This window comes from Culex pipiens, chromosome 1 (assembly GCF_016801865.2).
Source record: "Culex pipiens pallens isolate TS chromosome 1, TS_CPP_V2, whole genome shotgun sequence".
NCBI classification, from domain to species: Eukaryota; Metazoa; Arthropoda; class Insecta; order Diptera; family Culicidae; genus Culex; species Culex pipiens.
Window position 1 is genome coordinate 1,778,215 of NC_068937.1, and position 52,419 is coordinate 1,830,633.

General features: G+C 41.4%; 3 protein-coding genes across 9 annotated transcripts; 1 reads left to right on the forward strand and 2 right to left on the reverse strand.

Moving 5' to 3' along the window:
• Positions 1 to 3,065: 3,065 nt before the first annotated feature.
• LOC120415056 (RNA-binding protein squid) lies at positions 3,066 to 13,796 on the reverse strand. Of its 5 annotated transcripts, XR_008211926.1 has the most exons (8): positions 13,387 to 13,796; positions 10,944 to 10,984; positions 10,388 to 10,662; positions 9,933 to 10,197; positions 9,723 to 9,869; positions 5,394 to 5,480; positions 4,326 to 4,739; positions 3,066 to 3,685 (listed from the first exon to the last, which is right to left on the reverse strand). XR_008211926.1 is itself a non-coding variant. In XM_039576438.2 (7 exons), exons 1-7 carry the CDS (start codon positions 13,503 to 13,505, stop codon positions 4,660 to 4,662), a joined length of 951 nt encoding a protein of 316 aa, XP_039432372.1. In that variant the 5' UTR covers positions 13,506 to 13,796; the 3' UTR covers positions 3,810 to 4,659. The 5 variants fall into 5 exon arrangements, 4 of the variants coding, with proteins under 4 accessions (XP_039432372.1, XP_039432371.1, XP_039432375.1 ...); XM_039576438.2 differs by lacking the exon at positions 3,066 to 3,685 and having other exon boundaries at positions 3,810 to 4,739; positions 9,786 to 9,869; XM_039576437.2 differs by lacking the exon at positions 3,066 to 3,685 and having other exon boundaries at positions 3,810 to 4,739.
• Positions 13,797 to 17,684: 3,888 nt separating this feature from the next.
• LOC120415031 (ras GTPase-activating protein-binding protein 1) lies at positions 17,685 to 30,026 on the forward strand. 3 transcript variants are annotated; one of them, XM_039576398.2, is made up of 6 exons: positions 17,867 to 18,026; positions 18,234 to 18,419; positions 25,297 to 26,942; positions 27,000 to 27,241; positions 27,301 to 27,606; positions 28,677 to 30,026. In XM_039576398.2, exons 3-6 carry the CDS (start codon positions 25,331 to 25,333, stop codon positions 28,689 to 28,691), a joined length of 2,175 nt encoding a protein of 724 aa, XP_039432332.1. In that variant the 5' UTR covers positions 17,867 to 18,026; positions 18,234 to 18,419; positions 25,297 to 25,330; the 3' UTR covers positions 28,692 to 30,026. The 3 variants fall into 3 exon arrangements, with proteins under 3 accessions (XP_039432331.1, XP_039432332.1, XP_039432330.1); XM_039576396.2 differs by lacking the exon at positions 28,677 to 30,026 and having other exon boundaries at positions 27,301 to 27,924; XM_039576397.2 differs by lacking the exons at positions 17,867 to 18,026; positions 18,234 to 18,419; positions 28,677 to 30,026 and adding an exon at positions 17,685 to 17,810 and having other exon boundaries at positions 27,301 to 27,924.
• Positions 30,027 to 35,735: 5,709 nt separating this feature from the next.
• On the reverse strand, positions 35,736 to 49,505 carry LOC120415024 (rho-associated protein kinase 1). Its single transcript, XM_039576389.2, has 9 exons — positions 48,819 to 49,505; positions 48,611 to 48,756; positions 39,635 to 41,967; positions 38,866 to 39,573; positions 38,503 to 38,804; positions 38,250 to 38,434; positions 37,947 to 38,052; positions 37,601 to 37,888; positions 35,736 to 37,505 (listed from the first exon to the last, which is right to left on the reverse strand). The coding sequence occupies exons 1-9, from the start codon at positions 48,851 to 48,853 to the stop codon at positions 37,412 to 37,414; spliced, it is 4,197 nt and encodes a 1,398-aa protein (XP_039432323.1). The 5' UTR covers positions 48,854 to 49,505; the 3' UTR covers positions 35,736 to 37,411.
• Positions 49,506 to 52,419: the final 2,914 nt, after the last annotated feature.

Genomic DNA, 52,419 nt, shown 5'->3' on the forward strand with positions numbered 1-52,419 from the left:
ACGGGAGCGCAAAATCCTGGGTAAGTTCCTTGCAACCGTAACGAGGCTTGGCGGAAGTACTGCTGGTGGACGTTTTACAGATTCCACGACGGAAGACCCCAATGTGATCCAGGCGAGGGGTGCTGGCGCAGGTACGATTGTCGAAAATCCGGAGCCGTTGGATAAAATGAAGCGGTGCGGTCACAAGAGAGAGGTGCCAAAGCTGCTAAAGGAAACTCGAAGCTTTAAATGGATGTTCAAGATCAAACGTAGTGCGAGAGAGGATAGGAAGCACTGACGATCAAGCTAAGATGTGTGTTTGAGAGGGAGTGTTGGGAGGCAACCACCCAAACAGCTCCATGGAGATGATCTTGGTGTCGATCAACAAATCGCAGTGTGCTACTGTGTGCGATCAACTGTAACTTTTCATTCCTAGTCTGACGATTCTTCAATAAAGACAGTTTTCTAAAGCTCCTCTGACTTCATCACATACTAACACAAAGCGCCACCAAGAGGCAAAAGGTGATTACGAATATTTTTGGCACTTTCGTTAAAAATATGCGGTTTTGCAAAAACAAATAACAAAACCAACATTTAAGTGTAGTTCAACTGTCAAACTTGTAATTCGTTGCTGATTTGTTCGAAAATTTGTTAAAAATAATAAGTTTTTTTGCAGCACCCCTTTTGGACGGACATTTCTGTTGTCACCTTCTGGTTCCTTGGATTGGCCATGGATAATTTCACAGTGTAATAAACAGGGCAGCTACCACCACGTGGCGCCACTGTTTCGAATGAGAAAATGATACAGGTTTTTCAGGCGAGTTTCAATCCCGTGCTGTGGCGCAACATGCTTTGACAGGTTGCGCTCGTATATGGATTTTTGTCTGCCTTCACAATACTTTTCTACCACAGATTTTTGTGCGATCAATGTGGTAGATGCTTTGGTGGATTTTTGACAGTTCGAATTATTTCAAGAAAATCCACCGCGGTTAACCAAATCAAATTAACAAAAGCCCTAAGATCATATCAAACTGAATTTTCATTGAAAAAAAAGAGTTGAATACTGACCACTAGATAAATTAACACTAATTAAAAAATTCAATATCAAAAATTACAAAATTAAAAAGGGAACTTGGCAAAACCTTTTTTTATGAATTCCTTGATATTTTTTTTTTCTAAAGTTCCGAGTTTGTTGTGTGTACAAAAATTGCCAATCTGTTAGATTTTTTAAAATTAATTTAGATTTTTTTTCGGTGGTTGATATTGACTTTTCTTTTAGAGAGTTTTTTGTTTAATTTTGTAATTTGTTGTTTTATTGGGTACGATAACTTGTTACAGTGGACTCTCTGACTGTCGATCTTCTCGATATCAATATTGCTCCAACTGTCAATAAAATTTTCATTCCCTTCAAGAAGATTGCTTTGATTTTGCGTTCTATAATTTGATAACTCCCTCTCTCGACGGTCCCTTCAATATCGACAACGAGAGAATCCACTGTAGTTAAACTATGTATCAGGTCAAGGAGGGAACTAGCCGGAAATTTACATTTGATCCAAAATAAACTAACAAATCTCAAAACTAAATCTAACTAACGGACGGCAGGCTGTTAACCCGGGCATGGTCTTCGGGTCTATATGACCCAAGAGCATGATAAAAGTTATCGTAACTTTTGACCTTTGGCACTTACAGAGCTGAAATTTTATGACTTTGTGCATTTTACCAAGACACACATTTGAGCCAAAAATGGACTTCCGGTGGCCACCGGAAGTGCCCCCCAGAAAAAAAGTCACACTTATGGAGGTCGACGTCTCCAGCAGCGTCTCGTTTTCTGACGCAAGTCTCGGAAGGAGTTTCCGATACGTGCTCGTCTTCCGCTAATTCCGGCAACGACGCTTGTTTCTCCATCTTTTTTTTTCTATTCGAAATTCACCTAGCGACGGGCTGTTTCAGTAGTGTTGGCGGGACCCCTCGTCACCGACTGCTGCATGGGCTCTCCAGCTGACAGACGTCAGTGTGACAGATGCCAGGCTGCCGCGGTGACCGCGATGCAGTCGCCGTCGATCGGGTGTGATCGCATTTATCTCGATTGCGATTTGCGAGTCACACGTGCAACTTCTGTTGCTTGATTTTTATATTTGTAGTTTGTCGAATGAAAGTATTTTAGTTTGGAATGTGACATCGCGTCTTTCTATCTCGTATCGCAACAAGTAGAGTTTCAAAGTTTTGTGGATTGTGAAAAAGTAGATTCCGCAGAAGTTTTGATTTCGTTTCGTGCAAACGCACTACGCAACGTTTTGGTTCGTTCCTTTTTCGGCCGTTTTCAGAAGAGTTTGCAAGTTTTGTGGATTGTGAAAAAGTAGATTCTGAGAAGCTGGCAGCATGGCATTTACAGTGAAAGGAGCCGCTTCGGCGTGCTTCATTTGTAAGAGCTCAGAGAAGGATGATGTACAATACGGGAAGGTGATGGGCTAGTGGAGATCCGGGTCCACACCTTTTGCCTGGTAAGTTGTTTTTAAAGGTTTTGGCGGCTTTGACTTCGATTTCGGGGTTGTTACGGACGGCTTGATCATCCGCTGTATCTTCTTTCAGGAGCTAGTCAGTACCATACTATCTTGGGGAAAGTTGTAGAGCACCTTCTAGAGCATCCGAATATGAATTTGGTTTTGGTAGCGTTAAACGTGGATTTTTTAAATATCAGAATTCAAAAAAAAATATTTTTTCCATGCAAATTTATATCGAAAATTGAATCGCTTTGCGCAAAGTGAGGACTGAACCAATCGTTCTCAAACTGGAAAATCGATTTTGTTATTACACCCTATTGTCCCATGTCATTTTTGGACGATTTTGGCGTTTAAGCATTTCTAAGTTTAGTTTGACGGATCTTCTTAGAAAAACACATTAAATCCGCCCAAGTTGATTTGACTGGTCGATTTTGTTCAACTTTAGTCACGTGGGGCACTACGACCCACGTGACATGACAAATTTAACAGTCGCTTCCGTAGATCGCGTGATACGTCACATGAAAGGATTTCGGATACATTTGCAGAAGAGAGAGAAAACAACGCACCCAAATGACGTCGTCGTCGTTATATTTGGAGACTGTGACTGCTTTTTATTCAGCTGTTTCTAAAAATATAATACAATTACAGTTAGGATTCTGAGTTTTGGGATGGGAGCGCGGTCTACATAAAATATGTAAATAGCTTGGATATTCCATTTGTTCGCTTACTGGCTACGACAAATATATAAATTAATGGTTTTTGTTTGGGTTGTGTGGTGGTGGGTGGGGATGAAAAAATAGAGAGAGAAAAGGAGCTAATGGGTAATATCGCTAACTCGTTTAAATGTGGTTTGTTTTGTCTTCTCTTAATCTGGTTTTACACTATTATTACACTGCCTCCAACTCTCGGGGGGAAGAAGAAGTTGTGTGGAAAACGGAACGATAAATGCCACAAGAAGGAAACCGAAAACGCTTCCGAACAAACTACTCCTGGTGGGGCCACTCGCGCTTTTCGAGTGGCGCCCCGATATTCTGCCGCTGCTGCAAACTTTTTGTTTAAGTAAAACTTTCCCTTCATTTTCACACCGCTTTCAGCGTCAGTCAGTCAGTCAAATCTAAGTGTTGTAAGTAATGTTGTTGCAAACCGAAACCTGGATGCACTCTTTTTTTTTTTTTTTGGTGCTGCGTGTGTGGCCGGAACAGATCCTGCGAAGGAGAGAGATCTTTAGAGAACAGTGGTGGGGGTGGGTGAGCCGACGGACGAGAACCAACCAACCAAATTGTGATACGATGTGTGGCAAAGTGAGAAAGGAAAAAAAAGAACAGGCGGTTTTGTTTGGCGTTTTGAAATGACCATCTATCGTATATTTAAAATGTTTTTTTCTTGTTTTGAGTTTTGTTTTTTATTCGTACTTTTCACCGCGTTTGGAAACATATGAGGTACAGTAAAGTATAATACTGTAGTGATAAATATTTTTTTTTTGTTTAATGCCACTTTCTTCAAAGTTAATCGTAGATTTGACGCCGCGATTCTGTTTTTCGATACACTCAACATAAAACTGGACTGAGTTTGTGTTTTGTTTTGTTGTTTTATTCTTAATCCGTTTACTTTATTCAAATAAAAAAGAAACCAAAGGCAAAGTTAATCTCTAGTGCTCAAATTATACAAGAAATTCTCAAATGTTGGTTGTTCTGCAAATCAAATACGAGAGACTCAGCTGTTTAAAAACTCTAGAAACTAAAAAAAAACAACAACACAGCAAGCTCTGTCACGCCAATCTGCTGGGGTAGGGTCGGTTGGTCTGCCTCTCGCGTCGCCATCAAAGCAAGCAATGACAATAGTTACCATCGTGAAGGAAGAGGGAGCCGCTGCCGCCGCGCCTACTTTGACGTCGCTCTTGTGGTGAGGTGGTGACACATTCCGCTCGCTCTCTTTCCTTCTCCGAAGATTAGTGTGTGTGTGTGTTGGTGTGAGTCTGTTTGTCTGTGTTTTTTCACGTTACTATTGTTATAACTGGATCATCTCGAATTTAGGAATTATTACAGGGCTTAAACGCTAGTTTTTTGTTTTGTTTTGTTTTCATTTCTGTTTTGTTTGTTTGTGTTTTGTGTATGTGTGTGGGGGGTGGTTGTTCCTACTACTCTAGAGTGTTGTGTAATTTAAGGAGAGTCACGGGGGCTTAGTACGGCGTGTGCCTGGGCTGACGGTTGCCACCGCCGCCGCCACCTCGCTGCTTGCCACCCTGGTAGCCGCCGGCACCTGTGAGTTTTCGGGGGGAAGAGAACAATCGAAAATCATGGTTAGTTCAAGTTGGTGCCGCGCGGACGCGCTGCTGTTGCGACAAAAACGAAAGCGGGGGAAGAAACAGTACGAGCTATGAAGATTTTTTTTTCTTGTGTTTAATTTTTCCGACAAATTGAAGTTGTTTTTTTTTGGGTGACACAAAAGTTTCATCGAAGTAGTCGGCGGGTCGCAGCCTACTACTTCGTGTGTCGTTCAAAAATAACGTAACGCATTTTTTTTTTTACAATTTCATCTTTTTGCAAAAATTTGGTCTAAAAAATAACTGAAAAAGGTGAACACACACACAACTATGGATCGTCCAAAATTGGAACACGATCACAGAGCAAGAGAGGAGAAAAGGGGCTTCTTTTTTGAGGGGTGCGAATTTTGAATACATTTTTTGTTTCGATTTGCCAAAGTGTGAAACTAACCCATCTTCTCTCTCCTGATGCAGCACTATTATTGGGGTGTGAGTGGACGGGAGGGGGGGAATCTAAACTACGTAAAACACTACGAAGAATTCTGCCAATTAGCGTTAGAACGAAACAAAGCTTATTTTTTGGAGCAACTGTAAACTACGTAACGAAAAAAAAACCAACACATCAAGTCATCACACACGGGCACAACTACCTTTGACCCCGCGGGGACCACCCTGGCGGCCGCCGCCGCCGCCACCACCGCCGTTGTAGCCATCGTTGTAACCTCCGTAATAGTCATCTGAAGCCATCACCGCCACACGCCAACAGTAACAGAGAGAGACGGAGCGAGAAAACGAACGACGAAAAAGGAGAGAGAGAGAGAGAGAGGCAGGGCGAGAGAAAGAGAAAACAATAGTGTGTGTTCAACATTTGATCCTCTTTTTTTTAGGGGAGGGGGGAGATATTCTCGAACACGATCATCAGAGACTGGAGACAAGGGGGGAGAAGGGGCTGTGTATTTATCCTCAAGTGTCTGTTGGAGGAGAGGGGGAGGGGCCAACTCAAGCACAACTAAAGCCAAACACAATTGGAAAGAGAGGGGGGAGGAAAAAAGCGAAAGCCATGCAAAAATCAAACGAATCTCAATGCATAAATGAGCCAATTTTACGTTTAATTGAGTTCACCTCCTTTCAGAAACGTTCCGTTTGGAGAATGCAAGTGAAAGGAGGTGGAGCCAAGATTTGAGGGGGCGTGGCTTGCGACGCCATTTCGCGCACTATAAAAGCAGCAGTCGGCGGCGATTTAGCAGTCAGTTGCTCGTCAACCTCCGAGCGAGCAACATCTCCGAAAATTCTTACAAAATAACGATTTTTTTTCTAGTTTGCTAAAATTGGCTCATTACAGCATTAAAATTCACTCTTAAAGTTAGTAAACACCTTTTTTTTAAAAAAACACAACAGCAGCGCGGGCACAACTTTTGGGTGGAAAACAGAGGAGTTTTTGTTGTTTGCTTGATTTCTTGAGGGGGAATTTCTGGCACAGGTCTTGTTGAGAGAGCAGCCTAAGGCAATGAGAAACACTTGATTTTGTTTTTTTGGTTATTTTCGGTTTCGTTTTTATTGTTCTCTTCCTTCACAATGCATTGGTTTGGGCCTTAGAATCTGCTTTGATTTGATTTTTTTTAATCTGTAATTATTCGTGAACTTGCCTTTCCAGCGATTGATTGCTAACGATTTCTGTTATCAGCTGCAATTTCACTCACGCTTCTTCTTCTTGCTTTCTTTTAGTTGGATCATTTTTTAATCTTTTTGATAACGTTACGGCTTTACTCTTCATTTTTTCTACACAATTGATTTTTTTTTCTTTTCTCAAGTTGCATAAGGCATCTGCGCTCAACTTGCCATACTTTCCCCCCCTCCTCTGTTTTCCACTGTGTTTCCACCCGAGAAGGATTTTTTTCTTCTTGCTTTTTTATGCCAATTAGATTGTCTCTCTCTGTTTTCCCACAAAGTCGCTTAAATTTGATGGGTTGAAATTTGTTGGTAGTAAGGTTTTTTTAAGTTTAAATTTAAATGTTGATTTCACTAACGCTACTAAAATGATTTTTTTTTAAATTGATTTGATTTTAATAAAAAAGAATCGAGGATTTGCCTCTGATTAAAAGCTAAAAACTAGAAACTACAGTTGATTAACGCTAGTAAAAAATATGCAAAAAAAAAACCATTACCAAAAAATACTTAACCTAAAGAAAGTTGTTTTTAAACGCTTGAAAAGTTGAATTTTAAATTGTCGTAACTCTAATTGATTTCTCAGTTTATTAAACTCTAATGCAAATGTTTTCAGCACTAATAATTAAAATGCCTCCCAAAAAAAGCACGCGATTTGCACGGAACGAAGAGAATGCTACAGTTACTAGTTTAATTTTCTACTAAATATGCTTGTTTGTAGTAAAAATGCGCGGTGGGTCAGAGAGAGATTTGTGTTTACGAAATAAACAAAAAAAAAAATACAGTTTGTGTTTGCTCTGCTGTTGTGTTTAGAACGGAAAAAAAATTACGCTTGCGTCACACTTTTGGTTAGGGTGAATTCGAAAAATTTGCTGACGAAAATACGAAACAATAAACTAACTAAACAAAACAACTAGGTGGCGGTGGTAACATCAAGAGAGGGAAGATAGGGCATTACAAAAAAATATAGTTTTATAAAATAGAGAAGTTTTTAACTAAACTTGAGAAACACACACACACTCTCTCTTTCTCTGGAGGAAGGTGTCAAAAAGTTGATATTTTAAATCAGCACAGACAAGCGGACTTGGTTGCGGAATTACGCCGTTTTTAAATTTGAATTGACCGTTAAATTTTCGGCGATCAATTTTAACAGTGGTTCGCGTCCGTTTGTCTGTGCCATTTTTTTTTAATTCGTGTGTGTGCTCTTACTTAAAAGTGTCGGGTACAAAATATCAGATTTTTTTCAAGTTTGAAATTTTACAACAAAAAAAACGGCATGCATGCAAAAAACTTTTCCTTGAAATTCTACACTCTAATCACTCGAGAAGAAAAGCAAAGAAAAACAAAACAAAAAAAAAGCTCACTCTCGCGGCTGGTCAGATATTTACGAATGGAGAAACATGAGTGCGTTCACATTTGAAAGATTGATTTTTTGTTGAGTTGATTTTTTTTACAGTGTGTTGTTTTGTGGTTTTTTAGCAAACAAAAGTTTTTCGGGTTCATTTTTTTTATGCATTCTGCAATCGCATCGAGAACGTCGTAATTCAAGGCGGTTTTTAAATCTTGCCACATTTTTTTCAATGGTTAAAAAAAATACTCGACTTATGTGGGTTTTGTTGTTGTGTGTGTGTCTTTGGAATCGGTTTGTTTTTGTTCTGTTTGTGTTGGTGTGTGTCTTTGTAGTTTTTTCTCACCAGGCCTACTAGATTTGCAGTTTGCTGCCAAATCTGGCACACCTGATTGGCGCGCGTCAAACCCTTCGGGAATTGAAGCTGGTGCGTTCGTTTGAACAGTTCCGTCCGCATCCCTTCCCCCCAAAAAAAAAGGAGCTTGACGCGCTCGTCGATGGCCTTACTGCACTAAGGAACTTAACGTTAAACAGCGTGTCCTTTTCTGCTTAATTCTCTCTCTATCTCTTTCGCTCTCTCGTGGATTACACTGTCCCTTTTGATTTCTTTTCCCTTCGTTAATATCACAGGCGATATTTGCAGTCGGTTTTGGCTCTCTCTCGAGGGAGAGCACTTCTAGCGCGACCCGCGCTCCAGCTTCGCGTTGAAAATAGTAAAAAAATGCGCGAAAACTGGACCGCAGGTCGAAAAAAACTTGTAATTCGCACCAGCAAAGTCTCCTCTCTCGCTCTTCATGTCAGAATAGTAATAAAATCGAAAATAGAGTTTCAATTTGCGGGGGGGTTTTTTCCCCCCCGGGAAGACCCTCCCCCCCCTTTTCTCGACAATGCCCGCCCCCTCGCGAAATCTGAATTTGTGAGTGTCCTTGTCTGTCGTGTGTCGGGGGCGTGTGGAGAAAGGTAGAAAAAACAACAACCATTAACATTAACGACTCTTTTCTTTTTGCCTTTTCGCAAGTTTTTCTTAATGTAAGAAACAAGTTGATCAAAACAAAAAGGGGCGAACCGTGTGAGGGTGTGTGTTTTTTTTTTGGCGTGGCGTGTGTGTGTGTGTGGGAGAAATTGAAAAATTTTCGATTTTAAAAACTAGGCAACGCGAGCGAGATCCTCCTCTATTTGAAACGACGAAAAAGGAAACAAAAAAAATATTTGCACTTGAGGTTTTGCTTTGATCTCTCTCTCTCTTTTTCTCTGTTATATAGAAAATTTAAGCTGACTCGTTTGAAGGTTTTTTATTGCGCGTCTCTCAAACACAATAACGTTTAAAAAATCGTCGTCAAAATTTTGAAAAAAAAAAGGAAAAATCGTGTGAGCTTGTTGGGGTGTGTTTGTTTTAACTTTTAGTGGCTTGAATTATTATTTTCTGGGAATGCAAGATTTTTTTTCTAGGACAAAACAATTATTTTTAAGGTCGTTTAAAACACGCGACGACGCGGTAACTTGGACACATCTCCTTCTCTTTGTGAGGTAAATTCGATTTTGCAGCAACACAGTTGAAGGAAAAAACTTGCAAGAGAGATTTGAAAATTGTGTGTTGCTGCGCGCGATTTTTTTTAAACTCATGCTTTCGTTTGTGTTACACTCTCTCAACTTTTGTTTACTATTTTGTTAACCCATTTACGGTACTCTAGTGTACGTGTGTGTGTTTGGTGTGACACACACACCTCCATTCGAAAATTGTGTTTAGAACGAGTGAATTAGCAATGTTTCCAAATGTTTTAAAAAATAATTAATTACGTTACAGAAAAAAATCGATAAAAGTTGTTTTGTTTGTTGTTTTGTAAGAACGAACGGGTTTTGCGGAACGAAAAAACAACAGAAAAAAAAGTGGTAAATATATATATCGAGAAGAGGGAAGAAAGTCTCTAATGGTGGTGTTGTTTCTGTGAATGGTTGTTGAATTTACCGTAGTGGGAGTAATCATAACTGTTGTAACCGCCCCATCCCCAATCGCCACCATAATAGTCACCGTATCCGTATCCGCCCTGGCCGCCGCCGCCGCCGTAGCCACCGCCGCCATAACCGCCCTGATTGCCCCAGCCTTGTCCGTAACCTGCGCGGGAGAAGAAATTGGAGTTAGAATCTAGACTTCAGCGAGGAGGTTTCTGGTCCTCACCTTTGGGTCCACCCGGTCCCCCGCGTCCACCTCGCATGCCTCCGCGCGGCGGCCCACGCATGCCACCCCGGCCGCCCATCGGACCGCCCATCTGCATGTTGTCCGGCTTGGGGGTGGCCTTCTTCACGTCCACCTCCTTGCCGGAGATGGTCTGCTTCGGGGTCTTGAGCAGCTCGTTCACGACCTGCTCCGAGTCGAACGTGATGAAGCAGAAGCCCTTGCGCTGGTTCTTCTGCTTGTCGAACGGCATCTCGACGTCGACAATCTGCGGAGAGGGTTTGGGGTCAGTAACTTGATCTCTTTTTTAGCCTCAAAAGCTTCGTTTGAGTAGTTCGTCAGAAAGAATTGTGCTTAGGGTAAGTTGTTGAAATCATTGGACTCATAAGCAGAACTGAATAGGGGTAATCATCATTTTGACTAAACTAACGAAACAAAACAATTTTTAAGCAACTCACATTGCCAAACTGGCCGAAGAACGTCTTGATCTCGTCGTCGCTGATCTCGGTGGTGAGCCCGCCGACAAAGATCTTGCCGTGGCGCGCCTTCGCCTTCTTCGGGTCGACCTTCTTGTTGTTGATGACGTGGTCGCCGGCGGCGACGACCTTGTCGATCGAGTCCGCGCTCTTGTACACGATGAACGCGAAGCCGCGCGAGCGGCCCGTGTTCGGGTCAGTCTTGACGTTTATGCTCTCGATATCACCGTACTGGCCAAAGTGTTCCTTCAGTTCCTCTGTTGATTGGTTGGGGGGAGAGAAAACATTCGTTAGTTGACATCAACACGGCCAGCTTCGCAGTTTTTCGATAGAATTTGTTTCAATTGAAAGATAGAAAAACAAACTAAAGAGTATTTTTAAAAAGGGGGACAACTAAAGAGAAAAGCAATACTTGAAAGGGTGGGAAATCGGGAAGAAGGAAAGGATTTTTTAAGGGGAGGAAAGAAGATATCTCAAAAGAGGAGGTTTGAAAAAACTGTAGCTTAATAAATATATAAAAAGGAAAAATGTATATTACTGTCTGATGTTTCCCAACTAAGTCCACCAACGAATAATTTTCTGAAAATGTGACGAAAATTTACGAATTAGAATTGATCCTTGCAAGTGCGTCGTTCTCTCTGTCTCAATTACAACTACTCTAGAAAAAAGTTAATAAAATGTATGATTATTTCGTATTTTTTTAAGGGCAATTGACACAAGTAAGTTACTTTTATCGTTTGCAACGCTCGCTCTCTCGGCAGAGATTTAATTTATTTATTTTTTCAGCAGTCAAAAAAGGAAACAGTTACACAAAACAGGTTTGCAAGATGTACTTTATTTGGGTTACAGTTACAGTGAGTATAATAAACAATCGCTCTCGGTCGCATTTACAATCAAATTTGGAAAATCGTTAACGCTAAGTTTGAGGTTTTTTGGTAGGCTTTGCTCGATAGTTTTCTTTTAGTTCTAGACGCTTTCGTTCTAAACGCTAATCATCTCGGACTGTTTTGCTTTTAACGCTAGAATTATGATGTTTCTCTGTGGGACTTTTTACGATTACAAAAAAGGTTGTTTTTGCCATTTGTTTACGTTTTGAGGGGGAGGAGAAAAAACTAAAAATCAAATAAAGCAGGGGGGAGGTAAATAATAACGTAAAAAAAACAGTAGGATAAATGATAATCTAGATGTAGAGGGGGAGAATCTGTTCAACGACTAACTCTCGGAAGGAGATTTTTTTGGCAAAACGCGACTTCCAATTTACTTTCAAGAAATTGACTTCTTTTTGATTCAAGTGTTTCGTTTGTTTACATATCATGTAAGTGAGTGTGGGTGTGAGTGTGTTTTGTGTGATAAATACCATCGCTCTCTCTCTCGAGGGGCCTCCCGCGGGGTCGCTTCCTTCCCATCATCATCATCACAGGTTCCTCTTTTCCCCGCCGCCGGCGGCGCAGCAGCAGGGTCTCTCACCTCACCGCCATCACTCAAACCTGCCGGAGAGGAACAAGGTTAGTCGTTCGCTCTGGGGGCTGTGACGCTTGTGTGTGTGATCAACAAGTTGGAAGCACTCTCGAGAGATCTCTGACCAGTGATGGGAATCGTTACAGTCTATCTTTACAGGGTACCGCGATTTTTCTTTAGGTTTTACAAGTTTGACTTAACGTTACGTTACATTGAGATTGAGGTGATTTTTAAAACGCAGATCAATGACGAACTTTTGAGTAAAACGTAGATTAAGCATTCGAAATTGATCTGTTTCTATTACAAAGGTAGTTAAACAGGGTGCCACATCTGATGTTTTGAATTTGACAATCTTATAGAAGTAAAAAAGTTTTGCATTGAAATTTTGACACTCACTTTTACTTGCTTTTTCTAAAACCTTACACGAATAACTGCAAAATACTGACTTTTAAGTATTAGCTCCTTTAAATAAGATAAACCTTTACAATTAGTGCATTAACAAATTTGTCGACTAACTCTAAAATTATTGTTTTGTTGATTTAAAATCTCTACTGACTCAATGTTGAAAATATCAAACCTCAATGCAAAACAAAACTTTAAATTTAAACTTACTTTATTAAAATTAAGAAATTTCAAACAAACTGGCATCACTGCCAACACAAAACAAGAAATCTGGCGACCCTGCGAAAAAAACGTTAAAGCTAAAAGAACAGTGACATTTTAAAATCTAGCGGTATTTCCTCTGAACAGCAAACAAAATCGATCGATTTCTTCTCGAGTAAACACAGCAAACAAACACACTGGCAGAAAACCGCGTAGTAAAGTTGAGGTAGTGGTAGTAGGCGGCGGCGACGACGTACAATCTCTCTCTCTCTCCTGTACAAACACACACCCCGCGCGCGCTTCAAGGAAGGAAGCCTACTCGGATGGTGCAAATCGATAACGCTGATGCCGGCATTTTCTACCCTTCTCCTCCTCTTCCTCTTCTTTTAGTCGCCGTCGTCGTCGTCGCAGCAATCGATGCGCGGGGAACTTCAACGGCTTGTGAGGGAAAAAATCGCGAACAAGCTTCTTCTTCGTCTTTACTTCGTTGTCTCTTTTTCAGCAAAACTCGCAGCAAATCGGCTGCTTGGACCAGCAAACAAAATTGACGTGAAAAATATTTAACGGGACTTTGTCAAACTTTTTCTTTCCCCACAAAAAAGAAACGGGGCAAACAAGCCTACTGCGATGCGATGAACGCGCACACAAGCCAGCCGCCGCCGCCGCAAGCGGCGGCCGCCATTTTGAATCCAACGAAACGGAACAAGCACGCGCGTCTCCCGGGAGGAAAAATCGAAACTTTCTACCCGGAGGCTTCGGGAACCGTTCGCGACGCGGTCGGAGCAAAAACCCGTAGTCAAAACGCTTGCTTTTGAAATAAAACTCGCTGAAAAAAGAAACCTATTGCTATGGCGACTGCGGCCGCCATATGGGACGTGGCACGACGCCGGAGCGTGACCCCGGAACCCGTTCCCACTTACCTGTCGTCATCGCGAACCGGTGCGCTGTCCCCGGATCCGTTCGCTCCGTTATCCTGCTGGTCTCCGTTCTGGTCGACATCCTGGCCGTTGCCGTTCATCTGGTCGTCCTGATCGGCCATTTTGCTTTTTTGACTTTTTCCTCGTTAAAACTCTTGCGGAAAACTACACGAGCGCCGGTTGTCTCGTGGGTTAAAAACTGCACTTTTCTGGCTCGTTTAAATTTAAAATAAACTTTTTCTCTCCTCTTTTCTTCGGGAGGGGGGAGATTTTTCTTCAACTTTGTTGCGGCACTACAAACTAGAAACCGAAAGGATTAAAACACTTTTTTTTTTGTTTCAGGCAAATTTGCTTAGACGCGCGGCGACACACGTCCTGCTCCCACGATGAACCCGAAGAGAAAGAAAAGTGCGAACTGATCGAAGTCGGCGTCGGCTTGCTGCTTTTCAAGGTGGGCGCAGGCAGGCGACCGCGTCGACGCGCTTGCGGTGGTAGTGTGCGTGACGTCACGGAGGTAGTCGGGGGGAGGTAAACGGAAGGACTTTCCCCTTTCGAACGCGTTTACCTGAAAATTACAACATAAAAATAACTACATTACAGAAATTTTACAAAAAACCATGCAAATCTTACCAAAAACAAGCAAATTTTAACAAAACTTTGCCAAAACAACAACTCACCAACACCTCCAAAAACTCGCGTAAACAAGGCGTCGTTTGAGTTTGGTTGCCTTGGTCGATTCAGCGTTGCCACTTTTAATTTGCGAGAGATCTGCGTCTCGTAAAAAAAGTTTGCACTTTTTTGGTTTAGTTCTAATTTTCTTACTGAAAAGAATCTTTTCAACTTTCATGTGTAAATTTAATCTACTTTTAAATCTAATTAAGCATAATTCAATCACCAAAAATTCAAAATCTCAAACAAAAAGCTTTTAAACAATTCAGCACTACAGATGTTCAACCGAAACATACAGACTTTTCCCCGGCTCATCTGCCAGCCCGGGGGTCGCTTCCGTTGGGTGGTGGCAAGAAAATTGCCGCTACGGTGCGGCGCTTTCAAGCGCAGCTTTGCCGGCATAATTTTCCCACACGCATATTGGAAAACAACACAGTTTTGAGTTATGTTTCACTCAGAATGTTGAATTTGTCCAAAAAAATGTTCCGGAACAAGTTTGTTTTTTCTTTTGTCAAAATCTAGTAAAAATCAATTAAACGATTTAAATTTGAGTGAAACTCACCAGAAATGAGCGAAGATATATTTTTGGTGAGGCCGATGCGGACCGATCTTTTCACAATCTAAAATAATTAAAAATTTTGGCCATCGACTATTTTGGTATTTTTTTTATTTACTTTAATCTTTGTAGGGAATAATGCCATTTTGCGTCCATGTAAGTTTCCATACAAATTTTACAATTTTCCATACAAAAATGCTATCATAATGTTCTAGAATCTGTAATCTTTAGAACCGAATTTCTGATGAATCTGGTGTCTTCTTCGGTAATGTTGGGGTTGTAGGTTAGGGGTAAACAAGGAAAAACTAAAAAATACAAGATTTTTTTTCACAATTTTAAAATGTTCAAGAGGATCAAAATCGATATTTTTGGAGCTATGACCAAGGACCAACAAGGGCAAAACATATTTGGCAGTGAAAAAATCATATTTTTTGCAAAATTTTGTAAAAACGATCGAAAAAACACAGAGTAAGACAGAGTTACCACTGTCTCTTGATTTTTGGTTCAACTTTGTGGTACATCACAGCTACATCGCACGCCTGCTACCAGCAAACCTTATGGAGCCAAAAATTGAAACAACTTTTCTTCTGACTGGTCACTCTGGGTTACTCTGTGGAAAAAATCTTATTTAAATGCAATCGATTTTGAAATCAAAAAGAATATAAATTTAACTTTGAAAATTGGACCTGGCGCTCCGCCCTTCAATTTTGAATGGGATTTAACCCGTAAAAATACTTTTTTTCAAAAATGTCTAATTTTGAGGCACTTTGGCCACCATTGCGTTTACCGAAAACATTACTGGCGTGTAGGCCAGAACCTCATCTTTTGGTATACATAACATTGAAGTTTGGAGCACCTTGGAGCTCGGTACAGACCTTCAAAGTTTGGCATTTTTTTGAAAAATCGGCCCGATGGAAATATTGAATCTAGATTGTTTTTGAAGCTTTTATAAAAATATTAAAAACAATAGCTAATAGGACCTTTAAAAAAAACTCTAGAAACTGAAGACTACCATTTGACTTTATTTTAAATCTTAAGTCTATTCTAAATGTTAGCCTTGAATTTGGAACTATGATCATATTTACAACGAAATGATCAGAAAATTTCACGTTTGTTTAATTTTTTGACAATGAAATTCGAGCGGATTTATTTTTTTTTGCACTTTTTTTTAATTCTGACTTTTTGAATCTCAAGAATGAAAAATGCACGCAACGCACCGTCGTGCATGTGGCCATGGCCTCACGCAAACATTAGCGCTTAAATAACTTTTTCTTGAGGAGTGTCATGAGAAGAATGCTCAACTTTTTTGACCGCGTTCTTTCCGAGCTGCGTACTCAGCTTGAACCTGTGATTTTTTCTCCTACACGTTTATTTTAGAATAATAAATTTTTAAAAATAGTTTTTAGGGAAAAGTTTGCCCTTTTAAATAAACAAGTACAAAATAAATTTCCAATTGGGTACTAAAGCCCTATGTCAATTTTTATGTACAACGGTAAAAAACACGATTAAAAACCATTTCTAATCACTTTTTTTCATTTTAATGCAAAATTTTTTTTTGACTAGACAACATTTTTTCGATGGATTAACTATGGTCCCCTTGGAACGAGCTGTCAAGTAGGAACTTTTCTGTCAAGAAGGACCGCAAGGTTAATTTTTCAAAATTGATTTAAAAATCCATTTTAAACTCTTTGTGGTCGTACAAAGGGTCATTGTACTCAGAATAATAAGCTTTATCACTGTAAACAATAATATCAACAATCTAAGCTTCATTTTAGGACCCAATTAAAGACAAAAAGAATCATTGTTAAAAATTCTTCAAAAGCCGTCAAAATTATATGGGGAAAATCTTCACGCACGTTCAAAATCACTCAGTTTACGTCAAAACCGAACCTACTCAGAAATGAGTAAAGGAGTAAAGGATTAGTCTGTCAAATTTGAGTGAATTTCATTCAGATCTGGGTGAATATAACTCAGTTTTCATGGAATTCTGAGTGAAATTCACTCAAATCTGATACAACTTAGCGATTTTGAACTTGCGTGTTATATCATATGTTTAACAGGTTAAGGGCCTTCTATCGGATGGGGAAGTAAAACGTCGGTCCATTTGCGTAAAAGAGGCTATGGGTGACTCACCACACATAGCCTTCGGACGCCTAGAAATGAGCAGAAACTTGCAACAGAGCCCACAAAAGACCCGGGGGTCGTTAAAGTGGTTTGTTTTGCCTTTTTAGGTTAAAGCGGTGTATGCACTTCGGAAGGAATCGGTCAAGAAAAATTTCAAATGAGCAGCAGCGGCAGCGAAAGCAAGCCAGAGAGGGTGAAGAAAAGCCCCAAGAAAACGCTCCCTCTCCTTGGTTCTGCTGTTCGTAAAGCTGTTTCTTGACCCCTTTCCTTCCGATCTCCATACTAGCCTTAAGGGCCAGTACGTAGCAGAACAAAGGAGAGGCCCTCTCTGGCTTGCTTTCGCTGCCGCTAATACTCATTCGAAATTTTCCTTGACCGGTTCCCTACAAAGTGCAGTGCTTTTTAATGACTGAGTTAAATCTGCTTGATCATTTCCCATTTATCTTCACGCAGAATAATAAGGCATATTTGAATCAAAAAAACGTTTTTTGTTGATTTTAAAATCATTATTTTTGTTGAATCAACGCTAAACGTCAAAGTAGCTTTTTCGAAACAACAAAAGACTTTTGTGGAATCGAGAAAATCAAGGTTTGTTTCAACGCAAAATCGGCTATTATTATATTCAACAAAAAATTTGTTGATGCAAACCTCGTACAGGCTGATTCTACAAAATATTTTTCTGCGTGTATATTAAATAAATAAATAAATATTTATTTAAATACATGATTTCAAATGAAAACGCTTTTAAGAAGCTGAAATTGAACGTCAAAGTACTGATATGCCAACATTAGGTGCCCGATGGAATCACATGCTGTTCCCCCGAATGTTCCCCAAAACCCAAATCGTTTAAAATGTTTAAAATGGGTATATAACTCGCGTGGTAATTCGTGATTACAAACCAAACCCTCTTCAGCGATCGTCTCACCCCTTCCGACACTTGCTGTCATTTTGCATGGTTGTAGTTGTGAGTGCGTTGCGGGAATCATTTTCCGTGTATGTGTGTGTGGCCTCCGCAAAAAAGGTGTCAATCCAGGCATCCTCGCATCGTCTAATCCCGGATTTACGACGTAAATTCTCGGTAATATTCCGCTTCTGTTGGCCAACCTTCCGGTGGATTCTCTCCGTTGTACATAATTTCGCTTTGATTGGGTGGAGTTGCTGTAGAAACGCGAAAAAGTTCGTCAAATTCGCGGCGCGGCTTGCTTTGCTGTTCTACTTTGCGAGTGTGTGTGTGTGCGTGTGTTTGTGCAAACGCGGTTCTCGCCGCCGTTTTGCAAGGTTTACAATTTATCAGGTAGCGTGGATTTTAGTGTTTTCGCAAGTTAAACTGCTTTTCTAACATATTTTGGTTAAAATTGATTTTTGTATCAAGGAATTTACTCAATTTTTTGTAAAAATTTGTAAAGTGAGAGATTTTTGGTGCTTTTCTTTTTAAAAATTATGCAACATTTGTCACACCTGCAAACATTAATCACCTTGATTGTCGTTGTGTTTGTGACAGCTCGCATCAGCAGCAGTGTGTGAGAAAAACGACGAAGAAGGCGGCGCAGTCCCGGTTTCATCAGTCAGTCACACAAAAGGACACTGGTGGTGGAGGAAAATTCATCACACTTTTCCCGTGGAAAAAAGGCAACCCTCTTCAGCAGGAACCACATCCCACAGCCAGACACACTTTTTAACGGCGCAGGTGAGTGCGTGGGGATCGGTTTACCGGGCCAGTGAACGTGGTGAATCTCAGTCCGCGAAATCCGTCGCGACACGGCACACGGATGATGCCATTTTTAACCTAGAATTTTTTCTTCACCCTTTTCGTGGTGGTGCAAAAACTAGTCCCCCAGAACGCAACGCAACAAAGTTCTTTTTTGAGAGAAGCCCCGAGCATCTTTTTCCGTGTCCGTCTCCATTTGGAGCGGCTGGAAGGCGTGTGTCTCATGTGTGCTCCTTCTCCGGAATCCCGGAAGAAAAAAGAGGGGTCTTTGGACGCCATGGCTGGCAGCAGCAGCAGAAGCACCAGCAAACGACCCTCAGTAGGCTTTGCAAAACTTCTCGTCGTCGTCGTCGTCTCGAGAAGCACACGCACACACATTTACCTCTGGCACACACTGGTAAAAATCCGTTCGTGGGATTCATTGATAGTTTGTGATACAGGAATATTTTTCTATTTGTCTCTAACTTTGTAAGAGCTTTAATTGGGTACTAAAGCCCTATGTCAATTTTTATGTACAACGGTAAAAAACACGATTAAAAACCATTTCTGATCACTTTTTTTCATTTTAATGCAACATTTTTTTTTGACAAGACAACATTTTTTCGATGGATCAACTATGGTCCCCTTGGAACGAGCTGTCAAGTAGGAACTTTTCTGTCAAGAAGGACCGCGAGGTTAATTTTTCCAAATTGATTTAAAAATCGATTTTAAACTCTTTGTGGTCGTACAAAGGGTCATTGTACTCAGAAAAATAAGCTTTATCGCTGTAAACAATAATATCAGCAATCTAAACTTCATTTTAGGACCCAATTGAAGCTCTCTGGTCAAATTTTCGATATTTTCGTGAGGACTAAAAAGAAAATAAATACTATGATTTAAGAAAAAATATAAACAAAGGTCAAACTTAGGGGAAATTCTCGTATTTTTGACAGGTTAAGCAATTACTCCTAACTATATCAAATTTGCTGATTTTCACTATTTAAACAACTTAATTTGTAAAACTGTTGGTAGAAGCCAATTTTATTCGTTTTAGGCAAGGGTCCTGATTGCTCAAAATCAACCACTCCATTCGCGAGCACAAATAGCAGGCGACGCGATACTGCCCTGATGAATTCCAACCGTTTGTCACTTTCAATCCATTCGCTCCCGAACACTCTCTTTTCTACTCTCCTTCTCTCTCTGATCGGCTCAGTCTCCGAACGGCTCAGGCAGGCCGAACGTCGCCGATCAATCTGAACTGAACACATTTTTTCTCTGATGCGCTGCGTTATACTCATTGATTTGGGTTGCCTAAAATCAATGTAATCAATTAAATTGTGCATTTATTTTGATTTCATAACATTATAGAAACCATTTATAAAAACTTCCACAAAGAAAAAATCAAATTGATGGCAAACTGAGGGCGTGAAGACAAAAAGACTGCCGCGCTAGCATTTTGTGAGAATGGCTCTTCGCTGAGCATGGTAGTGTGTGAGTGTAGTCAAGCGACGGAGTAGGCAAAAATTTTCACGATGTATTTGTTCGCTGAGTGACAAGTTCGGGCCACTCGCTGGATGGATGCGAGTCTCATTCGCTCATGAATGCTAGCGGGTTGGAATAGGTGACGAATGGATAGGCGATGAGTGAGTGGTTTCTATTCATTGAGCCGAAAATCAGGACCCTTGGTTTTAGGTACATAACTTTCCTGCCTTTCTCGCCACTAGTTGGGTTGTTTTGCAATCATTAGTTTTAAAAAAATGTTAGATTTGACGAAAACAAAAAAAAATACGAAGAAAAAACTTTTTACGGCGTACGAAAACTTTCACAAATTTAAAGGAAGCATTTTAAATTTTTCGAGCCAATTTTGGAGGTGGGTGACAAAAACAAAAAAAAATATCGACAATTTTTATTTTTCACCTGTTTAGGAGGTCATTTTGAGCAACTTTTGTTTTACGAAAAACTTTACTTCTCTTGTTTTATGGTTTTCTTGTTTTATTTAGAGTATTTTCATATTCATTAATCTGGTTTAGTTTATGTTTGTTTCTGATAGTATTTGGCTTACTTTATCTCCTCCTGTCATTACCGTAAACTGGGGTGACTTTGATAGCCCGGGGTGACTTTGATAGGTTTTTCAAATTCCCGTCAAATTAATATCTAAACATTTTTGAGAATTCAGTAACAACATTTCAAAAGGGCGAAACCTACGATCCTGCCGTTTCGGGCAAATCAACATACAAAATTTTGCTATTACGATCAATTCCTATTTCCACAAAAAAGCATGAAAACCATCAATTTTGTCAAAACGTAATAGAAAATAGCAATAATTTCATCATAGAGAGCAATTTGAAATTAATTAAGGTGTTTTTGCTATTAAAAATTGAGAAAAACAAATTACGCCTTTTTGAAGAGCGTGCCTCCATTTTCGCCCCACCGTATTCGCCACCCACTCAACCAAAACAACGGTTTAGCCCGTCAGGTTACGCCACAAAGCAAAAGTAAACAACAGATTCGCCCTTTTGTTTTTTTTGTTCATTTTTTAAGTTTTTAAAGAAAAAAGTGGTGAAACAACTATTTTATCAATGTGAAACGTTACTGTCAGTGATAATACAGTGATATTTGCAACCTCAGTGATAAAAAATTTGTCTAGAAAGCCTTCATAAGGAGTCCGATTCAGGCCAAGACTCGTTGAGCTAGGATACACCGTAAGTAGCAAGTTGGTTTGACGATGTGGTCTATATTGAAGTGACGTTCCTTGGGGTGTCCCCGCCGGAAGTGGGAGACATGGCACCTGACGACTAGGCCACCCCGCGACACCATCCTGCCTTCTCAATCTTTGCATAGCTTCAATGGTTACGGAGGCGATGATTTTGTACGGCATTCCTCCTAAACCTCCCTACACTAACTTTTTGTCCTGCAACTGCTCGACCCAGAATCCCCGGATGTTCCAAGAACCGGTAAATTATGAACCTTCATATCTAGATTGTGAAACCAGACCAGATCCGATACTACAATAATTGAAATTAAAAAGTTATGTATTTAGGATCTTACAAATCTGTGTTTGTTGTAGAATTGTGTTCAGATACATCAGAAACATACATTTTGATCCATTTTGAGGATTGTCAGGTTAAAATTCACTAAATTATAACGAAAATTTAGTGTTTCTAAATATACGTCGGAACTTGCAGAAAACACTACATTCGCCCCTCGTGATTGGGTGAAAACACAAGGGCGGAAAATCAATTTGGTTTGTTGTGATTGATGTTGTTGATTAGCCCTTTTGTTTTTTGCTTGTAAAACTACGTATTTTCGGAATTTTGAGATGATGGAGGGTGTTTTAGAATCAGTTTTGTTCGCTTTATATGATTCTGACAAAAAATCAGTTTGTTTACATCTGAGGGATTCGCCCTTTTGAAAAGTTGTTACTGAATTTTGAGTATGTAAGCATTAAGAGATAGCTTATTATCGAACATATATGCAAAAATGTGACTTTTACATTGGATGAAACAAAATTAGTGGCCAAATCAAATTTCTATCAATGTCACCCCGGACTATCAAAGTCACCCCAGTTTATGGTACCTTTTGCGTATCCAGTTTTTCATGTTTTTACAGTCAGTTTTTAAATTTTTTGCTTGTTTTTCACATTTTCTACTAAAAAACGATACCATTTTCATTTACATTGTTAAAAAAAGGTTGGAGGCTTAGACAAAATTCCCCACTAACATTTACACACAAGATCCTCTGTAATTATTAAGTCAAATGTAATTACAAAAGCCGACTCGGTCCTAACCAGGTCCCAGCACCGAAAAGGACCTAATAAAAATAATAATAAAAAAAAATTTAAATTTTAAGAATTCTTCTTTAATTCCAATGCAATCGGTGAAAAAATTATTTTTGTCGAGTTTTTAGAGGCGGGGTTGGGTTTTTTTTTCATAAAAATATTTTTATTAGGTCCTTTTCGGTGCTGAGACCTGGTTAGGATCGAGTCGGCTTATGTAATTACATTTGACTTAATAATTACAGAGGATCTTGTGTGTAAATGTTAGTGGGAGGGGAGCCGATTACCCGCGGCTACTCGGGGTTAGTTGGGAAGGGATTGATGTTAAAGATAAGGCGTGGGATGGGAAGGGGGATTGAGGCGGGGTTGGGTTGCAGGGTTATTATAATTGAAATTTCAATCATTCAAAACTAATGTAGGGGATCAGAATTCCATCATTTTCATGTGGTGTTCAATTTAAGCTCTTAAAAGGAGTTTTCAACTGAATTTAAGTTATAGCTCATTTAGGATGTGAGCAAGCAAATTTGGCTGTTAATAGTTTTGCTGAATAGCTGTTTTAATAAAGTCCAGACTCGATTATCCGAAGGCTTCGGAAAAATTTCACGTCGGATAATCGAATCACGATTTTTTTTTCGTTGTATAATTTTTGATTGTCGAGCTTAAGTATGACGCCTAAATTACGCTTAAATGATTTAAAAAAATAAATCCATGGCGGCTAATATGGTAGTGATGAAATATTAAAAAAATGCATTTTATTATTCAAGAGAAAATTAACTAATCAAATTTGACTAAAATGAGTCGCAGAACTCTAATTTGATGTTTAAAACAAGAAAAAAAAAATTGTGATTTGTTTATCCGAAGTCCCATACAATCCTTCGGATAATCGAAACTTCGTATATTCGAGGCTTTGGATAGTCGAGTTTGGACTGTAGTGCAAAACTTCAAATTTGGTGGAATTAGGAACGAATTTTAAACCTGCCAAACATAAGAGAACTCCACCTAATAGAAGAAGAAAAAATCTCAACAAAATGTAACTGATTTGATAAAAACTCTAACAAAGCGCACCTTAAATTCAATTGCTAGTAATATTAGCAGTTATTTTAAAAAGTTTTTTCTGCTCTCGCTTAACCGACTGAAACTGAATTTATTTAATTCAATTGATTATATTTGAAATTATTTGTAGATGTAAGGATCTCCAAAACTCTGCATTCTGTCATTAGTTAAGCAAATTGTATTCTGATTAGTACAAAAAAAAACATGAATTGAATTGAATTCATTTCAATTATTTGATCTTTTTTGTACATCTTCAACAAACAACAAGAACATAAAACACAATCTTCCTGAATATTTGCTTAAAAAATTAAGTAAATTGTTTTTTCATTCAAATTTTCCATAACCTGGTAAATGTCGCACAATTTCGCCCAGTGTAAACATTCAACACGCAAACTAGTTCGCGCGCGCACACACAAACACACGCGCGAAATCCGCGAGAAAGAAGAATTTTACACTCAAAAAAATCCACACGTTGATGCTACCTGAAAAATCACGTAACTCAGATTTTCCCCTTGCTAGGCTCATTTTACGTGACACACGTAAAAATAATGTGAAAGTGTACTGGCAAAAAAATGTTTTCACGTTGATGTTACGTGAAAAGCCTTATGGTATTTTTCCACTAGGGTTTTCCTTGTAGTTTTTATGTGTTTTAAAATGTAACTTCAACGGAACTCGAGTGCGCCATTCGGCGAAGTTTCTACGTGATTATTTTAGTATGAAAATTGGTGGCGTTCGGTGAAGAGCTGCTTGCAAAATTTCATCAAAAATAGAACAGACGGTAAGTTTAATTAAGTTTGAATGAATTTATTTATAATTAATTGTATTTTTGTTTTTGCAGCTGCCGAACTCTGGAAGCAGCATATTTTTTCCGGTGGCCACTTGAATTCTGGCCTGTTCGAACATAAGCGGTTGGTCGTGGTGATCGACCCCACCGAAAATGACACGGACATTGCAAACGGCTCGTGGACCTTTGCCGAGTTTGCTCCGGAGGAGTGCGAGGATGCTTTGCGGCCATCCTCTCGTCGGCCTTGGTCAGTGTGGTGCAGAAAGCTGTATCCGGCAAGATCAACAAACCGATGCGCGAAATTCGAGAGCTGAAAGTGGTCGCCCATCTCTCAAACTTCTTCCTAGCCACGTCAACGTGGCATAAAAAGCTTTCGTCAACGACAACGATTTCGAAACGGGTTCCCGTGCGGCCACGAAGGGCAGCGGAATCGAAAAGCTGCGCGAAGGTCTTCCCGATCGGTTACATGAGGGACTGGGCCATTTTTTTTTTAATTTAGGCAATGGAAAATTCAATAAAACATTGATCTGAATTGCAATTAGAACTGCATCTTTATTTTATTCTTTTTGACAACAAAATCTGAAATAAGATCACATTAGTACTAGAAGGTTACTATAATGGTTACTACAACAAACATGTAGAAATCATCAATTGATTCATTTAGCTTTTACGTGTGAAGCACGTAGAAACGACGTGAAATGATCTCGCCAAGCAAATTCCGTTTCTACTAGGGCCGCCTCGTAGAAGTTACGTGAAAGCTTCAGTGGAAAAATACCACATAGCTTTTCACGTAACTTCAACGTGAATATTTTTTTGAGTGTATCATCGTAGCAGCAGCAGCAGTAGGCTGGGGAGGAAAAGAAATTGCAGGTCTGCCGCCTGAAGCCGCTGATAGAGTCAAAGGTAGAGTGAGGAAGAGAAGTGTGTACAGAACATAGACGTGTAATAGCAAGCCATGCGTTTTTCGTCTGCCAAATAGAGAGAACCGGAAGTGTTTTCGGACCAGGCCTAGTCGGATCGTTGTCACTTTTTGTTTCAAGTGTAAAAATAAACAAGTTTTTTTTTGCGCTTCTGTTCGCCTTCGTAGGTACAACGCCTACTTGGTAAAAGTTACCACTTTTCATTAAGTGCGCAGCTGGGTTTAAAACTTGTAGTAAATTTACTGTTGTTTACTTTTACCGGGTGCGATGGGGGAGGGGGCAGGGTATTGCGATTGAATTTTTCAAAATACTAAAGAGTTTGTTTTTTTCTGGTTGTCTTTGCAGCGAAAAACTTGCATCACTAGACTGTTCTTGTGAGATGGTAATGGAAGCACAACCTTCACCGCAAAGCGTTGGCCGCGAATTCGTGCGCCAATATTACACGCTGCTGAACAAGGCGCCGGATCATCTGCACCGCTTCTACAACAACTCGTCGAGCTTCGTCCATGGCGGGTTGGATACGAAGAACCAGGAGGCGACGCTGGTGATTGGCCAGAAGCAGATCCATAGCAAGATCCAGCAGCTGAACTTCCGCGATTGCCATGCCAAGATTAGCCAGGTGGACTCGCAGGCGACGCTCGGGAACGGTGTGGTGGTGCAGGTGACCGGCGAGCTGTCCAACGATGGCCAACCGATGCGCCGTTTCACCCAGACGTTTGTGCTGGCCGCGCAGTCGGCGAAGAAGTACTACGTCCATAATGACATCTTCCGCTACCAGGATGTGTACTCGGACGACGAGATTGACGAGAATGACCGTTCCGGTGGGGAGGACGAGGGAGATGTTGTGGAGAACAACGCCATTGTTGAGCAGCAGCAGGTCGTCGCGCAGGTTGCCGTTGCTCCGGCCGCGGTCGCTCCGACTCTTGGTGGACTTCCAACAGCCCCGCAGCAACAACCGCAGCAGCAGCAACAGCAGCCGTTGTACTATCCTCCGGGTGTGATGAATACGGCCGGACCGACTGGAATGATCCCAAGCTACGGACAACCGCAACCTGCTCAGCAACAGCTGAACGGCGTTCACGATGATCTGCTTAAGTCTGTGCCACCGCAAAGCGCTGCCCAGCTGTTGCAGCAGACTGCTGTTCATCCTTCGGCGGTTCCTCAGCCAAATCCGGTTCTGCAGCAGCAGCAGCAGGTTCCGAATGTGGCCCCGGGAATGCCTTCAGTCGACTCGATTCCACATCTTGCTCAACAGCAGCAGCAGCAGCAGGTGCAATCGGTGGTTCAGCAACAACCCGCGAGCCGGCCCACGGCCACGGTCGTTGAGCAGTTTGCCCCGGTTCCCCAGCAGCAGGTGCAGCAGCAACAACCCCAACAACAGCCCCAGCCCATTCCCGAACCCGAACCCCTCCAAAGCTCCCTGGCCATGAACGAGCTGGAGTCGGCGTTACCCTCTTCGAACGACCCAACTCCGGCCGAGGCTAGCGACGCCCACGACCATCGCCACGAGCAACAGCAGCACCAGCAACCTCCCAACGAACCCAAGACGTACGCCAATCTGGTCAAGTCGGGCGGTTCCGGCGGACCTGGCCCGTTGAGCTTCGCCTCCGTGTCGTCCCACCATCACCAGCAACAGCAGCAGCAGCAGCAGCAGTCGTCTCACCAGCCCCAACAGCAACAGCAACACCATCAGCAACAGCAGCCGCAGGGCTACAGCAATGTCACGGCAGGACGCCAGTCTGGCCTTTCTCCGCCGCCGTCGGGTCTGCAGTCGTCGTCGGGTGGTCGCGACAAGTACGACCGTCAGTCGTCCCAGCAGGATCAGCAGGGTGGCGGTCTCGGCGGTGGCCCGATGCCCCAGCGAGGAGGTGGCCCCAACCAGCAGCGACCGATTCGCGGCAATGGCCCCCCGAGCAGTCAGGGGGGACCGCTCCGGCAGCAGCAGGACGGCCGACCGAGCTATTCCCGGGGGTATCAGAACGACGGAGATGGTAAGGACTTTGTTAATTTGTTTAGACATTTTCGTTCATCGTGATTTTACGTTCCAGATCGTCGCCAGAGCAGCACCTCGCAGCAGTTTGGCGACAACCACCAGCTGTTCCTGGGCAACATTCCACACCACGCGACCGAGGACGAGCTGAAGACGCTGTTCAGCAAGTACGGCACCGTCGTCGACCTGCGGATCCACTCGAAGCCGGGCCAGAAGGTGCCGGGGGTGCGCGCCCCGCCCAACTACGGCTTCATCACGTACGACGACCCGGCGGCGGTGCAGAACTGCCTCGCCAACACGGTGAGTTGTGTGTGAAGAGTTGAGGATGTATATTTTTGACGATGGGTTTATCATTGCAGCCTCTGTACTTCCCGGAGAACTCCCCCGACGGCCAGAAGCTGAACGTGGAGGAGAAGAAGACGCGCAGCAGTATGCGCGGGCCGGGTGAGACCGGAGGTCGTCTCGGTGGTCAGAATCTGGGCGGTGGCAACGGAAGCAGCGGCGGTCCTCGGGGCGGTCCGCCCGGCAGTATGAGCCGCGGAGGTTCCGGCCAGCGTGGAATGGGCGGTGGAACCGGACGCGGTGGATATCAGGGCCGCTCGGACAGGGGCAGTGTGTCCGGAGGTGGTGGCGGCGGTGGCAGCCAGCGGCCCGGCAATGGAAACGTAAGTAACCAATACGGGGGCGGTTCTGGCCAGAACAACAGCAACACCTACGGCGGAGGACGGCGCTAAGAGGCGGACAGGCAGAGCAGCTACAGAGAAAAACACACAGTTCACAACAGTTCCCTCTTCCTTTTTTCCCCGCCCCGCTCCCGCAAAGTAGAGTCCACCAAACAAGAGCAGAAACAAAGAAAACAAGAAAGTCATCATCACTCACAAAAGAAAGAAAGAAAAAACGACTCGAAATCATATTTGCCAATCTCTCTCTCTCTAAACCCTATCTATAATGCAAAACTCGCGTACACACACACAAACAAACAACAAACACAAGTTTTTATCATTTTTTTTATTGTTTAAACACAAAGCAAAACAAAAAGCAGGCATTTCGTTATGATTTTCCCACCTGAATCCACGCAAAAAAAAAACTTCTTCCTTCCTCCTTCCCCCTTGACGCGTAAGATGTGATATAGTTCTATTGATTAACGAAAGAGTAAAATTAAAAAGAAAAAAAAAACAAAACAAAACACTTACATAAAATAAAAACAAGAAGAAAATACCAACAAAAACAATCTTGTGTTCTCGCGCCTATTCACTACTTTTCATTCAGTTCTGTTTGCTAGTCTCGTGAGAAAACGGAATAAACGTAAAGTTAGAAACTGGCAGAAAAAAAATCGCGCGCGTAAAGAGAATCGTCTCACAACAAACAAACAAAAACACACACACACATACAAACAAACACACACAATTATGATAAAGTAAAGTAATAAAAGTGCGATTTGCAAAGATCGAAACGACCTTCTTTTAACAGAAAACAACCAAAAAATCACCCTTTCTCTCTCACTCCAACTTTGTCTACCTCTCGCTCTCTCTGTCTGTCTGTCTGTCTGTTTTGTCTTTGTCTCGTCACTCGTGCGTCTTCCCTTTTTTTCTGGTCTTCTCCACGCCTACTTGGTTTTGTTGGTCCTTTTTCCCCTTCAAAGAAAAAAAAAAAAAAAAAAAGAAATTTAGTTCTCTTTCCAATTCTGTGTTTTTTTCTCCTTTCTTTTCATTCCATGTTTATTTATTTTTTCCAGTATCAAAACCGCTAAATAAAGTGTGCGGCAGCGACGGCATCACTCGCGCGAATAAACAAAAGAGAGAGTGCAGAATAACAAAAAAAAGCAAACAAAAGAAAGAAAACCCATACAAAAAAAAAAATGTGTGTGAGAATCCCAACTTACGGTTAAAAACATGTGGCAATTTTTGAGGAAAAGAAACACACACACACAAATACAATAATGTCTAGTTGTAATACACACACACACACATACCACACAAACAGGTGGTGTGAAGAATGTATGACTTAGCTCGTATGTAAAATTAGGGAAAAATGTAGACTCTTTTTTTTCTGAGAAAGAATAAAACCCAGCTAGAGAGTAGGTCTTTCCTGTTTTTTTAACTTGCGCAAGCAAAAAAAAGAAACAATTTTAGACCTTGAAAATTTAGCAACTAAACAGCAGCAGGGAAGAACGCTACTACCATTAACAACTACTACTATTCACAGCAAAAAAACACTTTGTAAACTGTCTTTTAAAGCACAGACAAACAACGGAAACAATCCCTTCTGCGAACGGAACAGAGATAGAAAAAAAAAATAAACAATTTCTCCCCCAGGCAAACAAGCAACAAGAACTAACCAAACAACCCAGAATCAGTGAGAGAATCGTTTGTTTTTCTAGCTATCAGAAAATGCTTTTTATTAAATATCAACTTTCAACGACAACAAAAAAAGAAGAAGTTATTAGTATTCAAACAAGTAAAAGAGCAAATACAACAAAAAAAAAACAACTCTTTATAATTTAAGAATTAGGAAACTCAAGCAGCAGCAGCAGCAGTGCAGAAACCACACACGCAATTAGGTCAAAAGAATTTAGGGTAATATCTGTATGAATAGGCGAACCAAAACTGAAATGGAAAGCAAGCGGACGCGCTCGCGCGAACAGGAATCGTCGTCGTGTCGTCCGGACAAAAAATTACTACTTTTAGATAGAGAACTGTGTCACCAATTAATTCAAGCCTGAGAAAAGAAAGGAAAACGCATTCGTTTCAGTTTTACACACAATTTAGGGTTTAGTTCTTAATTTAAAGAAAGGTAACTGATTACTAGTAATTGTAAACCTAAGCAAAAGAAAACAAAAGAAGCAAGTAAGCAGCAGTACAGTACTACGGAAAATCCACTCTAGGAACGGAAAGCAAAACAACCATCGTCATCATCCTCTCAACCCTGGTTTTAATTTCTGCTGGAGAGAATCCACGGTGTGAAACCACGAGAACCAATAAAATGAAACAAAACAAAAAAAAGGAAACAAATCTAGGAACCGCTGCGAGAAAAGCCGGCAAAAAATATTAAATTATTAAAAATAATAACACTTGAAATATTTCAAGACCTGCCCTGGTTTATTTGAGCTTCGAAATTCCTTCTAGAAAAAATACATTTATATTCAGGGTGGCCACTTTATTCGAGAAAGTCTGGAAAATAGTCTTAAATTCGTCAAATTCCGCGTCAAATCAAATACGATTTGGCTATTTTGTTCGTTTTGGTAATGTTGGTTGATTTGGTTATTTTGGTCATTTTCGTCGTTTTGGCCATTTTGATCGATTTGGTCATTTTCGTCGTTTTGGCTATTTTGGTCGTTTTGACCTTTGGTCGTTTCGACCAATTTGGTTATTTTCGTCGTTCTGGCTATTTTGGTCGTTTTGACCATTTTGGTTGTTTTGACCATTTTGGCCGATTTGGTCAATTTGATCGATTTGGTAGTTTTGGTCGTTTTGACCATTTTGGTCGTTTTGACTGTTTTGATCGTTTTGACCATTTTGGTCGTTTTGACCATTTGCGTTGTTTTGACCATTTTGGTCGATTTGGTCAATTTGATCGATTTGGTAGTTTTGGCCATTCTGATCGATTTGATCGTTTCGACCATTTTGGTCGATTTGGTAATTTTGGTCGTTTTTACCATTTTGGTCGATTTGGTAATTTTCGTCTTTCGACCATTTTGGTCGATTTGGTAATTTTCGTCGTTGTGGCCGATTTGGTCATTTTCGTCGTTTTGGTAATTTTCGTCGCTTTGGCCATTTTGGTCGATTTTGTAATTTTGGTCGTTTTGATCGTTTCGACCATTTTGGTCGATTTGGTAATTTTGGTCGTTTTGATCGTTTCGACCATTTTGGTCGATTTGGTCATTTTCGTCGTTTCGACCATTTTGGTCGATTTGGTAATTTTGGTCGTTTTGATCGTTTCGACCATTTTGGCCGATTTGGTCATTTTCGTCGTTTTGGTCATTTTCGTCGTTTTGGTCTTTTTCGTCGCTTTGGCCATTTTGGTCGATTTTGTAATTTTGGTCGTTTTGATCGTTTCGACCATTTTGGCCGATTTGGTCATTTTCGTCGTTTTGGTCATTTTCGTCGTTTTGACCATTTTGGTCGATTTGGTAATTTTGGTCGTTTTGATCGTTTCGACCATTTTGGCCGATTTGGTCATTTTCGCGGTTTGGCCATTCTGATCGATTTGATCGTTTCGACCATTTTGGTCGATTTGGTAATTTTCGTCGTTGTGGCCGATTTGGACATTTTCGTCGTTTCGGCCATTTTCGTCGTTTTGGTAATTTTCGTCGCTTTGGCCATTTTGGTCGATTTTGTAATTTTGGCCGTTTTGATCGTTTCGACCATTTTGGTCGATTTGGTCATTTTCGTCGTTTTGGTCATTTTCGTCGTTTTGACCATTTTGGTCGATTTGGTAATTTTGGTCGTTTTGATCGTTTCGACCATTTTGGCCGATTTGGTCATTTTCGCGGTTTGGCCATTCTGATCGATTTGATCGTTTCGACCATTTTGGTCGATTTGGTAATTTTGGTCGTTTTTACCATTTTGGTCGATTTGGTAATTTTCGTCTTTCGACCATTTTGGTCGATTTGGTAATTTTCGTCGTTGTGGCCGATTTGGTCATTTTCGTCGTTTCGGCCATTTTCGTCGTTTTGGTAATTTTCGTCGCTTTGGCCATTTTGGTCGATTTTGTAATTTTGGTCGTTTTGATCGTTTCGACCATTTTGGTCGATTTGGTAATTTTGGTCGTTTTGATCGTTTCGACCATTTTGGTCGATTTGGTCATTTTCGTCGTTTCGACCATTTTGGTCGATTTGGTAATTTTGGTCGTTTTGATCGTTTCGACCATTTTGGTCGATTTGGTCATTTTCGTCGTTTTGGTCATTTTCGTCGTTTTGACCATTTTGGTCGATTTGGTAATTTTGGTCGTTTTGATCGTTTCGACCATTTTGGCCGATTTGGTCATTTTCGCGGTTTGGCCATTCTGATCGATTTGATCGTTTCGACCATTTTGGTCGATTTGGCAATTTTGGTCGTTTTTACCATTTTGGTCGATTTGGTAATTTTCGTCTTTCGACCATTTTGGTCGATTTGGTAATTTTCGTCGTTGTGGCCGATTTGGTCATTTTCGTCGTTTTGGTAATTTTCGTCGCTTTGGCCATTTTGGTCGATTTTGTAATTTTGGTCGTTTTGATCGTTTCGACCATTTTGGTCGATTTGGTAATTTTGGTCGTTTTGATCGTTTCGACCATTTTGGTCGATTTGGTCATTTTCGTCGTTTCGACCATTTTGGTCGATTTGGTAATTTTGGTCGTTTTGATCGTTTCGACCATTTTGGCCGATTTGGTCATTTTCGTCGTTTTGGTCATTTTCGTCGTTTTGGTCTTTTTCGTCGCTTTGGCCATTTTGGTCGATTTTGTAATTTTGGTCGTTTTGATCGTTTCGACCATTTTGGCCGATTTGGTCATTTTCGTCGTTTTGGTCATTTTCGTCGTTTTGACCATTTTGGTCGATTTGGTAATTTTGGTCGTTTTGATCGTTTCGACCATTTTGGCCGATTTGGTCATTTTCGCGGTTTGGCCATTCTGATCGATTTGATCGTTTCGACCATTTTGGTCGATTTGGTAATTTTCGTCGTTGTGGCCGATTTGGACATTTTCGTCGTTTCGGCCATTTTCGTCGTTTTGGTAATTTTCGTCGCTTTGGCCATTTTGGTCGATTTTGTAATTTTGGCCGTTTTGATCGTTTCGACCATTTTGGTCGATTTGGTCATTTTCGTCGTTTTGGTCATTTTCGTCGTTTTGACCATTTTGGTCGATTTGGTAATTTTGGTCGTTTTGATCGTTTCGACCATTTTGGCCGATTTGGTCATTTTCGCGGTTTGGCCATTCTGATCGATTTGATCGTTTCGACCATTTTGGTCGATTTGGTAATTTTGGTCGTTTTTACCATTTTGGTCGATTTGGTAATTTTCGTCTTTCGACCATTTTGGTCGATTTGGTAATTTTCGTCGTTGTGGCCGATTTGGTCATTTTCGTCGTTTCGGCCATTTTCGTCGTTTTGGTAATTTTCGTCGCTTTGGCCATTTTGGTCGATTTTGTAATTTTGGTCGTTTTGATCGTTTCGACCATTTTGGTCGATTTGGTAATTTTGGTCGTTTTGATCGTTTCGACCATTTTGGTCGATTTGGTCATTTTCGTCGTTTCGACCATTTTGGTCGATTTGGTAATTTTGGTCGTTTTGATCGTTTCGACCATTTTGGTCGATTTGGTCATTTTCGTCGTTTTGGTCATTTTCGTCGTTTTGACCATTTTGGTCGATTTGGTAATTTTGGTCGTTTTGATCGTTTCGACCATTTTGGCCGATTTGGTCATTTTCGCGGTTTGGCCATTCTGATCGATTTGATCGTTTCGACCATTTTGGTCGATTTGGTAATTTTCGTCGTTGTGGCCGATTTGGACATTTTCGTCGTTTCGGCCATTTTCGTCGTTTTGGTAATTTTCGTCGCTTTGGCCATTTTGGTCGATTTTGTAATTTTGGCCGTTTTGATCGTTTCGACCATTTTGGTCGATTTGGTCATTTTCGTCGTTTTGGTCATTTTCGTCGTTTTGACCATTTTGGTCGATTTGGTAATTTTGGTCGTTTTGATCGTTTCGACCATTTTGGCCGATTTGGTCATTTTCGCGGTTTGGCCATTCTGATCGATTTGATCGTTTCGACCATTTTGGTCGATTTGGTAATTTTGGTCGTTTTTACCATTTTGGTCGATTTGGTAATTTTCGTCTTTCGACCATTTTGGTCGATTTGGTAATTTTCGTCGTTGTGGCCGATTTGGTCATTTTCGTCGTTTCGGCCATTTTCGTCGTTTTGGTAATTTTCGTCGCTTTGGCCATTTTGGTCGATTTTGTAATTTTGGTCGTTTTGATCGTTTCGACCATTTTGGTCGATTTGGTAATTTTGGTCGTTTTGATCGTTTCGACCATTTTGGTCGATTTGGTCATTTTCGTCGTTTCGACCATTTTGGTCGATTTGGTAATTTTGGTCGTTTTGATCGTTTCGACCATTTTGGTCGATTTGGTCATTTTCGTCGTTTTGGTCATTTTCGTCGTTTTGACCATTTTGGTCGATTTGGTAATTTTGGTCGTTTTGATCGTTTCGACCATTTTGGCCGATTTGGTCATTTTCGCGGTTTGGCCATTCTGATCGATTTGATCGTTTCGACCATTTTGGTCGATTTGGTAATTTTGGTCGTTTTTACCATTTTGGTCGATTTGGTAATTTTCGTCTTTCGACCATTTTGGTCGATTTGGTAATTTTCGTCGTTGTGGCCGATTTGGTCATTTTCGTCGTTTCGGCCATTTTCGTCGTTTTGGTAATTTTCGTCGTTGTGGCCATTTTGGTCGATTTTGTAATTTTGGTCGTTTTGATCGTTTCGACCATTTTGGTCGATTTGGTCATTTTCGTCGTTTTGGTCATTTTCGTCGTTTTGACCATTTTGGTCGATTTGGTAATTTTGGTCGTTTTGATCGTTTCGACCATTTTGGCCGATTTGGTCATTTTCGCGGTTTGGCCATTCTGATCGATTTGATCGTTTCGACCATTTTGGTCGATTTGGTAATTTTGGTCGTTTTGACCATTTTGGTCGATTTGGTAATTTTCGTCTTTCGACCATTTTGGTCGATTTGGTAATTTTCGTCGTTGTGGCCGATTTGGTCATTTTCGTCGTTTCGGCCATTTTCGTCGTTTTGGTAATTTTCGTCGCTTTGGCCATTTTGGTCGATTTGGTAATGTTGGTCGTTTTGATCGTTTCGACCATTTTGGTCGATTTGGACATTTTCGTCGTTTCGACCATTTGGGTCGATTTGGTAAATTTGGTCGTTTTGACCATTTTGGTCATTTTCGTCGTTTTGAACCATTTTGATCGATTTGATCGTTTCGACAATTTTGGTCGATTTTGTCATTTTCGTCGTTTTGACCATTTTGGTCGATTTGGTAATGTTGGTCGTTTTGATCGTTTCGACCATTTTGGTCGATTTTGTAATTTTGGTCGGTTCGACCATTTTGATCGTTTTTACCATTTTGGTCATTTTGATCGTTTCGACCATTTTGGTCGATTTGATCAGTTTCGCCGTTTCGGTCATTTTCGTCGATTTGTTAATTTTCGTCGTTTTGGGCATTTTGATCGATTTAGTAATTTTGGTCGTTTTGATTGTTTCGACCATTTTGAAAGTTTTGGTAATTTTCGTCGTATTGGCCATTTTGTTTGTTTTGATCGTTTCGACCATTTTCGTCGATTTGGTCATTTTCTTAATTTTCGCCTTTTTGGTCGTTTGGCAATTTTGGATAATTTAGTACTTTTTATGATTTTGGTCAGGATGAGTGAGCAGGATAGACTGTCGTTTGCAAGCTTGTCAAATTACACTTTCCGTTTTTATTGTTTAACTCTTTGTTAACCTTTGGAAACTGTCAAACTGTGCTTTTAACAAGTTTGATAACTAAAGCAGGTATTAGACTATGACAAACAAACAAACTCGCACTTTTTGACAGTTTGACATTTTGAGTTGTTTGCGAGTTGGGCAAACTGTCAAAAAAAGTGTGAGTTTGTTTTTTTGTCATTGTCTAATACCTGCTTGAGTGGTCTTAGGCATAGGAATCCCATCTCAACCCTATGGCAATCAGCTAAAAATCATCTTAAAATTAACGAAAAACCCAGTAAACACAGCAACTGAAATTTCGGTAGGTTTTAGAACGTAAAAAAAACAACACGATCGATGTATATAAGTAATGTACAAATGTTTTATTCGATGAGCCAATTATTGTGAAGCAAAAATGCTTCTCCCTCACTTTATTGGTTATACTTTTTTTTTGCTGAATCCTCTTTTTTTTTGTTTCGTTACACGTGTTTTCTGCGTTTTTATAAATGTTTTATTGTTTCGTCTTCTCCTGCTGCTGCTGTTGGCATTCTTGCTAATGAAATTTCCGCATCTTGTTACAGTTACGTCTTAAAAGGCACTTGTGTTTTGTTGTAATGGAATTTGTTACATTTCTTTTCTTATTTTTTTTTTTTTGCTATACAATTAAAAGTTGGTTGATAAAAAATATCCTTTCTGTTAAATATTATCAAATCTAGCGCTAACGTCTAGACTTTATTTATGTATAATAAGCTAACGACCGTCACACTTTTGTCTTCCCCCCGCATGCGAACACAGGGGGGAAAACGGAAAAGAGCTGCCCCGTGGAATAAATCTATCCTCCCTCTCTTCATCGTGCTTTATTAAGCGGAATTTTGAATTCCCTTCTTTTTTGTTGCTTCCATATTACATCATAATTCAAATCCTAACTAGAAGATTTTCTTTTCCTCTTATCAGTAAGATTACTACAGCAATAATAATAATAATATTAACCAAAACACTAGAACGAATGCTAACATGTTAATCTTTTCCCCCAACTTTCCTCTCTTTCTCTTTCCCTCTCTTTTAAATATGTATGTAAACGTCTTAATAGTCGAATGTCGTTGCCTCCCTTGATCGAGTTTAAAAATTACAAAACAAAAAAAAAAGTAGGTTGCTAGGTCCGAAAGCGAAAGAGCTGCGTGTCTTTTTGGAAATGTTAGTTTTTTTTTTCAGGTTAGGTAGCAGTAGGCGAGAACAATAGCAGTTAAAAATCAGTCAGTTTAAAAAGGAAAAAAGCTGCAGCAAAAAGGGGTTGCAACAAAAAGCTAAAACAAAAAGGGGTTTATTAAAACAGGAATGTCTCCAGTAGTGTGTGTGTTTGTGTTTTGCTTAAGAAGCCCTCGAAACAAAAACAAACAATAGATTTGCGTGCGTGCGTGAGCGTTTGTAGGTTGGTGTTAGTCTTACTTTAAGCAAGTCTGTCGAGTCGACTCTAGTCCAGCTACGAAACCAACGGTTTTTCCCCCTTTCAAGTACACAAACAGATTGTTATTGTATAAGTTTTTTTTTTGTATATAAATCATTATAAAACATCTCTTTCAATTCTCTCTCTTTTCCGCTTCTCTCTCAACACAGCACTTGATATCTTCTCTTGCTTAGAGCTTTACTGTTGCGTATTTCTCTCCGTTCTCCCATTGTTCTCTCTCTCGTGTAATTGAGTAATAGCTAATAAAAACAATTGGTTAAAACAACAAGCCTATTCAGTAGTTAAATGCGTGGGAGTGTGTTTTTTTTAGTTTGTTCGGTGCCATTTTTTTGTTTTGTTATCTCACTATTGGTTTAGCCGAAAATTGCTGATGAAGTTTGAGCTGTTGGCCACGATCGCGATTACTAGGTAATGTGTGTAGGGTAGAACAATAGAAATTTTCGCCCTCCCTTTTTGTGAGCATGTTTTGACCAACATTTTGATTAGGACACGATCGAATTATTGTCAGTTTGTAAATTGTGGTGTTAGAATGTTCAGGAGAACCTGTAGGGAAGGAAGGTTGACCAGGTTGTTACTGTTGCTGCTTCAGGGACGCATTGGCCGGAAGCGTTGCGGACCGTTGCACATTCACAGCGTACGGCTTGTAATTGGAACGGGTCGATTGACTGATTGTGGAGAAGAGAAACAACAACACCCCAATTAGTCGAGATTCGGGTTAGTTACACAAGAAGCACCAAGCCCACCATCCGACCACACTTACCTGGGCGATATCTTGCTTCCGTCGCCGTTGCCACTGCTGCTACTTCCGGTGCTACCGCCGGCACCGCCCCCACCTCCCCCACCCGCCCCGCCCAGATTGTTCGTCGAGTTGGCCTTGTATCCACTCTTCTGGATACGCTTCGAGAGCCGGCTGACCCACCGGTTCTGGTCCTCGTTGGACGTCGCCAGCAGCAGCATCTCGCGGGCGTAGTTCGGGTCGTGGTGCAGCTTGCACGGCGCCAGCGGGTTATTGTTGTCCACGTGCTCCTTGTGCAGCTTGAAGCGACACCTGGGGGGCGAAAACAATTAGTTTGACGACAGCAAGAAGCATTAAAAGACAACATTACCGTTTACACTCGTACGCGGCCAACGACTTGAAGACACTCCAGAGGGACTTTTGGCACAGGTCGCAGGTCGTCGGTATGTGGTAACTGATCTGGAGGAACTCGTGACCTGAAAAGCGAACAGCGGTTAAACACGATTTGACTAAATTCTAACCAAACTTGACTAAACGCGCTTAACGGTGCACAAACGTCAAACGAGACGGTGACAGCGCAAGCTGTCACAAAGCACGTGTTTTTCGAGAAGTCGAACGCAAAAGGGGGGAAATTTGTGGGTACGCATTGTAAACAAACAAACAAAAAACTCACCCTTGTACTGCAGCGTGAGGGGCCGCTCGTCGGCCTTGGACGAGCTCACGTCCAGCTGCTGCTGCTCGTCCGGCCGGCGCGCTTCGCCCTCGCCCGCGTACAGCAGCTGGAAGATGCGCGGTATTTCTTTGGGATCGGCCCGGATGACGTCGCCCTGCGTGACCGGCCGCACGTGGAACACTTTGCTGTTTGTTTTCAAGAGAAATTCGGTTAGAAAGAGTCGATTTACGACGGTATTGAAGACACCACTCACCTCAAGTCGATGATGAGCAGCGGATCGCTCGTGTTCTGCTTGTCCACCTCGGAGCTGTAGAAGATGATCCGTTTGGGCGACACCACCACAAACTGCTTCTTCCAGCCGTACCGCTTGATGTTCTGCTTGTTCGGCACGCTCAGCCAGCCCTCGAAGATGGCGTCCGGCTGGTTGGCCGCGTCGGCCGCCTCCAGCGTGTCGTTGTCCGCCGACGACAGCGACGCCGTCTCGTTCAGCTTCATCTGCAGGTGCTCGATCTCGGTCGCCTTGCACTCGATCTCCATCTGCAGCTTGGTCTTGATCTAGGGAAGGATTCGGAGAATCGTGTAACAATCGGTCAATCGGAACCAAAAAGATACTCACATCAATTTCCCTTGATAACTGGCTGATGGTGTCGTTGTGCTTCAGGCATAGCTCGTCGTATTTGGCCCGCTCGACTGACAACTCCTGCTGGAGGCGTTTGTTCTCCTTTTCCTTCTTGCGCAGATCGGCCGCCGAGTTGACCTTGCTTTTCTGCTTGCTACCGCCGGTCAGATTGTTGTCCTTTCGGTTCATGATCTCCGCCAGCTTGTTGACGGCCTGCTGCTTCAGCATCGTTTCCGTCTTGAGCTTCGTGCGCAGCTTCTCCATCTCGGCCTGTTCGCTCTTCAGCTGGCCGAGCTCGTCCTGCATCTTGCGGTTCTGCTGGGCCAGATCGTCCAGCTCAAACAGCTTGTTGTTGAGCTTCTTGCTCAGCTCCGTCTCCAGATCCTTGAGGGTCGTGAGAGCCGCTTCTTTGGTAGACAGCTCGTTCCGGTGCTTCGTGATGAGGTCCTTCAGTTCGAGCTCCTTCATCGTCTTTTCCTTCTCCAGGTCGGCCACCGTTTCCTCGGCTATCGAGCGGGCCAACGCTTCCGAATCGGCCCGCGCTCCGGCCAACGTCAGCTGGTGCAGCACGGAGTTCCGCTCCTCCTCGAGGTCCTGAATCTGGCGCGTCTTCTCCTCCAGCTCTTCGCGCACTTCGTTGCTCTGCGTTTTGTACAACCGCGAAAAGTACTGCTCGGCCTCCAGCTGATCCTGGAGTTCCTTCATCTGAAAGCAAAAAACAGTTAATATCTACAACTCAAGGTCCAGTCCAAAACTCCAAACCCACCTGCAAAATGTCCACGTTGTGGGCGTTCTTGATCTTGACAATGTCCTCCTCGTACTTGCGCTTCGTCTCCCGGAACTGCTGCACCTCCTTGACCAGCTGCATCTCCTTCGCCTTGAGGTGGGCCACCTCCGAGCTCTGCAGGCTCAGCTCCGACAGCAGCGTGCTCTTCTTGCTCTGCTCCTGCTCGAGCTGGCTGTGCAGCGCCAGGACCTTCTCCGACTCCTGCCGGTACTCGCCCTCGAGCTTCTGCAGGCGCTGCTGGATCTGCCGGTAGTCCACCGACAGCATCGATATCTGGCGTTCCTTTTCCTGCGAGTTCTGCTCGGCCTTCTGACGGGCGACCTTCTCCTCGTTCAACTTCGTCTGAAGCGCCTTGACCTCCTGCATGTTGGCCTCCTCGTTGTTCAGCAGGCGTGACTTTTCCGTTTCCTGGTGGGCGCGCACTTCCTGGTGGTACCGGTTCTGGACCGCCTTCAGCTCGCACTCGATCGAGGCGTTCTCCTTCTCCAGGTCGGAGATCCGGTCCGACAGGCAGCGGTTGTCCTCGAGGGCTTGCTGTTCCCGCGTTACGGACCGTTCCAGATCGCCACCGAGCGAGTGCAGCTTCCCTTCCAGTTCCTTCTGCAGCTCCGTCATTTGAATGCGCGCGTTGCGTTCCTGGGCCAGACGGGTCTGTAGATCGGCCACGTCCTGTTGGAGGGCGTCTCGAGCGGCTTGCAGGCCGGCCAGCATCGACGCCAGATCCGAAGCCTTCTGCTCGACGTCGGTTTTGCTGAGGCGCAGTTCGGCCACCTGCTTCTTCAGCTTTTGACTCACTTCCGTTTCGCTCTTGTACTTTTCCTGCATGTCGGTCAACTGCTTCTCCAGCGCGTTGATTTTGTCGTTGTACTGCTGATTGTTGTTCATTTCGCGGGTTCGTTTGCTCTTTTCCTCTTCCAGGCGTTTGTTTGTCTCCAGCAGTTGGGCTTCCGTCTTCCGGCGGGCTTCCTGCTCGCTGTCCGCCTTTCGGCTCATCTCCCGGAAGTTGTGCTTGAGCATGGTGAGTTCCTTCTCGTAAGTATTGGCCAAGTTTTGAATGTCCGTTTCGCGCTGCGTGATCAGCTCGATCTGCTGCCGGAGTGTCCGCTCCTGCTTTTCGAGCATTTCGATCGTGTTCCGTTCGCGCTGGAGCATGTTCTCCATCCGGAGCAGTTCGGCATTGTTGGACGATCGATGCCGTACGTGATGGTTCCGATGGGATCCCGTTATCGAAGTGGTCTTGTTGTCCACGTTGTCCTGCGATCCTCCGCTCAGCAGCTGGTAGTCTCCGGTGTAGGTGAATCCGATAAACGGCAAATGATCACCGGAGAAGGTCGTCGGCGTTGGGAAGTTGGCTTCGACGCTGTTTTTCTTTTCGATCTCGTCAAAGTTTCGCGTGTCGTCGTCACTGCTCAGTTCCGGCACGACCGGTGGCACCGATTCGCGCAGATTCTCAAACGTCCACACATCGTTCTGGAAGAAGGGATGATTCCGGATCTCGTCGATTCCGGACCGTCCCAACCGTTGCGTTCGATCCGTCAGGAAGCCCTTGATGAGCGATTTGGCGTTTTCACTGATTTGGGCGTCCCCCGGGAATTCCAGCGAATTCTTATGGTCCATAATCTTCCCATACGTCCCAACCAAACTGTCCGAGTAGAAGGGCGTATCGCCGATCAAAATTTCGTACAGAAAGATACCAACGGACCACCAATCGCACTCGCGCCCATAACCACCCTGAGCACCTTGGAATTGCAGCACTTCCGGACTGATGTAGTCGGGCGTTCCGACAGCGTTCGATGACCGGACCAACCCGTCCGGGCCCATCCGCATGCACGTGCCAAAATCGGCCAACTTCAGGTGACCGTACTTGTCCAGCAGCATGTTGTCCGGCTTGACGTCCCGATGGATGAAGCCCATACTGTGGATCGTATCCAACGCCAGCACGACCTCCATCGTATAGAAAATGGCCCACTTCTCCGGAATCTCGTAGATATTCATCAAGCTGACAATGTCCCCGCCCGGCATGTAGTCCATCACCATGTACAGATACTTGGCGTCCTGGAAGGCGTAATGCAGCTGGACAATCCACTCCGAGTTGGCATGGGCCATGATGTACCGTTCCTCCCAGAAGAAGGCCGTGTCCGAGCGGGTGATCATCTCGTACTTGGACAGCCGCTTCATCGCGTACACCTGCCGCGAGGACTTGTGCCGGACGAGCTGGACCTCGCCGAACGAACCGCGCCCAATCAGCTTGATCGGCAGGAAGTCCTCCGGCTTCATGCGCAGATCGTTGATTTCGCGGGCGAGTTCCTTGTCTGGATGTGGACGAATGTTTTGGAAGAAATAAAAAAAGGAAGAATGATTTGATTTGTATTTCCATTCATAATGTTTTAAATTTAAATTAATTTTTTCACCCACTTTACAAAAAAAATAAAACGAAATAAAAAAAAAAAACATGAGCATGATTGACATGAACAAAAATGATCAGTGGAAGCCAACCATCCGTTCACGGTTTAACCCCTGAAGATTCCTACTTTATCTGTCAATACCGGCGCCCTCCCAAAAAGCCTGCAGTTCAACAAAGGTAGGGATTTTAGTTCAATTATCTGCTTCTTTTCTGTCTGCTAGTAGGATAAGGTAAAGGTTTTTCGCTGCCTCCCGAGCTACGATGTTATGGGGAAGATTTTAATAATATAGACCCGTCGCTGAGCCTTCCAAGCTACGGTGCCGCGATGCACATATATTTTGCACAACGATTAACTCGGCGACCCAAACGTCAGCTTGCCTTTCAATTAACGATGATATAGAAAGGGCTTATTTATGTAATCACTTATCACTCTAAATAACTATTTTACAACCAAGTGGTCTCACTGCTCAATAAGCACCCGAAGAAAAAAAAAAACACTGGTGGTAAAATGAACAAAAAAAAAAACAAAAGAAAACAAATTACCACGCGGCAAAAAAAACAAATAAAGTTTTCATTCGGTTAATATTTACGACCGCGAGCCTCCACTGCAACGAATCGCTGCATTTTCAGAGGCTAATCAACTCCTTCACGCACCAAAGTCACAACACAAAACAAAAGAAACAGCCAAAAAAACCAGTCAGTTTCTAGTGAAATTGTGAAATTCAGCTTTCCACCTAAAAAATACCTGCTTCAGTCGGTTGAGAGCAGCGGGGCCACGCGGTTGCTCTGCCGGATTGATCGATGCATCTGTGCTCTCTTATGCTAACTAGATAGGAAACCAGCAGGCGTGGTTCAACAGAGTAAAGGTGTATTCACATTATACCGCATCCGCAGCCGCATCCGCACAAAATTTGACAGTACGGACGCACAGTGCGGACGCGATTTCTCCAATGCATTTCATATGCAGCCATTCACACTGTTCCGCATCCGTATCCGCTATCCGCAGTACGGATCCGTATACGGATGCGGAACAGTGTGAATGGCTGCATATGAAATGCATTGGAGAAATCGCGTCCGCACTGTGCGTCCGTACTGTCAAATTTTGTGCGGATGCGGTATAATGTGAATACACCTTTAAGAGTAGAGGTGGACAAAAAAGAGCGAGCCACTCAAAGAGCCGCTTCACTAACAAGAGCGAACGAACCATGGCTCACAAAAAAAGAACCGCAGCTCTCTTTTAAACTCCGGTCTTTTGAAAAAACCGTTCATAGATGGAATGAATTTTGAACTTGTATCCAATTTCCAACAAATTTGTTTTTAGGAAATAAAAATGTTATTACAGAAATTTAGCTTATAAAATAATGGCAAATTTTTTAAAATTGTCCCACGATTTAATTTTTTAAGTACAGTACTTGTTCGGTAACTTGCTGAGAACGTATACCAGTTACCGAATGCTGCTCGCTAACTGGGCTGAACGAAAAATTACGAGGGGACCACCGATACATATTTTTTTCCTGATAAAACATAAAAAACAAAAGTTACTTAAATTTGTTTACCATGTTTACTTTTTATTTTTCTCTAATTGTATCTTAGTTAGTTAGTTAGTTAGAAGTTAGTTAAATAATTGAAAAAAGTTGTTTTGTTCAACGTGATTTTTGCATCTACCAACCCCTCGGTCATTTTGGTTTGTTTTGGTTTTTTGACGTTTGTCTGCTTTTTAACTGCGCTACGGCCCAGTTATCGAGCGCCCAGTTAAACAACGCCTAGTTACCGAACAACTACTGTACTTTAGGATAAAAAACGGCAGGTTAAAGAATGGCTATTTCCCGAAATTTTGGGAGGTGATTAGACAAATTTCGTTGGCAGATCTATTGCAACTTTCTAAAATATACACATTGAAAGACTTAAATAGCATGTATTACAATTTTTGAACACCCATATTTTCATAGTTTTCTGAATGATTTTCGTTTCGTTTTCGTTTTACGGAGCAAGGTGGGGGACGCGGCCTCAAGTCAGTCCAAGTCCGGTTTCTTGTGGAAAAAAGGGTAGTGGCCGAACTAGTATTGCATACCAAATGAACACCACCGGAAGATATAGGGGATCGGGAGGGGGAAGGTGAAAGAAAATTAGTGTTGGTGTGAGTAGTAAGAACTTGGATGACTTGCACAGTTACGGTAATCTAAATTTAACACTGAATAAAGAAAATCTGAAATTGTAATTCAAAGTAAAAAAGGCCCGGAATAAATTAAATTATTACTTAATTAAATAAGAAAATGTAACTAATCGGAGATCTATACAAAAGAAATCTATGATGTATTCCAAATTGAAAGGAAATAAAAAAATACTAGAGAACAAAAGATGAAAACTAACTGCCGACCTGTCGCGTCCGTCAGTAATCTTGTCGTACGTTACAACTAGAAAAAGATCTGCCAAAGAAATATTACACTTCGACCAAATCAACTAATCATTTAAGTCCAATTATTCATCTACGGAAAACTAACTAACTTTAATCAACAACCTAAACTGTCTGAAACTGTCTGAAAGTAAATTTAATCTCAAATCCTCAAATGTTTTATTACAACGCCAAATAAGGTAAAGGACCTTGTTTTAAAACCAGTCTTGCCGCTTCCAAAAACCAATAAAAATAAAGGAACAGTTCATACGTTGAACACTCGTCATTAAGGCAACTATTTCGAGCCTTTCGTTTCATTAGGGCATAAAGCCTTGCAAACAAGAGTGCATCTCTACCATACCTTATGTAAACTGTCATTTAAGTGAAGGAGACACACTCCTGTTCACAAAACCCATGCGCCCTTTTGAAATGTTAGGCTCCATTTGATTGTCAAGGCGCCAGTTGATCCTCGATTCGCAACAATATTCGATACAACCATAATCCGAAAACCGTTAGTTCAACAGATTAACGAATTTTGTCCGATATCATTTCATTATTGATTGATCGAGACTCTATGAAAATTTTGACATATCAAAATGCTTTGTATTATTACTTAAATGGAAGTTTAAAATTTATGCACGTAACAATTTTTTAAAATAAATTTCTAAATCTATTCTATCCTACAATGCCTAGAAGAGGCCTCTGTTTCTGTTGTGAGTAAGCGCTGGTTTCAGAGTTCATTTTTCAATTTAAAAGGGGTGGGAGACGACTAATTTGCTTCATGAACTCCTACTCGGCCTTGGGACCACCTCTTAAGACACTGATGGCTCCTAGCTAGGAATTAAACCTAGACACAGCGTCGAGGCCCGCTTCGCATGGCAAAAATGTTGGCTGGGGGGAAGTGATATTATCACGAAATTTTATTTTAAAGCCAACATTGCTAACGGCGTCGAGGTCCTTACTCATGCCCAAGGATTTTCATAGTTTTCTGAATGATTTTCTAAACAAAATAAAAAAAAACTTTTCATTACACAACTGATCATAAAGATGTATTTAAAAAGTAATACCCGAAACAAATTTGAGGGTTTCAAAATGCTTATCATGGACATTTTTACCAAAACCTTACTGAAAAGCAAATACGATTTTGAAAATTATATTATTTTTTTTCGATAAGACTTTTGGATTTATATACTTTATCGATCAAAATAAAATGTAGAAAAGAGTTCGCAGAAAAGTTTCTCAAAATAGAATATCCGCATTTATTTATTTTGAGTCGAAATCAAAGAAGTTTTGATTTTATATAGCAATTTTCTCCAAATTCATAAATTGGGTACTAAAGCCCTATGTCCATTTTTATGTACAACGGTAAAAAACACGATTAAAAACCATTTCTGATCACTTTTTTTCATTTTTATGCAAAAAACAATATTGTCAAGACAACATTTTTTCGATGGATCAACTATGGTCGCCTCGGAACGAGCTGTCAAGTAGGACATTTTCTGTCAAGAAGGGCCGTGAAGTTAATATTTGAAAATTGAATTAAAAATCCATTTTAAACACTTTGAGGTCGTTCAAAAGGTCATTGTACTCAGAAAAATAAGCTTTATCGTTGTGAACAATAATATCACAAATTTAAGCTTAATTTTAGGACCCAATTTAAGTTTGAGTGATCTCTCCATTTAATTATTCGAACGTTCAGTCAAATACTAGGTCCAATATGAAATCTAGAAAAAATCACACCTTTTCATCAAAATTTTGCAAAAGAGCGAAAGAACCGTTCAAAAGAGCGTCACATTTTAATGAGTGTGCGAAAATTAGCGGCTCCTAAAATAGAGCGGATTTGCCCACCTCTAGTAAAGAGGCATCGTGATCGTGATTTTTTTTTGCGTTCTTTTTTTTCATATTAGCAGTGATAAAACCAATCCGTCCTTTATCATCGTTGATCCGAAGGCATGCCGTCGAAGAAGAACATGTCGAATGCGAGCAGTGAAGCCACGCGATTGCATGCGTGTTTTTTTGTGTGGCCACGCGGTTGCTTTGCTTGTTAAAGGAGGTATTAAACTATGACAAACAAAAATCTGACTGTTTGACAATTTGCCTGCATTTGTTTGCAGAAACGTTGGCAAACTGTCAAACACGAAAAAGTGCAAGTTTGTTTGTTTGCTTTTTTTTGTCATAGCCTAATACCTCCTTAAATCGTGACGATCATTTTGTTGAGTGATAAGTGCTTATTACTTTCCTCTATGTATGTATGTATGTATGATCCCCATACCCGCAGGCAACTTGGTCCCGAAACACATGTGAGCGCTAGGTGAACAATTCGATCATCTTTTACTCCGTAATCTGTACACCCACGTGCATAAGTTTTTTTGCACGAATTTGAGTGCTACAAATACCAGCGCATAGATCAAAATGGTTACCCTCTTCCTTTCCCAAGCGCCGGAAATTTGTAGCGGGTGTAGGGACACTTTGCATAGACGCCCTTGTTCCCATCACGTCACTGAGGGTATGGAGCGACGAGAAATTAATAAGCATGCCCCCTCAGTCGAACCTTCATTAGAGAAGCAGGCAATCCACAACTCACAGCGAACGACCAAGGGAACACCCTACCGCGTATTTAATAAGGTTGGCGTAGTTGTCTTGATTGTTTTGTGAGTATGATAGAATAAGTGAGAGTTTTTGTGTTAAAAAAGAACGGGCTCACCAAATAAGAAAACTTCAAATCCTGATCCATTCAATCCTTCAAACTTCTGGTTTCCAATGATGTCAAGTTCCAGCTTCTTGGAATTGAACCGCGACGTCCATTTCCTGTTACTGTTGTTGCTGGGGAATGCTGACCGTGATGAAAACCAGAAAGGAACACCACATTTTGAAGCTGTCACAAGTTCTTCAGATCTTGAGTGATGACTTAGAAGGTTTTCCGTTGAAAGGTTCCGTGGTTCCTCTGCCAATTGAAAATCAGCTGCTCAGGTTCTTGGCATGGACACTGAACCGCCGTGAGCCGTTCCTCTCTGCACTTTCACTTTTGAATTCGAACTTTCAAATATTGTTATTGAATACTCCGCTAGAACCACTAGCAGGGCACTTCCACAGCAACCAGTACCGGAATCACCAGAATCTGCCGGAATCTCAATTTTGGAACAAATATTCAAGGAAAAAAACGACAGCGAAAATCTTTGACGTCCTTCTCCGAGCGTAGCTTACTTTGATCATAAGTGCTTATTACTTTCCTCTAAGTCAAAAAATAAACCTTAACTATTTAATTCATAAAAAGTATTTTGAAAATCAATGGAGTCATCGGCTTCTTCAAGGACTTAAGGTCATAGATGGTGTCCTTCACTTTTGGAGCAATGATTTAAAAAACTTTTTATAAGTGACGATTTTCGCAAGCACTTTTTGTCGGTCGCTTGAACCCGATTCTTGGCTTGCCAGTCTTGAAACTTGTTGTAGGCAGCTTTTTACAGCGCTTTCGATTTATTTTCCGGAATGTCCATAGGACAGTCCGAATCTGTTTCGGACTTACTCATCCTTGTTGGGATCTTGGAAAAAATCAACTTGACTTGACGGTGGTTTGAAAAAATATGACAGAACGAACTATTTCAGAATTCACAGGCTACTAAGACGGAAAAACAAGAAAGATGGTCACCCTTCTCTGACATTCCTCGGAATCCTTGGGACATTCCCCGTAAGTTTGAAGTTGTAATTTTGATAAAAGAAGAAATTTTTAATAATAATGGTAAACGATTTTTTTTTCTATTGTTTGAATTAAAGTACAATTTGAACGACTTCCAACTTTCAAGGAATCATTTAGATAATTCCTAGTATAATTAAAAAAATCTAGGAAATTATAACATTAGAGTAGAGAAATTCCTTTTTTCAGGGTTTTCTTAACTAGATGAGAAAGAGCCCCCCCTAAAACATGCTTAAGCGATGCGCTCAGCTTAAGCCCGCAGCCAGCAGGGCACGTTCGAACGCGATGATGTTACGCAGAGATTGATTAGTCATTTTCTAAACAAAAACACTCAAATAAAGCCGCGGCCAAAGGAGAGATGAAGGTGTTCGCGAAATACACAAAAGTCATTTTTTTTTTGCCAAATCAACTCAACCAAGGGAAAGATAAATACTAACGAAAAAGATAGCACAAACCGAAATTACTCACATCGCTTAATGTAGGTTTCGATATTTTTGATAATCTTGACATTGTCGTGGTCACAATCGGCCACCAGCGCCGTGACCGTGTCCAGCAGGCAGTCGATGTTGGCGATGCTTCCCGGGTCACGGATCTTCTCCTCCAGCGCCAGCAACCTGTTCGGGGAAGGGGGTGGTCATTAATCTGCCAGGATCACACGGATCCAATCTTCACTCACCTCTTGCGGCGGTCCTCGTCCATTAGGGTGGTCATTGTGGCACTGTTCTGTGTGTGGACACAAGTGGTTCCCACTTCTTCCCCCCTCCCGCTTTCTGCGCGTTTCTACTACTTCAACACCACCGCGGAACCTGCGCTAGACGACAGCGGTCACCGTCGTTGCGCCGGAACCACATTCATGCACACAACCCGCCACACGCAACGCACTTCCCCCGGGGCACGTCCCCGTCGTAGAACCTTCTATCCCACAGCAGCAGCAGCAGCGCAAACACACACAGTACACAGTCTTCTTCTTCCCCGTTGTGGTGCTGGTGGTGGCGGCCACTCTGTCCCGAGGGCGGCGGCGATTCCCTTCCCCCCACACCGAACCAGGCGCGCGGCCTCTGCTGGCCGTTGGCGAAAGCGAGAGCGAGCAACTTCCCTCCCTCTCTGTCTGTCCTCTTTCTACGCTGCTGCTGGCAGCAGGCACTCCAACAACAAAAGAATTCACCATCCGTTTTCGGGGGGCCGTTTCGGGACGTTCGCGACTCCGGCGGCCACCGACCTACATAGCGACGCGGCAGAACCGATCTTTCGGGGGCGGATTTTGGCGACCCAAAGGCAGGAAAATGCACTCGCGATTCGCTTCTTTTTTTTGGCACTCGACAAATTTTAATACATTCAGCACTCTTGACGTTCTGCTGGTGCTGCTGGTGGCCAGGGCTGCCAGGTGAGTTTGGGGAAAAGTCGCGGCAGGCGGCGGCGAAATGTCTGCGGGAAAAAGGATTTGCTTGATTTGGCCGATAGCCTCATCAATAAATATCCAGAGTTTTTTTTGATTAGGTCCTATAAACATATGAAAGACAATAGTTTATTGGTCCTTTTCAAAAAAAACTCTGGATATGTTCAAGAACTAGAAAAAAATCATCCAAAATGATAAGTTTCATCTTTATCTAATATTTCTCAAACAAAAACTCAAAATTACAGTTTAAGAATCTAGTTTAAAATGTCTGCGACACTTGCATATGTCTCTGCAAGCCTGGCTCAAATATCTGCAAAATCTGCTCGTTTGACACTTGTGGTCAGGCGAGCAGTTGTTTTTCCAACCCCGCGCGGTTCGAGTAGTTCGAGGGACACTTTTTCGAGTTGGGCGCAACATGCCGACACGGAACAAAAATTGGGTACTAAAGCCCTATGTCAATTTTTACCTACAACGGTAAAAAACACGATCAAAAACCATTTCTGATCACTTTTTTTCATTTTAATGCAAAAAAAAAATAATTACAAGACAACATTTTTTCGATGGATCAACTATGGTCCCCTTGGAACGAGCTGTCAAGTAAAACCATTTCTGTCAAGAAGGACCGCGAGGTTAATTATTCAAAATTGATTTAAAAATCCATTTTAAACTCTTTGTGGTCGTACAAAGGGTCATTGTACTCAGAAAAATAAGCTTTATCGTTGTAAACAATAATATCAGCAATCTAAGCTTCATTTTAGGACCCAATTTAGATTTTAATAAATAATTTTTTTTTTAAACAAGTTCTGGAATGAAAGTGACATTGATTTGATTATGTTTTTTTTTTTAAATGGTCTTGGTTGTGTTTTACAGTACAAAGTATTTATTTAGATTTATTCTAGTAGAAACTTTTCATGAAAAAAAAAAATCATGCCGTGAGATATATATGTAACCGGAATGGCGTTGAACAACGTAGTTCATGTTGCTTCAATTCTTCGATAGGTTCTAGAAATTCAATTACGGGTTTGGTAAATATTAGATTTTCTTCAAAATTGTAAGCATTTTAGGTACTTGAACTTTACTTACGTGTTAGGGAAGTGCTTTTTTGTCGTTTTCTGCAATTTAGGTGCTTGCTAGCATCAATGTTAAAATAGCACTATTTTTTTCTAACTCTACTAGAAATTTCTGAATGCATTTTCAATCGAATGGTGAAAAATCGTGATAAATTCTGGAATTTAAAACACAATCTCCGTTTTAAAAATTCTTAAATCCTAAACAATTCTCAAATTTATAAATTCCTACATTCAAAAATTAAAAAATCCTTAAATCCAGAATTCTAAAATGCCGCCAATTGGGTCCTAAAATGAAGCTTAGATTGCTGATATTATTGTTTAAAGCGTTAAAGTTTATTTTTCTGAGTACAATGACACTTTGTACTAGAGACCCTAAATAGGGAGACTGGTCTAAGCTGGCTAAATCGATCTGGCAACGTATGTTTTGAGCTTGGCAACACTGATAAGTTTTGCTGGGCGTAAAGGCAAATGCTCGTTTGGATACGTCAAACTCGTGTCTGTTTGCACTCAAAGTAAAAAGTATCCTTTTTTCAAGTTCACCCGTCGTCACCCTTTAAAAGGGTATCGAAAATGTACTGAATTTGACACACCCTTTTAAAGGGTGACGCCGGGTGAACTTTAAAAAAGGATAGAAAGTATCCTTTTTGAGGATTGAAAGTACCCTTTTGAGGGATACTTCTGACTTTGAGTGTGGGTACGTCAAATTCACTTCGACCAGTCTCCCTATTAAGGATCTCTACTTTGTACGACCACAAAGAGTTTAAAATGGATATTTAAATCAATGGAGCATTTCCATTCGAGCAGTTTTTGCTTTTTTCTACAATGTATTTCTTATGGAGCGAACTGTCAAAAACTGCTCGACTGCGGGTGCTCCATTTTGAAAAATTAACCTCGCGGTCCTTCTTGACAGAAAAGCTCCTACTTGACAGCTCGTTCCAAGGGGACCATAGCTGATCCATCGAAAAAATGTTGTCTTGCCAAAAAAAAAAAAAAAAATTTGCATTAAAACAAAAAAAAAAAATTGAGCAGAAATGGTTTTTAATCGTGTTTTTTACCGTTGTACATAAAAATTGACAAAGGGCTTTAGTACCCAATTCTGCGGCCATCTCAAATTACAGAAAATCAGACATTTTTTGATCATTTATTTTGGGTTAGGGTTCTAACCTTTTTGAGAAAGATACAACAAATCATAGTTAAATTATCCGGGGTGAAACATTGATGAGGACTTCGGATAATCGTGATAAATTAAAATCCCTAAACCTTAGAATCTGTAGTTTTTGAATTATTCTTAAAATTTTGGATTTATCAAAGTTTTGATATTTCTTTTCTTTACTCGATTTTTTTCTGGAAATTTTAATTTCCTTTATTTTTTTTAGTTGTAGATTTTTTTTTGAATTTACTTTTGAATTCTTGATTTTTTGATACTTTAAACTTGTTAATTTAGAAAAAAATATTTTTTTGTTTTTGACTTTTAATTTAACATTTTTTGATTTATTTTTTTCAAGTTATTTGGATTTTTAGGATTTTTGTATTTGATACTTGTAGAAATTTTGAAGTTTTATTTTTATTTTATTTTTCTAATCGAAGAATTCCAAAATTTTCTAAACATAAAAAAGTGAGAGTTTGTTTGTCATAGTCTAATAGCTCCTTCATCAAACGCCACGTTTCTGTTCTTTTTTCAGCTGCGTATCGCTTAAGAAAAATCTTTTTATGACCAGTTTCTTGACCGTTTCTTGGGCGTTTTTATATGGAGCGTTTGAAGATTATTGTAAATTTCAACAATAAATTAAATTTATTGGTTTTAGTAACAA

What these genes read in the sequence shown, in the direction of transcription:
- LOC120415056 (XM_039576437.2), bottom strand. Translation starts at nt 13,505, where the DNA reads ATGGCCGATCAGGACGACCAGATGAACGGCAACGGCCAGGATGTCGAC. An exon ending in TAGTTGGGAAACATCAGACA is followed by an intron (nt 10,663 to 10,943) that starts GTAATATACATT and finishes ACCAATCAACAG; the next exon opens with AGGAACTGAAGGAACACTTT. An exon ending in TGGTCCCCGCGGGGTCAAAG is followed by an intron (nt 4,740 to 5,393) that starts GTAGTTGTGCCC and finishes GAAAACTCACAG; the next exon opens with GTGCCGGCGGCTACCAGGGT.
- LOC120415031 (XM_039576397.2), top strand. Translation starts at nt 25,331, where the DNA reads ATGGTAATGGAAGCACAACCTTCACCGCAAAGCGTTGGCCGCGAATTC. An exon ending in GTATCAGAACGACGGAGATG is followed by an intron (nt 26,943 to 26,999) that starts GTAAGGACTTTG and finishes TTTACGTTCCAG; the next exon opens with ATCGTCGCCAGAGCAGCACC. An exon ending in AGAACTGCCTCGCCAACACG is followed by an intron (nt 27,242 to 27,300) that starts GTGAGTTGTGTG and finishes TTATCATTGCAG; the next exon opens with CCTCTGTACTTCCCGGAGAA.
- LOC120415024 (XM_039576389.2), bottom strand. Translation starts at nt 48,853, where the DNA reads ATGACCACCCTAATGGACGAGGACCGCCGCAAGAG. An exon ending in CGAAACCTACATTAAGCGAT is followed by an intron (nt 41,968 to 48,610) that starts GTGAGTAATTTC and finishes GTCCACATCCAG; the next exon opens with ACAAGGAACTCGCCCGCGAA. An exon ending in ACAACGTGGACATTTTGCAG is followed by an intron (nt 39,574 to 39,634) that starts GTGGGTTTGGAG and finishes TTTTGCTTTCAG; the next exon opens with ATGAAGGAACTCCAGGATCA.